Source organism: Pelmatolapia mariae, linkage group LG3_W (assembly GCF_036321145.2).
Source record: "Pelmatolapia mariae isolate MD_Pm_ZW linkage group LG3_W, Pm_UMD_F_2, whole genome shotgun sequence".
Taxonomy (NCBI): Eukaryota; Metazoa; Chordata; class Actinopteri; order Cichliformes; family Cichlidae; genus Pelmatolapia; species Pelmatolapia mariae.
This window is the reverse complement of record NC_086229.1, coordinates 54117912-54190000: the sequence shown is the minus strand read 5'-3', so window position 1 is coordinate 54190000 and position 72089 is coordinate 54117912. Positions and strand designations below refer to the sequence as shown.

The following is a 72089-nucleotide window of genomic DNA, read 5'->3' as shown; positions in this document are numbered from 1 at the left end:
TTTTACTGCGAGAAGATAGGAGATGATTGGATTGAAATTGAACCCTGAACTCGTGATAGTTTAGGGATGTCCACCACATCACAACAAAGAGGTAAACAATACAAAAGGTAAAGATAACCAAAATAACTGACAATTATATTAATGAATAGAAAACACACATATACAAATTGTTACATGTGAGATTATTTTCGAAACGATTCAGAAGTGAGATAGTTTGAATGTAGAGCTCAGTGAAAAGATGCATTAATTAAATATGAATACATGAAAATGCAATGAAGAAGCAGCTTACACTCATGCAATGAAGAAACTGCTTACACTTAATTAAGATGATCACCTGGCATGCAATGAAGAAAACAGCTTACACTGCATTTACATGACCACATAACGCAAGGAAGAACACGCTTACATACATGACATAATTGGTATTTTTGACTAGAAAAAGAGAAATGGGTCGTTTAGGCACCCGTGATAATAATGAAAATGTTTTAGTTTGTTATTTTCAGGAGTAAAGCAGACCCGGACCAATTCTCCAGATGCAGGAGTCTGAAGAAAGTACAGGTTAACATGAATGGATATGTTAAGGCAAGTTTCTGGTTGAATTGTTTACAGTGTCCAGGAACCTGACAGCAAGCCCTAACTGGTGGCGGAAGATCAGGAGGGCTGTGATTTAAGGTGGGGAAGTAAAATTTGGGTTAGTGATTGGGGGACGGAGAAAACTGACTCTTTAACTGGAGAATGGGAAAGTGTCTGTGAGACTGTGAAGCCATATATGCAAAATAGCACACACAAACATACGCAATGAAGATCGGCTTGCTACTTGTATGGGTGATAGAATGGTGTGAATGTTTAATAAAGTGGTTGAAGTAGTTTAAAAGGGTGACTTAGGAGTGCTCTTGCACTGATTGATCAAAACAAGGGATTAATATAGGAAGAAATTGACAATAATTAAATAATGTGATGAAGTGTAATCATGTATTTCGTTTGCCAAGTTAAGTTGTTGAGATGTGACTCAGTATGAAAATTAGTTAGGGAGCTTATGTGACTGATGACAGAGGAGGTTGCTGTGTGTGTGCTTGAGGCCTTAGAGGAGAAGTAGACTGTTACGAGCTGAAAATTTGATTAAGAGGTTTATAAATTAGTGTTGACATATTGTGAGAACGTGCTTATATGTTAGGTTGAATGTGGGTTTGGTAAAGTGCTTAAAGGGGGATGTTGTGTACAAAACGGTGAAGCTTTTTACGTTTTGGGTGTGTTGTATGGGTGAAATTTAAGATTGTTGAAGATTTTTGAGGTTGTTGTTTTATTTTTAAAGAGGGAGTTTTAATAAACATGGACATGTTTAAGGGGTTTTGTAACAGTGCACTTATAAAGAAAAAACCTGTCAGGTGATTTTGTTTTGTACTTTGATGAGCTAATACTCAGCTCTCTTTTTTCTCATTTTTGTTCTAAGCAGGCCTGCAAAAGAAAACAATGAATAACGGCGCCGACCATAGTCTTAGGAGAACAAAAAGTAAGGTGACCTTTTCCGAATTACAATGGGTCAGATTGTGGGTCCCTGTCTAAAAGGATTGCAGCGAGCCAATCCAGTCCAAAAGTATAAAGAACTATTTTACTAGAGACAACTAAAAAGAAAATAAATGAGTATATAAATTAACTGAGTTTACTGAAAGTGGAAAATGTGATTATTTGTGCGGACGTCTACCACTACCAGATGTTAATGCGTGTGAGTGAATGTGTGGGAATGGACAGGTGAATGGACGGACCAGGCAGACCATAGGTTGGACCGACTGGACACTGACAAAAGACTGGACTAAGGTTGGACACATGACTGATAATTGTTATGTTTTAAGTTTTGTTTTATAACACAGGTTGGATCATAAGTGGAGAAAGTGAGTATAAAAGGTGATGTTCTGGTTAACACACAGGCTTTTGTTTCTAGGACGTTTCAAGGATGCAGGCTGTGGATGGAGCCAAGAAGGGATTTTGACATGATGATTAATTTGATTTCATTCCTTAAACACAGGTTTGAAGGCCCGGAGCATCTATACCTAATATGATATGATTAACTTTTCTTTTAATTCCCTAACCTGAGTGAAGGATTTTGAGTTTGTAACACATGAGATGTGTCACAAAAAGGGGGGTGTTAATATATGCGATTAGCTACATGAAATGTGCTCTTTTAGGGTTACTAAGCAGATGTTAGGTGATCTTTACCTAACAACCTTTGTGATGATAAACTTGTTTACCGACTTGCTCTTTTGTAGAACATACAGACTTAGAAAAGGGGAACTTCAGCTCTGAGTTTTGAGAATAACTCTGTTAAGTTGACAGGAAACACGTTGGAACAGCCATATAGGGCAAATGTATTAGAGCTTGTAATTAAATGTGGGACTTGAAAAGAGGAAGCAAATTTGGTACAGGACGTACTTGAGATGATCAGATGAGAGAAGGAGAAGGTCAGGAATAGTTTAAAGTAAGATTGAGAAATTAAATGGGGTAAAAGGGGGTGTAGCTTCAGGGCAGTTCACAGCCCGGCGTAAATGCAAGGTGCTGTCACACAGCTTAAGTTATTTGGTTGATTTATTTTATGACAAAATAATAAGGAAATATTAAAAATATACAACACGTTGAGGAGATCTCTTTTGTTATATTTTAGTGTTTAACATGAAAGATGCCTCTCTGGAGCTTCTCTCCTGATGCTACCCCACCAAAAGACGCTTATCCATAGAGACTATGTCAGCTCCCAAACAGACAACAACAAACCAAGACTAGCAATAAACAATCTAAACATAAATAATAACAAATAAAGAACAATACAGAATCCAGATCTGAACCGAAGAACAAAATAGTGAAATGTGGATTATTAAATATTAAGTATCTCTCTTAAAAGGTCTCTGTTAGCTGACGCCAAGCGGTCGCAGCAGATGGCTGCCCGTACCTGAGCATGGTTCTGCTGGAGGTTTCTTCCTGTTAAAAGGGAGTTTTTCCTTCACACTGTTCCCAAAGTGCTTGCTCAATAGGGGGCCACAAGATTGTTGGGTTTTTCTCTGTATCTAGGAAGCGCCTTGAGGCAATTGTTGTTGTGATTTGGCGCTATATTTTTAATATGAATCTGCTCATTATCTTGTTTTATGTACTTTAATAATGAAGGCTGGCTTGTAGAGCAAGGCCACTTTTTACTGACAAACAAGTGCTCAGCCAGACTGAAAAACAGGAAGTTTTAGTGCACAAGGCATATTAATAAATATAGACACAAAAAGAGGAACTCCCCAGATAAACAACGTTCAAAACTGTGTGAAGTATAAAATACCGAAAGAACACCATATAAGTCGCAGCTGATGATTCTAATGTTAGAGAGCTCTTGCAACTGGCGTCTGAGCTGTGCAGAGGTCTCTCACCCCCGGAAGATGATTAAAAAAAAAAAAAAAAAAAGTTCCAAATCTGACATTTACACATGAAGGAATCAACATGGCAGATTTAATGGGATTAGGAGGACCTAATTATTGTACTAAGAAAGCAGAACTTGAAGGGAAAGTCAGGGAAGATTTAAAAGCAGGACCTGTTGGGATTTGGGATTTAGAGATTTTTTATTGCCATGATATAATGTGCCTTATGATGACTGCATTAATAACAGGTTGTACAGTATTATTTTAATAGTATTGAATATGTTTGTCATAACAGTGATGTCTCTATTTACAGGTTGAGTTCATTTTATACACAATGAATAACTGTGCTTGTTTAGAGTTGATGTTCCGTCCAAAAGGGTTTTAAGCTTCACTGGTGAGAGTGTCCAGGTGATACATGTTGAGGGAAGATGAGAACATAGCAGGTTAATTGCATGCACGCTTACAAACACACATGATTTAAATATAGGCCAGGCCGAAGGCCTGGACTTTATGTAGCTTTTAACTTTACAGCTCCTAACTTCCAGGAATGGCGTGGAGTGTAATGAATGAATGCAAAACATGCTTACAGACACAAACATGACATAGATTTATTTTGTAGGGTAAAGGTGGAACACATGGTGCTTTGTTTCTGCTTAGAAACTACTGAGTGGGGTGAAACAAAATGTTGTAGATAATAGAAACTTGTCTAACTGGTATTAACAGTAACTTTTGCATGTTATGTATATGCTTGAAGCAAAAAGAGGCGTAAATGATGATAGAAAATTTTGAAGTGTGTTTTCTAGCGGACATTTAGGCTGACATAGGGATGGTGTATATTTTACCCGGGGTGTTTTTAATAGAACTAAAAGCGTTGCTCACACACATAAAGAGTATTGAGATTAAGTAAAGTTAATATAATGGATAGAGCCCAGAACATGATGTTGTCAACCAACTTTGAATAATTAAAGGAACATTAGATGAACAAAGTAGGTTAGTGAGGTGTAGCAGAGAAAGGCTGTTTGTTTTCTATCCCTTACAGGAGAAGATTTCCACTAGAGAGGGACCCAGAAAAGGAGCAGAGACCACTTAAGCATGAAGTGTTTTCAAGTGGGAGCTGGTGTTTTATTACTGGACCACCTAGAGGACATGAGGTGATTGTCTGATTTGCTGAGTCAGAGGACGGCTAGAGAGGGTCAGAGCGAAGGCAGTGGACCTGGGAATGGTGGTTTCGGGGCCCATGATGCCATTAATGGATCTAGAGGTGATAGAGTGGGTTGAGGAGTGACACAAGGAAATGGTGTGGTGACGTCTCTGGGAGAGACATCAAGAGAGGGAATTGTAGATTTAAAGAAATTAGTTTACTGCTGAACTGTATATAACCAGCATCCTTATCATTACATTAATTATCATTTCATCAAAGCATTTATTGAAGCTGTCGGCATTATGTTATAATTTGTATCACAGGGGTTATCATAATCAAATATTAACATGTTTATTACAGGTGCAGTTATAACCACTTTAAATCGTTGAGTTAAATCTATCATCTTAAAAGCTTATATGCTGAGCATATTGTTATAGTAAAATAGTCTGAGCCAAGGCCTGAATGTATTCAGCTTCTTGTTGCATTTGAGTTTGCCTAGTTACAGGTGACACAAGGAGGACAAGTCCATGGGGACCTCAAAGGCCTGAGATCATCACCATATTTGGATGGATGCCAGAAAGGGGAACTTCTGTGTCTGCAGTTATCTCTTAAAATTGATCAGTGTCTGTAAAAGAGGCAAATAATGTTCTGTACATGCAAATTATGTGACTGTAAACGCAAGAAGGGGCGTTACAATACCCTGATGTTATAAAAGCAATCTAGAGTGTATTTTGGGTAGAGATGTACAACTGTTTTGCAGTTTGCACCTCTCCACGCTGCGTGCATTAAAATCAATTGTTTGAACGACCTCTTCTGGACTATCATTGTTTTACTCTCATCCTCAATTTCGAACCCGTAACACCATCTATCCCTCCGAATATCACCAGGCCAAATCTGTAAAAAGAACAACAAAAAACAACAACTAGGGCATTAACAGGTATAAAACATAATTCAGTATTTAGCAGTATTGTCAGACTTCATCCTACCTTATTAGTTTATGGTTTGTGTCTATATGCATCAAGTAAAGAGGACCTTGCACTGAATATGTCCTTCGGACCACAAATCCCAGCCTTGTCATTCTTGAGAAAATACGAGCAGAGTCCACACGGTGCATCGACAAGTACACTCTCTTCCACTGTACATGGTGGCCCATGGCTTGAAGCATCCCTTTCATCATCCTGTATCCAACATGAGGTGTTCTTGTCTTTATAGATCTTACTAAATTGTCCAGCTCTTCATCACTTGTTGTACTGTAGCACTGCTTTATGGAAATGCCATATTCATGCAAACGACGTTTCAGTGTCCTCACAGATATTCCAAGAAGTTTTGCAATTTGGGTGATTGATAAGAACATTTCTGTCAGTATCTGGAGCTGTACAGGCGATACATTGTAATTTGGACGTCCCAGCTTTCCTTCTGACACTGACATCTGAGAGGGGGTTTGTTCATTGACGTCCTCCATACTGAGCACAGTTGACAGCTCTATCAGAGCATTTATAATACTTTGAGGGATCTCAACCTGATCGGACAAAGATCTTAAAAGGACCATCTCATGGTCGATAACAAACTGCAAATAGTCCACATCGAGGGGTTGTCTGTGCATGACCTGGGAAACTTTATGCAGTAGTCGTTGAAGCATCTCTCTTTTTAGCTGCTCCTAAATTAAATACAAAGAATTTTACGTTACTTCACTAACTTTGTTGTTCTCCAAGCTTACAGATCAACTAGGACTTAAGTTTCAGCCGAAAATGATAGCGAGGCGTTTCTGTTGAGCTAGCATTTCAGCAAAAAACGTTATAAAATAAAAAAAACAGAATAGCCGAATTCGTAGTATTCACAGACTGCAGTGTAATTGTTCCAAACTTAAACACTCACCTGATTGTTCGCGCCAGCAGTGTTGTTGGAAGACGACGCCATCGTTCACTGAGGGACAAGTTAACAGCAGCCCCCACCCGATACAATGCGCGCTACTTTGAGAGCATGGGAAATGACCACTTCTCACGTAGTGGCTGGGAAAACGTCTCATAATTGATCAGTTACGGCGTAATTTGTACACATTACTGCTTGAAAGAGCTTTAGTAACTGAGTTTTAGCAGTTATGCATGACATGTTTTCTAAACATTATCAAATAATACAGTGCAGGAGGTGTTTGATAAATTATGTTCATTCCCAGGTTTCCTGAAGGCAACATGAAAAATGGACCATCTTGAGCCTGCAGCGGTCTGCTGTCACTCATGATTCCCCGCCCCTCTGTGTGTAGCCACGCCCACCAGGTCAAAACAGGGCCAAAAGTCTGTAACTGAAAAATAGAGATCTGAAAGTGAAAAAAAAAACTGAAGCTGAGAGAAAAATCCGAACCTGAAGAATTTTTTTTTGTACATTAATTTAAAAGATCTGAATCTGAAAATTTTAAATCCAACTCTTTCTTTTTCAAAGTTCACTCTAAAAATGTGACTTTTGCTTTCAGTTTACATATTTTCGATTTCAAATTTTTCTTTTAACTAACAAACATTATGGCCCTGATTTAACTCCATAGGTCTTTGAAGTGAACGATGCGAGCCGGCTCCTTATCGTGAGCCGTGGGTTTTTTTTCTTTTCTTTCTCTCACCCTCTCTCTCGCACTTTTTTTTCCGCTTCACTCCGCACGCGAGCCTTGTGCTTTGGACTGGGCAGAGGGGGGAGGGGCGGTAGTTACAGTCGCAGTAGCAGAGGAACAGAGCGGGAGGGAGAGAGAGAGAAAGAGAGCCAGGGACAACAACGTGACATTAGAAAGGTATAGTAATCATCCACAACTATTTTCAGTTGCACATGATAAAGGATTCAGAAAGTTTATTCATGCAGGCCCATATGACAGAGAATATGCATCTTCTTTTTCATATCTTAATTTATATTTAATTGTGCTGTGGTTTGCAGTGTTTTGTGTTGTTTCATTTTAAATTTGTTTAAAAGGAAAAGCTGAAAATTTAAATAGTTAAAAGTTGAACAGTGACTAGTTGGTTTTTGTATTATATGATTTATTTATTACATTTCATAAGATAAGATAAGATAACCTTTATTAGTCCCACACGTGGGAAATTTGTTTTGTCACAGCAGGAAGTGGACAGTGCAAAAGTTATGAAGCAAAAATTAGAATAAAATAAAATAAGAATAAATACAGTACACAACTGTACAGAATAGAATAAAATAAAATACTATATACAGTAGAATAAAATAGAATAAAATATGCAATAAGAAAAAAGTAGAAAAGTGACTAAATAAAAGTATATTTACGGTGGCCCCTAGAGACACGTACAAACCCTGAAGCACGTACATACTCCAAAACACGTAAAAACTCAGAAGCACGTAAAAACTCCAAAACACATAAAAACTCAGGCTATGTCCACATGTACCCGGGTATTTTTGAAAACGGAGATTTCTAAAAAATGCCTTTCAGGGTGGATATTTTCGAAAACTCCGTTTATGCATTTACGCGTGGATGAGGAAAACGGAGAAAACGCAGCGTCAAAGATGTGCGCCTTTTTTGACGTCACACTGTGCGCCACGTTTTGTTTCGGTGAAATGAATTTCTACAATACTGTTACTGTTAATTGTACTCTCTGCAGTGTTTAAATGCTTACATATACACACACAGTTACTGTCCCTCCACACATACGACTCGGTTCTGCTTCTATGCCCCATCTTTGTTTACTATTTCCCACCAGGCTTCTAGACTTCTGATTGGCCAACATTTCTACACGGTTAGGAATATATCGGCACCTGTTGCTTTGGCATGCTCCTAGCAGCGTTTTCCTTCATTTCTGCATTTACATGTGGACGGGATTATTTTTTAAAACGAAAACGGAAAATCTCTGTTTTCAAAAATACCCGTGTACGTAGCCTCAGAAGCACGTAAAAACTCCAAAACATGTACAAAAGACAACAGAAGTGCTCCAGGATGCTAGGCGCAGTGTTGAGCTTTTGTTACCTAGAGGCTACACAAGCCAGCAAATACCAACGACCGGTGTGTGGTAGTAAGAAGTAAATGAACTTTTTTTTTTTTAATTATTTGAATATATATGAGTGCTTGTGTACAAATACACAAACAATATACATATACTTTCAATTGTGTAATTTAAGTGATGTAGGTAGCTCTGTTTTGGAAGTTCAGTTAATGCTAGAAATGTGTTTTAGAGTTTGTACGTGCTTTTTGGAGTTTGTATGTGTCTCTAGGGGCCACTGTATATATTTATATATAAACATATATAAATAAAACCCCTTTTTTCACATTAGTAATTCCTTTTGTGCATAAGTTTATATTATTGTAATAATAAATTAATTAAACCAACAAAACAACCTGAAGAGCCGGTTTGGAGCCGAAAGAGCCAGAAATCCCATCACTACTGCACCACGTTTGAATTCGTTTCATGCACAATACATTTGTACCTTTCAATAGTGTCTGTCTGTGCGTCATGCAAATAAACCTTTGAAATGAATGAAATTATGTCATGTATCTATTTTTGGCCTACATTTGTAAAAAACATTCCAAATTATATACACAAAGTCATAGGAATCACCACCCCTGTTCATCATGATTTTAATATTTTTGCCCATAAGAAAAATGTCTTGAACAAATATGACACATAAATATTTCATTAGTGCTGCCACACCACATCCTGTAAGCGTAGTCTGTCTGTGTCTTTTCTCTGCCAACAAACATTTTAGAGTTGGTTGTTATATACAGTCTGTATAAGTGTGGTTAATCCAATAAACATTTGTAAGAAGATGGCATAAATAAAGAACACAATACAAAACACATGAAAACTAAGAATACTAGGCCAAAATGGCCCAGGACCATGACAGGTAATCATAAAAAAGACAACATTTAACAATTCACTTTAACAGTTGTTTAGTTGTTTGTTTAATGGAAATAGTTGATGTGATTCATTGCATGTGTTGCAGTAGTTGCAAAATCTACAATGAAGGTGCTGCAGCTCCTGAAGTGGTTTATTGCAGGCAGTTAAGCTTTAGGAGTTCCTGTCTTATGTTTTAAGTGTTGTATTTCAAGTGTTTAGTTAAGATGCAAACATTGTGATCTGCAGTTGTAGGTATTGCTATGGTTTAAGGTTTATTTAACTGCAGGTGTTAGTTTAAGTGCAGATGTTACTGTTTGTTTGCATGGTTTCTTTAGCTGGGTTTATCAATGTTAGAAAAGAGCAAATGCATCGCAGTAAATTTAGATACATGATTTTCTCTTATCTTCTTATATAACCAAAGTTCAGTCTTCTACAATTTAAATGAGGGTGACACATCTTGGTAAAGTTCAGAGTGATACATTTATAAATGTAGGGTCATAAATGCTGCCAAGGTTCAAACTTTTTTCTGGAGAAAAACATCATGGAATCCACAGCTGCCCTCAGTGCAGGAAGACTTTCACACCGAGGCCTGTCCTGGAGAAAAACATCGTGTTAGCAGCTTTAGTGGAGCAGCTGAAGAAGACTGGACTCCAAGCTGCTCCAGCTGATCACTGCTATGCTGGACCTGAAGATGTGGCCTGTGATGTCTGCACTGGGAGGAAGCTGAAAGCCATCAAGTCCTGTTTAGTCTGTCCGGCCTCTTACTGTGAGAAACACCTCCAACCTCACTATGATGCAGCTCCATTAAAGAAACACAAGCTGGTGGCCCCCTCCAAGAAGCTCCAGGAGAACATCTGCTCTCGTCATGATGAGGTGATGAAGATTTTCTGTCGTACTGATCAGCAGAGTATCTGTTATCTCTGCTTAATGGATGAACATAAAGGCCATGAAACAGTCCCAGCTGCAGCAGAAAGGACTGAGAAGCAGAAGGAGCTCGAGGTGAGACGACTAAACATCCAGCAGAGAATCCAGGAGCGAGAGAAAGATGTGAAGCTGCTTCAACAGGAGGTGGAGGCCATCAATGGCTCTGCTGATAAAGCAGTGGAGGACAGTGAGAAGATGTTCACTGAGCTGATCCGTCTCATCCAGAAAAGAAGCTCTGATGTGAAGCAGCAGGTCAGATCCCAGCAGGAAACTGAAGTGAGTCGAGTCAAAGAGCTTCAGGAGAAGCTGGAGCAGGAGATCGCTGAGCTGAAGAGGAAAGACGGCGAGCTGGAGCAGCTCTCACACACAGAGGATCACAACCAGTTTCTACACAACTACCCCTCACTGTCAGCACTCAGTGAGTCTACACACTCATCCAGCATCAATATTCGTCCTCTGAGGTACTTTGAGGATGTGACAGCAGCTGTGTCAGAGACCAGAGATAAACTACAGGACATTCTGAGAGAGGAATGGACAAACATCTCACTGACAGTCACTGAAGTGGATGTTTTACTGTCACTACCAGAGCCAAAGACCAGAGCTGGATTCTTAAAATATTCACGTGAAATCACACTGGATCCAAATACAGCACACACACACATCTCATTATCTAAGAGAAGCAGAAAAGCAACAGTAATGAAAAAAAGAACAGTCCTATTCTGATCATCCAGACAGATTCACTAATTGGTATCAGGTCCTGAGTAGAGAGAGTCTGACAGGACGTTGTTACTGGGAGGTGGTGTGGAGAGGGGGAGACATTGACGTAGCAGTCACATATAAAAATATAAACAGAGCAGGGAACTCATTTGGATACAACGATAAATCTTGGGCATTACGTTGCAACACAGAGAGTTATACATTTTTCTATAACAAAGTCCAAACAGACGTCTCAGGTCCTCGGTCCTCCAGAGTAGGAGTGTACCTGGATCACAGAGCAGGTATTCTGTCTTTCTACAGCGTCTCTGAAACCATGACTCTCCTCCACAGAGTCCAGACCACATTCACTCAGCCGCTCTATGCTGGACTTCTGCTGTTTGATTCTGGAATCTCTGCAGAGTTCATTAAACTGAAATAGAAAAAACTAATTGAGGGACAGTTGGTAAACCTGCGTGTCTTAGTTTCCAGTTTCTTTGGTCTCATCATTGTTGCTGAGAGCTCACTGTTGTGCTGTGTATTCTCATCTGTCAGTCACAATCTATGGGCGCTACTTTGACATCTTATCTGTATTGGTCGTGCTCCTTTCTTTCTTTTTTTTTCTAGCCATTGAGGCTCTGACTGCACATGAGAAAAATTATTTGGCTACAGATAAGTTTTTACTAGGGCTGTCAACATTAACGCATTAACGCGTCATCACGATTAACATGATTAAATTTTTTTTTAACACAATTAACCCATCTGGAGCACAGAATCGACAAACTTTCGACAAACTGCCCGAAAAGCGTTAACAGTGACATTTCAGGGATTTTGAGTCTTTTTGCACTTCAAATGTGTTTGGTGTGTTAAAAATTTTAATCGTATTAATCGTGATGACGGATTAGTCTGCAATAACACATTAATGCGGACAGCCCTAGTTTTTTCACATGAAAATGTAAACTTACCTGTGATCAGAATTTAATATGTTTTAGACTTTATTCATTTCAAGTTTGAATAAACTGAAGCTTTACATCATGATTAAAACTGCTGATTTTCTAATTTATGCCTAAATGTATAATTACTCTAGTGCATTTTATTACTAAAATAGGTGTAGGGCTGTTAAGATTGTGAACCTACTCTTAGCCAGCCTCTACATCAGCATTTTTTACATGTAAAAGCAGTTCAATAAACACACTGTCTGGGATTTTTATTTTGAAAAATGATGCTTATTTCAATTTTATGAAAGTTTTTACTTCATCAAATGTTGTAAAAGTTTATAAAATACAAATGACAAATTTTAAAAATATGTAATTATTGTAGAAAATAAAACTGCATTACTTGCATGACGCGGGCTTACACTTTGGGAATCACTGATGTAGAGTTAAGGTTAAATTAGCCACGACTGCAAAAATTGCAACCACATGTTTACGCTGCTGTTAACCTGTGTGGTCACTAGATGGTGATGTTTGATTGTATTTGTCCATGTAAATGCTGCAATATCGCTTGCTGAACTCACTCATCATCATTGTGGATTTAATTTCTTATGTTATTACAATATTAAATTTAAATATCCATGGTTTTGAACTTTTATTTTATTACTGAGTCATGGTTAAAAGATGTGATATTTTGACCACCCACTGGTTCCAGTTAAATAACTCTATTTATTCAGAATTTAGTTATGGTTTTCCTCCACTAAATTATCACAAACAATTCAAATATCCAGATTACTAATGCTTGTTTATTTTAGTCAACATCATAAATATTAAATTGGCACAGTTTTGAAATTAAAACTACAGTACGGTATTGATGGTCAAGTTTGCTTATATAATGAGAAATATTTTTACTTTGGAGTGGGTGTAAAGCTTATTCGGTTGCAGTTTTTTAGCGCTGTTAACTTTAAGTGAATGGAATACTGGTACACTTGGTCCATGTGTTGGCTATGTTGCTGATCGTGAGCAAGTCAGAACATGCTGCAGAAGCCGCAAAGAGCAACCACTAAAACAAACAGTAGTGTCCGCAGCTCAGACACGACACATTTCACTGCATGTTGCACTCTGTATGATTGTGTATGTGACCAATAAAGCTTGTTTCTTCTACTTTCTTTCTTCTAGTGATGGGATGTTTGGCTCTTTTCAGAGAGCTGGCTCTTTTGACTCCAAAATGGCTCATATTTTAGCTTTACTTGGCAAATATAAAATGTAAATGCGTTGTGTGTTGCATGTAGTGCTTTTATGAAAAGCCTTATAATTGCCTAATTTTGTGTGTTTGTTCTGTTACAAAAGTAGAAATTCTTACTTTTGTTTAATATATACTTTTATAATTTAAGACAAAAACAAAACACTGCAAAAAAATCCACAGAAGAGAAATAGAACCAAACTCAGCCAAACAGTATGTCCTCAGTGCAGGTTGACATTCAGAAAAATCAAATGCCTGAGCTTGGATGGGCCGATGAGGTTTCTCCTCCTCGTTAGCTTCTACTCCTATAAACTGCAGTTAGATGCTGCTTCATTTATGGGTGTCAGTCTTATTTACAGTCAGGTCCATAAATATTGGGACATCAACACAATTCTAACATTTTTGGCTCTATACACCACCACAATGGATTGCAAATGAAACAAACAAGACATGCTTTAACTGCAGACTGTCAGCTTTTGAGGATATTTACATCCAAATCAGGTGAACCTTGTAGGAATTACAACAGTTTGCAAATGTGCCTCCCACTTCTTAAGGGACCAAAAGTAATGATTAACAGTATTTTGTCTCTATCTGCCATTCTGCAATTCATCTCATGTAAACAATAACGTGGCGCACAGCGTGAAGTGAAAAAAGGCACATACCTTTGACGTTGCGTGAAGAACTCAGTATTCTTCGTCCACACATAAACGCAAAAGAGTTTTTAAAAAAATCTCAGTTTTCGCTGATTCGAAACGCCGTTTACGTGTGGACGAAACAGCTGCGTTTTCAAAAATACCCGTGTAGATGTGGACGTAGCGTAAAAGAGTTAGTAGTTTATTTTATTAGTACCTGTAATTTATTGCAAATTACTTGAATTTGCTTAAATGTTTGAGGTGTGAAATAAACCGCAATGGAGCAAAATACGGGTGTGTGTGGTTGGAGGATGTGTTCGTGCCTGTGTGTGTGTGTGCGCACGTGCCGGGGGGAGGATATTTTTCTTGTTAAACAACTGGGAAGTGACATTTTCTCTTGTGTGCTATACTGCAGCCTGACTGCGCCTTATCTTAGCTGTTAACCTGACAGTGTCAACTGTGGATGGTTAATAAATTCCATGTGAACATTAAAAATTAATATTGGAAAAATATCTCTCAGCATTACTTACCAGTTAAATACAAAATGAAGTCAAAGTACAGTCTGATAGAAACAGCTTCATTTACCTTTAATGAAACTGAAGCAGAGGATGAAAATCCAAAGAGAAACAGAGTGAAACCCCTCCATGGACGGTCAGTGTCACGGAGGGAAGGTGATTCTTTGGTTGCACAGATGTTATTAAAAGAGAGAGACCCTCCTAAAAACGGATAGAGCAGTGGGGGCAGCCAAGGGAAAGCACACGAATAAAAACTGTAAGGATAAAATATAATTTATTACATTTAAACAGTTAAAAATATATAATAGATTAAAACAGCCCTGGCCAGGGGACAACAATAAAAAAATCAATAAAGAACACAACGTTAAAAGTCCAGTGGCATGCGCCACGGTATAAAAGTCACTAATTAAAAATCCACTGAAGCGATACAGAGGGAAACCCGGCGGCGTCTTCGCCTTTCTCTCCGCGTTCTGAGCCCCGGTGCACTAAGGAAAGAAAGGCAGCACAGTCACTATTCTTTTAGGGAGTTGCTATTCAGTAGAGAGGATAAGTCAAAAGACTTACCCCGGGTGGGCAGAGCTCTTAACTCTGCCCGCCGCTTCTTTGTAACCGCCTATCGGCACCGGCCCGCCTCGCCGCCTCTAGTTCCCGCAGACGCGTAATCTGGCCTCCTGTTGCTGCACCAGTCGGACACCTCGCTCCGCGTCCTTGCTTATTGGCGCTGTATCCTCCTGGCTCGCTTCACGCCAAGCTCTCCCAGCCTCTCCACGGGCTTGCAGGCGCCGCCGCCTGACACTATTCACTGCGCCATCTCTGCCGCTCTGTCTCTGCCTCACTCCTGTCAGTAGTCTGTAGGCCCTCTTATTCACCTCTGTGCCCTTCCAGGTGTATCGGATTTGTGATTGGAAGTGGGCGGAGTCTCTCCAGGGGAAGTTAATATGTTAAATAAAACATGCAACATAAATAAAACACTCCACAGAAATATAACCAAAACATGCAATACAGAAAATATAAATAAAGACACTCCACACTGAAACACAGTAAAAATACAAAAAATAACTTCCAAATAGAGTCAGTCCTTCCCTGGATGACATCAGCAGCAACCAGCTTTGACAGGGATGTATTCAGGCACTCTGGTACTCTAAAGAAGAAAGAAATAATAAAAACACGCCACGCAACTGTCCAACCACACAGCCACAGTTCACAGGTATAAATGTGGATCTGTGTCAGTCTGCAGACGTAAAGCAGGAGACAAACAGGAGAGGACTGTGTGCTGCAGAAGGTGGAAAACAGTTAATAACTCTGTTAAATCTCAACACTCAGACATTAGACTCATATTTTTAGATCAGACCGAACTTTTAGTTCCGTTTTACTTTATAAGTATTAACAAATAAACCTCGATAAAGCCAATAATTGTTGACAAAGAACAGTCGCTCCTGGTGAGTGCAAAACTTTTCTGAGAAACAGTACGTTTAAGTTTTTCAGTGTCAAAGTCACTGACAGCTTTGATCATCTACACCATGAAGGTATCTCAACATAAGCCTGTTTACCTTGAAGCGTCCAGACCATGAAAACCAGTCCAAACTGTGACTGGAAACCACGACGGCTTAGTCCCCGCACCCACATGTATAGTACCGCCACCTCGATGTAACCTAAATGCTGGTCTAAATGTCAAAATGTTTTTTTTAGCTCCCCTTCTTTAGTCCCACCCCTTTGTCGAGATCTTGAACCGATTGGCTAAAAAAAAAGAATTTTTCCTATTGGCCAAAAACTGAGCGCTTGGAGCTCAATGGTTGGGGGAGGGGGGGGGGGGGGGGGGGGTACAACGAGGGGGCGGTACTATTCGCGCCTTCAACGTCATGGACTCGCATACTTGAAAAAAAAAACACAAAAAACGAAGAAACGGATTTTCCATTCAGTGCTGAAGACTCAAACATGTTAACAGGAACAGACTGCAGCACACTGCATTGTGCTATAAACAGTGTTGGGTAGTAACGGAATACATGTACCGCCGTTACGTATTTAAAATACAAAATATGAGTAACTGTATTCCGTTACAGTTACCGTTTAAAAAGGTGGTATTCAGAATACAGTTACTTTGGTGAAATAAATGGATTACACGGCGGTCAGGATTGTTTGGGTTTGTTTGACAGCTGTTCTGTTGTTCCAAGCGGCAGCGTTACGGTTGCCATGGTTACAGGGTGACGCTCTCTCTCTGCGTGTTTCCTGGGTGAGAGAGCGCCTTTTTGTTGTTGTTGTGCTAAGCTAATAGACAGAATGCTTCAGGCATGGCCCTAAAGAATGTAGCCTGATGGGCAGTGTAGTCCGTGCTGCAGGGAGAATGGACTGCCATACCCGTTATGTGTCTGTGAGCGAGGGAGGGAGAGAAAGGAAAAGTCCGAGCTGTCACGGAGCAAAAACGGGAGCTGGAAGCATGTAAATATAATAATAACCACAGCAGCCAAGAAGAGTGCCTGACGAGCCCAGTTGTAAGTAAGCTATTAAGACTCGACTGTACACTGTGTTTGTGTTTTCCTCCGGAAAAAATAAGTTCTGTTGGAGCAGCCTTTCAACGCCTCTCTCTGTCTCTCGCAAGCAAAGTTGACCCAGACAACAAAGTAAAGCTAGTTTTCAGCTACGAGCCCGACACGAACCCGACGTATTAGCCAGAGGTCCCTTTATTACGTTTCGGAGCCGCGGACCTTCAGTAACAGTAATAAATCACAGCAATAGTACATTCACGTAGTTGTAAACAGCATGATAATATATTAAGTAATCCAAAGTATTCAGAATACGTTACTCTCATTGAGTAACGTAACGGAATACGTTACAGAATACATTTTGGGGCATGTATTCAGTATTCTGTAGTGGAATACATTTTAAAAGTAACCTTCCCAAGACTGTATATAAAACCTTTGGTCTGCCTGTCAGAACTCACAGGTTTTCAGCCAACAGGCCCTTAGACAGGCAGCCAAAATCATTAACGACCCCTCTCACATTCTTCACCCCGCATTTCAACGGCTCCCCTCTGGGCGACGCCTCCGCTGCATTTCCTGCAGGGAGGAGAGCCACCTTTGTCCCCAAAGACACTCTGCTTTTTAACTCCACCCATAAACATAAACTACACTCTTTTTATACTGCCGACACTTTATTCACTTTTAATCACTTACAGTTATTTATTTACCTTTCAGTCACTTTAATTTTTAAAACTGTGTAATTTTATAACTATATACTGTAAATTCGGTGTATTTATTATTTCACTCCTATTGCCTGTTCTTATTGTCATTATCTTCAACGTTATGCTGCTCGGTTGTTTGTTAATTGCCCCTCGGGGATAAATAAAGTCTTCTGATTCTGATGTGTCTGCAGCAAAGCAGCAGGAAAGATTCAGTGCTGTTTAAAATGTTGTAATGATGGATTCACTGGTTAACAGACGCCAGTGGAACTGAATCAGACCCTAAAATATGAATCAAAGATATTTAACCAGTCACCTGCTCTACCTCCCAGCATAAAGGCTTGTACATTTCAGTACAGTCTTCAGACAACAATGGAAGCTCTGATGACTAAAATGATTTGGTAGCACTGTACTCCTTAGTATGCCATTATTAAATGCAGGTATTTGTATGCACCATGTACATCTATAACGCTTTTTAGTCATAGTCATAATAATATATCTGTATTTATAAAAGACACACTAAAGAGGAGTAATGTTACATAAATGATGAAATAACACATTTTAAAACCTTATTTATGTTTAATAGTGTGGCATTAATAAAAAGTGCACCTTTATTTTTAAGATATCAAAAAGAAAATCAGGACTCGTACCTTTGAGTTTCTGTGCCATTAATTAAATGGATGAATTCCCAATGACAACATCAATTTGCTCAACAGAAGCTCAAATAATACAAACATCCTGTTTCTGCTGCTGTTTACATTTTGCACTTCAGCATTTGGTTTCACTTCATAATGTGCCAAAATTAGGCTGGTTTGCATCTCAAATAAGGGCATGTGCACTGACTCTCCTCAGTTCAGTAGCTTTTTCTAAAAGTAACATAAAACCAAGAGAGGTGATTTAAAGAGGAAGCAGTAAACGTTGCTCTGGTTTGACAAAAGTCTTATAACTTCATCCCTCTTTAATCACATCTGCAAATCTGAGCTCAGAGACAAAGGGAACTGTTCATTTACTGAGATCAGCAGCAGACTGTCCGAGGCTGAGAAATAGTGAATATGTTAAAAATAATAACTGGGCTCTGTAGAGCATCTGCAGCATCTTAGACCACAGGTTCTATCTTGTGAACGATGCAGAGAATGATGGTCAGGTTAGGGTTGAGTTTTTACACAGGAGTGTGTCTGCTCCCCTCGATCAGCTGTAAAGCCAACAAAGAGACTTCAGAGATGCCTTCATAGCTGCAGGATGTTGCAGACAGCAGCTCCAGTGAAGTAGAAAGAAGCAGGACAGCTCACCTTTGTAGGGAATACTGAAGTCAGCAATCAGGCAAGTGATTAATTCAGTATGAATATGTCTAGATTTTATTTTATTTTTTATCTCCTGAGTCTCCTGATTTTATTAAACACTGAACCAATGTACTATCACATGACATCACGTCCTGTTTTACATGAAAACATAACAGCTTTATGATAATTTAAATATATTTGATCAAACATGAAAATGGGAAAAACATTCTGTGGTAATTTATTCTATGACCATGTAAAACCATTACAGCCGTTAAACTCTGTCCTCACTGCTGTATCATAACAAACCCTTATAACTATCATCCATAATAATCAGTATTAATTAAGCATTAACAGTTAGAACACAAAACAAAAATGGCTGCTCAGGTGGATCACATGAGCTCTGCTTTGATTTCTATCTTACTGCAAACCAAAGTGTTTCTAACCACAAGTCAGATTTTATATTCATGCAGCACTTTAATCTGAACACTTTAGGCACTTTAGTTTCCTCACATCCAATTTAGAATAACCGATGAACATAATGAGGAAGTCTTCAAAGAGGAATCTGGAGAACACACAAACTCCACACAGAAAGAGTCCAGCTGAGATTTTAACCAGCAACCTTTTTGTGCTGTGAGGCAACAAGCTAACCACTAAATCAACATATGGACCATCATGGTGACGGTTTTCTGATTTTCTTCCCTGTCTCTTCCCGTGAGATCTTCCCTCTAATGGTGGTCAAGTGTTTCAGAGTGCAACAGGAAAATACCTCAGTATGCAGTGGTACAAGCCAGTTAAAGAGACCAAATTGTCTTACATATAAATGCTAATAAGGTACTCTTTTATTAGGCCCCAAACTCTGACCCTTTGTGGTCAGAGTTTGGGGCCTAAAGTTTAGGTTCAGAAAGCTGAACACGAGAGACAGTCCGACAGTCCGACAGTGTAAGAGACCATTGTCTATCCCACCTGTTAGACAATTGGCTTGATTCTTGGAACCATTCTAGTGTGCTTCATCTTTTGTTTTGTCATCAAGCAGCAGGCAGTACATTGATATTTACTGTAAAATAACAGCATCTATGTCCACCGTGAACTTCACAGACATACAGGCAGCATGCCCTTGTTTTGTATGTGTGGTGGGTGAGTAACAAATTGGCCGATGTAATTCTGAGAAGATAATGCATTTATTAATAGAAGAACAATACAATGTCTTACTAAGAACAAGAGCTTTTTTACTTCTCAGAACACAGTAATAAAAACACATTCTGAGAAACAGCAGTGCCCCAAAAATTTGAAAAAAAAAAATAATAATAATCATGAAAACTATTTGCATGGGGTTTTTTTTGTGACTTTCAGTGTGTTTCATCTTTGTCATCAAACTGCAGGCAGCCTGTCCAGTATATAGACATTTATTGTAAAATAACAGCATATTAAATGATACTGTTCTCACTTTTTAGTGTGGCTTCTGTTTCTGAACATGCAGAGCTTCTCCGTATCAGAGCTGTAAGAAGTCACTTTAATATTCATGCAGGACTGCAGATCAGTCAGGAAACAATGCTGTTTGGACTTCATGCAGTTCGTGTCTGAGAAAACAGCTCACATAGGTATTTGTATCCGAGGATGGACTGGACTCTGAAATTTGGGACTTTCAAAAACCTTTCTGTGCACACAAATGTCTTCAACTACATGTAACTTCTCTCTCGCTCACTCACAACACGCTGATAGCTTTGCACAGATGCTCAAATACTCAGTGTGAAACAAATATGTACAAATCATTTGATGAATTAATCACAATTGTGGATCATATCGTACGCATTTGCAACCCGTTGAGACATATTTCTCTTCATATTAAATCCGGGAACAGAGAAATGACCAAGACATCATCAGATCTGCCTGAAAATAAAATAATGTTTAGGATCACATGATGCCTGTTAACCTGTCAAGAGAGGTACGTGCAGACTTTAGAGCTGTGAAGCAAGAGTCTGAAACAGTTGAGAAAAAAATGGCTGATGAGTATAGTGGTAGGTAAGAAAAGAGAAGTGAATGTGCGTATAGTTTTGCATTATCAGTTCTCACATGAGCTGTGGGTGTGACAAAGACATAAAAAAGGTAGATGTGACCACAAACCTAGACATGGTGCCAGCAATCTGATAGATATTAACCCTTTAAGACCTACCATAGAACCAAGTCCGCCAGAGCTTATATTATATTTTTACATGCTGTAGTGCCATTTTAGGGAGCATTTCAAGTTGCTATACATCAATACAACCATTATAGCCCAAATTTGAATAATATGTATGGATTAAGTGCATAGTATTTACATAAATTGCAAAAAAGTGCAATAAACTACATAAAAATTGAAAATCGTTTTTGTTTTTTTAGAATATATTTCTAGTTAGAGAAATTTAAGAGGTTTATCCCTCAAAACTGTAAATACAGAAAAGTTGCACAAAATAGTTTCCCACCACAGGAAATTTATTTTGAGTGTCTTCATAGTTTTATTTTTGAGATACACCAATTTTTATATACTGCAGAAAAACGAAAATAAAAATTATAGTGCAAATTTGCAAAAAAGCAGCATATGCATCAAAATAAATTATTTCCAACAGTGCAATATAAGTCCAAAGCATCCCAGAAACGACACAGAAAGTCATAAAGTCAAAGATAACTTTTAAAAACACCAGTACAGGCTCATGAGGCCCTGATGGTTAAAAAAACTACATTTCCGCGAAAATGACGTCACTTCCGGTTTCGGGCAGGTCATGGCGGTCATGTGAAAGTTCGCGCTGACATCTATTCCAACCTAGAATAATTTAGTTTTGTATATTTTGCTTCAAGTGACAAGACTCTACATGTTACTTATTTTGTTCTTTTTATTATCCCTTTCACATTGGTTCAGTTTGATCTCCTGCAACAGACAAAACACAGTAAGAGCTGGACAACTTTTTGTAAATGTTATATCTTTGTTGTCTTTAGAAGTTCTGTTGGCACATACCTGTGAGAATACTTCATAGTAACTGTGAGGAAAAATCCATGAAATCTGAGAAGTCCCCGTGCTAATAAAGAAGAAGGAGCAAGGTGATGAGTTTTGGGTGAGGGACCAGACAAAGAGTGATTCAGAAGACCCTTATGAAGAGAACATCGAGGGAACAGTTTAACCTGCCCGGGGTTGGGTTACCGGGGCCCCGCCCTGGAGCCAGGCCCGGGGAGGGTGCCCGAGGGCGAGCGTCTGGTGGCCGGGCCTTAGTCCATGGGGCCCGGCCGGGCACAGCCCGAAGAGGAGACATGGGCCCATCCTCCCGCAGGCCCACCACCTGCAGGAGGCGCCATAGGGGTCGGGTGCATTGTGTGCCGGGCGGCGGCCAGGAGCGGAGGCCCTGGCGGACTGATCCCCGGCTGCCAAGACTGGCAATAGGGACATGGAATGTCACCTCTCTGGTGGGGAAGGAGCCTGAGTTAGTGCGTGAGGTTGAGAGGTACCGGCTAGATATAGTCGGGCTCACCTCTACGCATGGCTTGGGCTCTAGTTTTCCTCATGAGGATGTTGATTCAAGATTCAACAAGTTTATTGTCATATACACCACAAAACACAAGTGGTTACACACAGCAATGAAATTCTTACTTTACGAGTTCCCTTCATACAGCTGAATAACAGCTAACTAAAATAAAGAGTAAACTTAACACTGAGCACAGAAAATAATAAATCAAGTAAAAAAGTTCCTTATGTATGTAGCTTCTGTGTGGGTGTAGTCAGAGTTTAAAGTGCAAGTAGTTGCAACACTGTGACAGTGATAATATAATATAATATAATATAATATAATATAATATAATATAATATAATAGTTTATGTTGTATTATGCTGTATATAAATACACAAAATTGCAGATTTACGGCTTAAAGATAATCACAGTTTGACAATAAGTCAGTGATTCAGTAGTCTGATGGTCTGTGAATAGAAGTTTTTTTTTTTAGTGTGGTTGACATTGCTTTCACACTCCTGTGAGTGTGTCCAGGACCCAGCGACAGAGGGAGGTGTCAGTCTAAGTGTAGAGAGCTTTCCCACCAGTCTGTTTGGGATGACGGTGTTGAATGCTGAACTGTAGTCTATATACAGCATTTGAAAATAGGTGTCCTTATTTTCAAAGTGTTAGAGGATGGTAAGAAAACTATTGTTATATTTTGTGGATGAAAAAAAGAGACTTAAACCCAGAGACACCCGAGGGATAAACTACACTTTAATTTTGCATGAAAGTTGTGGAGAGATTTCTTCTCTACCAGGTGAATCCACTCCTGGGACAGTCTGCACAAAGTCACACACATTGAAGGAAGTTTCAGTTTCATCTGAATCAAACACCCTCTCCTCCATTTCATCCTGGTTTGTAATATAGCCCAGTGTTGTACTTAAAGGGGTTTTTCCATTTCAGTGTAGCTCATGAAGAAGTACTTATAATTAAGAAAAAACAAAACACATACATTTTTGGTTTTTTGATTTTGTATTTATTACACAAATGTCAGACTGAACTTCTGTTCAAAGTTTTTAAAACTGCATAACAGGAAACAATATTTAAATGAAAGTGTTGACATATGAGCAAAATTCTAAAATTTTAAAATGATTTTCTTAGAAATGTAAATGTCACAGATACATTTAGACACAAATATTATTATCCAAGTTAAAGCTGCAGATGTCTTTATTTTTGATTAAATTCTGGATATATTTCTGTTAACTGATCAGGACACGAGGACTCAATGAGTCGACCCAGGGTTTCCCAACCAGCTAGTAGCACATTCATGTGAAAGCGACTGAGCTGGCAGCATCTGACCAATCATAAACACGAGCATGTCTACTGACAGCAGTCACATTGTGTTTCTTTTATGCTGAGCAGCAGAACAGATTGATATGTAGCTCCCTGTAGTGATAAGCTCTAGTTTGTCAGGCTGAATAAACACCTGCAGTGAAGACTTTGAGTGATTATCAAGCGTAAACTATGTGATAAACTGTTACTGTTAGCTTGGAAATGTATTCTTATGGGTTCAGGATAAACCTCCCACTGTTACTTTGTGTTACAGGGATTAGTTAACGTTATTCCTCATTAAAGAGTTGCTGCTGTCTTCAGACAAAATGACGATTTGTTCCTCAAGGTCGCCGGTTTGATCCCCTGCTCTGTCTGTCCTGGTCGTTGTGTCCTTGGACAAGTCACTTTACCCTCCCGCCTACTGGTGTTGGCCAGAGGGGCCGATGGCGCGATATGGCAGCCTCGCTTCTGTCAGTCTGCCCCAGGGCAGCTGTGGCTGCAACTGTAGCTTGCCTCCACCAGTGTGTGAATGTGAGTGTGAATGAATAATGTCATTGTAAAGCGCTTTGAGGGTCTCGAAAAGCGCTATATAAATGCAATCCATTGTTATTTTTATTATTATTATTATTATCTCCTTTGCTTATTTATATGCTAAATGATCTGTCCCAACTGTTAAGAGAGGCTGGTTGCTTTTAAGGTGCCTCCAGGTAATTAGGAAGTGAGCACAAAGGGTGAGAGGTCACTCTTAGTTTCTTTTTATAAATCTGTGGGCAAATAGATGGTACATTTTTTTTCCTTGTTGGGTTTTTATTTCTCTCTTTTCCCCATATGTGTAATTGTAAAAGTATGTAATGACTTTAAATATATGTGATTCCCGTTGTTTGTTTGTTTTGTTATATGTTCATGTTTGTGCTGATAATGAATAAAAACTGTTGAATCAAGAAAAATAAACACTCCTCTGCCACTTCACTGACCACATCAATATCCCTGACATGATGCTACACTCTGATTAAAAAAGTACTCTTTAATAATTTTTAACAGTGCATGACAACAACCGTACCTGAATCAAAACATTTGAAAATCCTTTTATTGCAGGTACACAACATTTAGTCTTTACAGAAACAAGAGTAAATAATTTAAAAATCATACTTGAAAATTAACATACTGCAAAATTAACATATACAAAATAGACACAAGTACCTTCAGTGCTTCACTGGTTTCCTGGTGGATGTTAACAGCTCCATCACATACAAACTTCTACATTTCTGAAGTGTGTGACACATTTGTAGTTCATATTTATCTTTGTTCCACAGACTGAAACACACCGTGTTCACTTCAGGTCCTTCCATTTGCTCTGGCTCTTTGCTGCACAGTAAAAACTAGAGCTGAAAGGAGTTTGTCTGCGACATGGTAACATTTTCATCTGTGGCTCCCTCTAGTGGTAAAAGCCATTCTGAACATTCTGAGCCTGCAGGTTATTTCTTTACTAACGGTTTAATATTTAGACGGAGGTTTTTGTTCCATCAGTCTTGAATAGAAAACTTTAAACGAGTCATCGTCACCATAATCACAAAACTTCTCTTTTCTGATCCCAGGGAGTCCAAAAATGTTTCATCATCTGTCTCTCATGACAACAACATTTTTATGAGGTCCATGTGTTGATGAACTGAACACAACAATATTGTTCACTGCACAGTTTTAGAAACATTTACAGTCTGCGCTGAGGTAGAAAACTCTAGGGTGTGTCAGCCAGTCGACAGGTAACCTGGTCTGTAAACTGTTTGTACTTTTGTGTTTTCATCTGTTTGCTTCTTGTTTCACAGGTTCAGGCACCAGACAGAAAAGGTCAGTTTGGGTATTTTATCATTCAGAGAAATAACAGAAAAAAGTGCTGCAGGGCCTCTATCTGAAGAAATACCTCAAATCCATTTGTCTTTCCGCTTCCTACTTCTTCTTGTTCTGTTTGATTGACTCACTTTCATCAGTAACAGATGCAGGGCCATGCAGAGACGTTTAAAGGGGCGGGTGTTCAAAGTTTAAAAGGGGCACATTGAACCAGGTTGAATAACAACAACGCACATTCATTCGTCCCGTTGTTCCAGGTGGCAGCGTTACAGTTGCCATGGTTACAGGGTGACGCTCTCTCTCTCTCTGCCACTGATAGATGAGTCCCTTTGTATAGTGTGCCTAACATGTTGCATAATTTTGCTGAGAGATCTTTTACTTTGTGGTAGTTTTATGGACAAAAACCACCAGGTCATTCAGTGTTTCCTTAGTGCTAATGTATCAGAGATGTTGGCGTAATATAACTGAAGTAATGTTGTTAAGTTCTTAAAGTCATATTCTTTTATTGTCATGACTGTATTTGAAGCTATTTTTATTTTACTATAATACCTGATTTAAATGTAATATGGCTGAAGTAAACTAAAGTCTAAAATACATTTATTTAATAGTAATTTAACATGATATAATTTACAACTGTGAATTGTAATTTTAAATGCTTTAAAAGCATGTAGAATAGCATATGTAGGCAAGTATATGTCTCCTTTTTTTTAATCAAGAAGCAACGACAAAAAGGAAAAAAAAAGAAACAAGTTTCCATTCAGGTAACTGAGTTTACCCAAACTGTACCCACAGAGTAATCACAACTGTAAAATGAGGATGGCATCAGCAGTTCATGTGACAACATATAAGAAAAATAACTGCAGAGACTGAAAAGAATGAATTTCTGACTCACCACTTTGCTTTTGATTTAGTTTCCGATGAAGAAACACGACTATAATACAAACCAAGAAAGCTGCTGCGACAGTGATACAGATAATCAAAGTGGGAGCTCCAAATGCTGAACCTTTAAGAACAAAACAAACCAAACACATACTGGATAAGTGGAAGATCAGTGTGTTAATTTGCCAGTAGAGGGGAAAATGAAAGTGAAAAACACTACCCCCTGTTTTTTTAATTACTGCTTTTTTGGTGCTGAAAACACTCTTCTGTAACGTAAACTGAACACAGGGTGACTTTGATAAATCACATCGCAAATGATGAAAACCTTTTTGGTCTTTAATGGTTTGTCTCTGGGTGAATGTCTTAATATAAAACATTTAGATCTTAAACTATGATTTTATTTGTTGATAATGTTTTTATTGTGTCTGAAAACCTGAACATATTTGATTCTCAGCACTTTAAAGAAAACATTAGTGTTGGATTAATCTGGTCAGAGTTCTGCATGTATGATGTTTTTTTTTTTTTTTTTTTTTTTTTGCCGAACATCAGCATCACTGTGTTTTAGATTTTTGAAGGACATAAATGTTTAATCCTCAAAACATTTGATCCTAAATGAAACAAACTGCAATTAAATTACTTTAATGGCACCAATAATCTCCTCCTGTTCACAGATGTGAGGCTGTCATTGGGCGAGAGGCCAGTTCATTATTTGACTTTGGGTTTTATCCTCACTTCCAATTTTCTGCTTCCTGTTTTTCTGTAAGAAGATCAGTCACATGATAAATGGAAGTTGCTGCTAACATAAATTATTTAGATCAGGATCACAGCCATTAAATAAATTCACTGTCAGCACTTTGAAGCTGTGACAGAATCAGAGTTTAAGGTGTCAGATATGATTTTATAATCAAAGTCAAATCATATATGAGGATATGATCATCGTGTTTGTGAGCAGAGATTTAACAAAGTTATTGTTGAACACAACTGTTTAAACTGCAGCTGCTTTATTACAGAAAGACTCACTGTCCAGCAAATGATACTATTAATGATATTATTCACATATTTTATGTTCATTGCAACAGATTAAAGGTTAAAATTAAAGAGTAGATACTTTGGTTCATTTATGAATGATAACAGAACCACAAAACAATAAAGCAAAATAACAAAAAGGTCATGTTGAAGGAGAGATTGAAAGATTCATAAATTTTTACTGCCTGAAAACATAAAATGTAACATTTGTTCATTTCTTTCTTTAAAGAAAATTATGATGTTTGATAATTAGTGAAAATAAAATAATATCATCCAGGATGAAGCTGCAGATCTCTTTATGATTAACCTGAGCTCTATAATATGAAGCAAGTGCACTTAACCTGACATCAGTCACAATTATTAAAGTTGACATGAAGCTGGTTACTGATGTAAATGTAGCTGCAACACTGTGATAAACTATGAAATGATAAAAACATGAAGAGGTTACAAACACAACTGGAAGAGTTCCCAGAGCTCTGTCAGCCACACATGAGAGGATCTGATTTATTCTGTTTCATTAAATGAATGATGCTGTTTCAGTATAAACTGATCAAACATACATGTTTAATCTGGTTGTGTTCCATGTGGATGTGATTTACATGCTTATGTAAATGCCTCTTTTAGGCAGCTTAGAACACGTGTTAGTGTTAGTTTTATGAGTAATTTTTTTTAACTTTAAGAAGAAGAATTCTGGGATATGTTGGGTCACGAAGGATAAACCGACCCATCCTTAAAATTCAGGGAAATGAAGGACACATTTGAGGCTGCATTTGGAGCAGCCATCAAATTGGAACAGCTTTGTCGCATCGCTGTGACGTAATTGGGCCTTAAAATGTGGCCTTCAAGGCTGCAGACCCTGATTATGGATACAACCGTATTTAAAGTCAGAGAAAGGTGAGCTATAGGGCCAGAGAGCCATGTTGGTGGTAGCAGCTAGTGAGCTGCGTGTGTTCTGATCCTACTCTGCAGAGAGGAGTGTTTAGTGACTAATCCTTCTTTACTTACTTTTCAGTTTACTGACCAACACTGGAGTTTTGTTTTGTTTCTATAAATGGTGACAGCGGCTTGTCCATCTCTTTTAGTTCAATTATTAATAGAAGCACAATGTTCATTCACTCATGAGCTGCTGTAACATGAATCAAATGGTTGTTTATTCTATAGAGTCTAGTTAATGACCAACTAATTGTATTCAGGTGTGTTGCAGCAGAGACACATGGAAACGTTTCAGGACAGCGTCTCTCAAGGACTGGAGTTTGAGACCCCTGATGTAAAAACTTCTTGACACAGAATTCGATTGAATTCAATTTTAATTCTTTTTTTTATTAATGTGGTTTACATATTAAAATATATTATATACAGTTTGGTATTAACAAATATATTTCCATGTCCATCACTTAACCCAGATCTTTCATACCGAGTTGTTGTCACAGCTGTGTGCAGTGCAGAGATACACAAGAGGCAGAGCTGACCAAACTCAGGCAACAGAGCAGAAGTAAACATTTTAAAAACAGAACAAAGCAAACTTATATACAGCAAGAACAGGAGTATTTCTACACTGGACACTGATCGAGGGTTAGAAACAAGAAATAAATGAGAGCAGCTCTATCCTGGGAAAAACTTTGGATTGGGAACATAAACCTGACCAAGATCTTGGAGTCTTTATGAAAGGAACAGTTCACTGATGGATGGACACTGAAATATCCAAGAACGCAAAATCCAGTTTCTCTCATAAAACACATTAATAACACAGAATCTGCAGCTGTGGTGATTATCTGTATTGTGAATGTCACAAACTGATGACTCTTTATGTGAGTCAGAGTTCTTCTCACTGAGGTTTCTGCTGTTTTGATGTTGCATTAAAAAGAGACAAGAGTGTAAATATCAGTCCAACTACTTTTCTTACTTTGCTTTTTTAGCACATGAACAAATAAATGTACAGAAACCATTTTACTGTCAACAAAAGTGACAAGAGTAAAAAAACGTAAAACCAAAACATGAAGCTCAATCTTGTTAATGATGTTTGTGTTTTTCCCATTACATTTATCCTGTTTTATTTGTCTTGTGATATTTATAGTTCAAATTAGATGAAGAATATCAATATTGGACAGAAGCACTGAATTCAAATCTTTTCTCTCTTGTTTATGTTGTTTTTTCCCCTCCGTTAGTTCTTGGCACCAACTTACTGAACAGCATCAAACTCAAATCTTTATTATTTTTATCTTTGTCATGAATTTTAATGAGAAGGTCCACCTGCTGAGAGCTTCTTCATTCTTTCTAGTTCTGCATGATTCTCCCTCTGTTTAAAATTTAATGAAAGATTCACTGAATTATACTGAATATGACAAGTTTAAGAAACTCTTAAACTTTTTAAACTGCGGCAGAGCAAATGATATTCTGTCACAAACCATAAAAATTTATTTTGATATTTTTATATTTACAACACTTAAAAGAAAATCCTGTTTTTCTGACAGACTTACAGGTTCTTTACAATTCTGGTAAAACATAAATCCCCATGAGATCAGAGAGATACAGATGTATACAGCCATGACGATTGCTAGCCGGCCTGAAAAAGAAATTCCTGAGGTACAAAAAACAGTAAAAACACAATTCAGTGTTAATGATGTAAACGAGCACATTTTAAAGACAGGAAGTGGAATTGGGTAATAATGAGTTTTATTCTGAGAGGTGAACACCAGACTTTATTTACATGTTTCTGATGCACAGAGAATTTATCTCCACTTACAGTCTGGTGACCTCCAGGTTACATCGGGCCTTTTGCCTAATGACAGCCAGGAAAGACTCGAGCCCCCGAAACCCAGAACTGATAAAACTGATATTTGACATTTTGAATCAGAACTTCAGTGTGTGAACCTGAAAGAGCTGCAGGTTTATGCGAGGATTTTACTTTGTTGTTTTCCAGATTTTAAAGATGATCTAAGACTGTTTGTATTGTTAGCCTGATGTTTCATTACCTACCAACCATTACCTTTCAAAACAAAACACTGCACAGACTCAGTTTCACTTCTATAGAACCAGCCTAGTGTTGGACTCCTTTTACTTTGAGACAGAACTAAATCCATTTCTAGAAAACTGGATGGGAGTGTTTTCTGTTCTGGTAAATTAACACAGTTCTCAGATTTCGCCCATATCTCCTGACTGTACTGTAGCATTATAATGAACAAATGCCTTTAGTGTTTTTGTAACCTGTGAAGTTGTTTTGTTTTTTATATAAATGTATTTTTACCTGCTTCTTTGGTCTCATCATTCAGATCCGGCAACTGGAAATTTCCAGGTTGCTGAGTTGTTTCTGTATTCCCAGGCCTTGATTCTGAAACAAAATAAAATTTAAAAAATTATAAAATTAAATTAAATTAAATGAAATATTTTTCTAAATTTCAGCTCCGGTGGTGGAGAAGGTTGTCTACTGATCGAAGGTCGGTGGTTCGATCCCAGTCTGCATGCCAAATATGGCAAGGTACTCTCCTATACTAACCCTATGTTGCTCTCCGATGGATCCTTCGGAGTATAAATGTGTAAGATGTTAAAGATTGTGAAAATGTGAAACAGTATAGACAAAAAGGGCTTGTGTGAATGGGTCAGTGTATGAGTTGTGTAAAGCACTTTGAGTGATCAGATAGAGGAGAAAAGCGCTAAGAACCAGTCCATTTACCAGAAATATTTTGTATTAACTTGAAAATTTATATAATATTATAGCAATGAACTAAGCTGCCCTCAGCTCTGTACACAGTTTTGTTTTTACCAGATGGAAACTTACAAAACTGAAACATGAAACCAACAATGAAGAACCCAAAAACAAAAACAATGTTGTGATGACAGAAACAGTTTGTAGCTCTTCAGTGCTGGCTTCATCACGTGTCCTGATGAAGCTGCTCAGTAACAGTGTCACTGCGGTTGGACACTGTGGATTTGTGTGGTGTGGTCGACTCAGACTCTGAGGCCTCCTTCAGGGATGTTACCTGGACCAGCAGCTCCATGAAGAATCAGCCTCACGTGTGTGTAAGCCACAAAGACTCTTGTGTTTAAAAGTCCAAATTAAAGCAGAAATGAACATGTTTACAGTCTTCTACATGAACCAGTGTTGGTCTGCATGGATACTTTTACCTTCATATCATCTCTGTGGTTTGTTTCTTACACGTCTGTTACTGCACTCAGCACTGATTAGCAGGTGTGTAGCAGGTAATTTTCTAATTACACTGTTTTTCTGGTGACTTTTCTTTTCCTGGTATCAGAAAATCCATCAAACTATCTTAAGAGAGCATTGGGTTGTTTTTTTTTTTGCTTTTCTTTATTACACATCTGTATAATAAAGAAGTTCTCTTACCAGAGACTCTGCAGCTGTTGTAGCCGCGGCCATAACCTGTGTCCACCTCACACAGGTACAAACCCGAGTCCTCAGTCCTGAGTCTGGACAGCTGGAGTCTGATTCGTCCTTCTCTGAGGGCGTCTTTGTCACTCTGGACTCGTCCTGAAAACTCTTCATCCTGATCCTCTGAGAACTCGACACCATCATGAAGATAATACAGAGTTATGTTTTTATGGCCATTATTCATGTAACAGAGGATCTTCAGTGATGAGATGGATCTGTCAGGTTTGGTGGTGAACGTCCACTCCAGTGTGATGTTGTGGTTCTCCTCTGCCTGATAGGAGCTCTGTGTCACATCCACTACAAATGATCCTGTTGAGGAGACAGAGAGGAGCAGACACACTCACAACTTTATACAACATCAGAACTCCTTTCATAGTGAGTCAGAGACAACACTGTCAACAATCACCATGCACATGAAAAATGAGGAAACTCAAACTACTGTTTATGGTTCATGGATTTTCACTTCTGCTGTTATGTGGATGCTGAGGGAGTTCACAGTGTCCTCTTACATGCATGATATAGTTAAAGGAAGTTAAAGTGTCTCTACTCGTCATCACGGGAAACTTGCTATAAGTTTTTTTAAACTAAAGAAATAAATGGTTTATAAATTACATGTGAGCATTAAAAAAGTCACACTGGAAATATTTCAACACATAAAACTGAATCAGTGTTTTAAACCTACTCATCAGTTAATTACCTTTAACAAAATCCAAGCTGAGAATAAAAATCCACAGAGAAACAGAGTGAAACCAGTCCATGAAGACTGCTCAGATGATGGACGAGAAAGAGCCCACAGTCTGAAGACTGAAGTCAGTATACGTCTCCTCTTCACAATCAGCCTGCAGACATTTAATCACTCCATGAAATCTCAACAGACAGATGCAAAACTCATATTTCTAGAAATATTTTTGAAAATAAAATTCAATGTCAGTGTTAAACAGAATCAAGTTGTTCCTTAAAGTGCAGAACTTTCCTGAGAAACATCAGGCAACAGTTTTCAGCTCCTTTTAGCTCCGTTTAAGTGATTCGCTGACAGCTGTCAACACTGACACATCAAACAGCAAAGAAGAAATGTTCACAGTGAATTTAATTAATTTACCAACATGTGAATCAAATCTAGTTGATCAGCTGTGATAGTCTATAATCTACACAGCTGCTAATGTGACTGAGAGTGATAATAAATAAAAGCTCTTTACCTTGAAAGCAGAAGAGCGAGTTTAAAGACACGACACAGATCAGTACAAGAACATAATGACTGTAGGACGGAGCTTTGACTCTGGTACCAACCTGCAGTTTGTTGTTGAGCTGCTCCACCCACATGACTGCAACTGGGATTTTAGTGGTTTGAATATGTGACAGTGCAAAGTCTGGGTATTTCCTCGTTCTTGAGCTACTTGATGGTTTAACTTCGGTTTGTTAGTATGTTTATGTTGATTAAAACACTGTGAGTAGCTCGAACTGAAAGCACAGTGAGTATAATGGATCATGTTTAAAAAATGGATAACTGTTTGGTCATTAATGATTTGTTGTTGCGTGAACATCTGGATGTAAAACAAATTGATCTTAGACTTTGAATCCATTATGATTCATTTGTTGATCATATTGATTATTAATTTCTCTGAAAATGTGAACATGTTTGATTCAATTTAAAAAACGTGTCAGTCTGCTGAGTCAGTGAAGCTTTATCCTCAGAATGTTCTATTCACATGGATGTGCAGCAGAGCGCTGCTATTGGTTACTGAGTAAATGTGTGACTAAGCTTCCAGTAAAATTAGCTTTGAGAGCCAAAGTTGAGGACATTACCAGCTCATCCATTTTATCTAAAAACATTTGTTTCCCCTTCATCAAATTAAAGGAAGGGTTTAAAAATCCTAAATGAAATAAACTGAACAAACTGTAGTTTACTTAGTTTAATGGCACCAATAATCTCCTCCTGCATGCAGTGATGGTGAATGTTAGGCTGTCATCATGTCTGAATTTTTGGAAAATTCATTTATTTGAACCATACAAGCAAAAACCCAGAGACTCAAGTCAGAGTTACACTTCCTCAGTCACCTTGATACAGCAAATATGATGGCATTGGACATACGCTGTGTTAGAAGTGAAACATTCAGGGGAGAATAAGGCTGCTAAAAGCTTTGGTGGAGGGAATTTCCCAAAGGTGTTTTAATGCTGGTGAAAAATGCTGGACTGGACTATGTCCTGTTCTTTGGAAGAATCACAAAGAAACTTCCAACATGAAACGGAAACATTTCACTGAAGATCCTGAACGTGTTGGAGGAAGACAACAGCAGATACAGATGTTTCATCTCAAAGCTGCGGAGCAGAGCAAACTCAATGATTGCAGAGTGTTTATGAATGCAAACTCAAATTTTTGTGAAAATAAAATCTCTGTCATCAAGTTTAGGTTAAACGTCGATGACAGAGACATCACCTCATCCAAGAACTCTACAAACTTTAGATTCTGAGGACTCGACGCCAAGAAAGAGAGAACAGTCCTTTTCTCTGTATTTTTTTTATTTTTGGTTTAGTTTCTGTATGATAATTTATTTTCCACATGAGTAACAGAGACAAGTCAGTTTGTAACTATAGTCCCATTAGAGTAAAGAGCATGAGGACACGCCTGCTTTAGGGCTTAACTAGTGATTGACAGGCAGCTACTATATCTGTTGATGGTGATGGCCAAACACTCAGCTGAAAGTTTGAAAACAGTTTAAAAGCCTGTTTGTCGCCTCCTACAGGCCTGCAGGAAAAAAAGAGCTCCCACTGACTGCAGCAATCACAGAGGCTGCAGAGACGTGTTTGTAGGAAGCAGAGACTCATAATCATGTGTGGGACAAGTCAGTGACAACAATGTTTACTGGTTTAAAACAAAAATCCGATAGTGGCCTCTAGTGTCCAGCTCTGGTCTGAAATGATGAGTCAAATTAAAGTGAAACTTAAAATTCCATCTCTAATAAAACAAGTAAAACTTTAATCATCTCTCATTTCATTTTATAATTTCTGTAATCTTACATTTGGTAATGAAAGACGCATCTATACTTAATTAGAGTGACCCATGTTGAACATGGAGCATTAAGGTTCCTCTGTATGTGTAAATGTGAGACTTCAAGACTTAAAAATGAACCAAATATTTAATAAAAATGAACAAATAAAACAGTCGGAACAGTTAAGTTTTACACTCCTAATTCTCAGCACTCTTAAATTGAGGACACATCACAAACCAGACTAAAATTTATTGACTAATCATCGAGTCCTGATCAGAAGGATGTTTAACATTGAACTTAGTAAATTAGTTGTGATTTTAAAAATCCCCAAATCTAAAGTATAAATCATCACCTTTTGGAGATAACGTGCAGCAGATTATTAATCAATTAAAGGAGGACTCTGACGTGTTTAAAGTAATCAGCTTATTGCTCAGCTGGGAAACATGGAACGATCCATGTCAATCCAACATGGCGATGATCAGGGAGGATTTTAATGCTTTAAATTGTCCATCAGACACGCTTTGAGGTCTCACTGAAAGATTCAGTTCTCTTCTCAGTTCAATGTTCAATTATTTTGTTCACTTTTAAAATTCTGAATAATTTAGCGCCCAGCTATCTTTCTGAACTACTCCACTTATACAATCCTAACAGAGCACTTAGATCGTCCAATCACAGGCTAGCACAACCTAGGTCTCGAATGAAGTCGAGAGGTGACCGGGCCTTTGCAACCGTGGCACCTAGAATCTGGAATAACCTCCCTCTTCATATTCGTACTGCTGAGTCTATCCAGTCTTTTAATTCACGTCTTAAAACTTATCTTTTTACTTTGGCTTTTGATTCTAACTAGTTGGCTGGTCTAGCTTGTTGTGTTGTTACCTATTGTTTGTTGTCCTGTTTTATTGTTTGTTTTAATTGTCTCATGCTTTTACTGACTGTGAAGCACTATGGTCAACACTGTTGTTTTAATATGTGCTATATAAATAAATTTTGATTTGATTTGAATGTGATTATTAATGAAAGTTCCACACTGAGAGTAGATTTATAGCTGGTTTATATGTGAGCCATAAAAACAGTCATGTTAGAAAATTTTCAACATGCAAAAATGAATAACTTCAATTTTATTTTCTCTGACAAAAACTATTTTTCTCACATAAACACTGAAAATGATTTTGTCCATTTTCTTGTTTTGAGCTTTAAACTTTGATTTGCTGCTGCAGAGTCAGAACATTTAACAAAACTTATCCTTTATCAAAAATTTAAAGAAATACCCTTATATGTGCCTCTCATTTTTCTTAGGAAAACAAATAAGGTAAAAAAAAAAACATCTGGTAATTCTTTGTTTTTAGATTCACCAATATGTCCAAAGATCAAAGAGAAATTAAAAATGCATGCAAAAGAGTATTTGGGTGATAGGAGGTTGATGCAGTATAAGGATAGTATTCTGGAGAATGAGACGACTAATATTTAAGTTGCATTGGAAAGGATGAAAGAGGTTTTTTATGTGTTGCTCGGGTTAAAATAAAAGTAAAACACATTTATTTAGATGTAACTGAAGCAGAGCAGAGAATGAAAACAGTGTGAAAGTGAGAAATGATTCCATTAAACCCAGGATGTGAAATGAAAAATAGATGAGAATAAGTCTGCAGTCTGTTGCCTAATGAAACAAGTCTCCCTGCTGTTCCCGTTTAACTGTAGCTTATCGGAATCAAAGATTCAGGAAGTGCAACCTGCTATAACCTGCTGCTGTGTGTTGTGGTTGGTACACGAAAATATTTCAGAAAAACGGATGTGCTGAAAAACAACACGTTTCACAGACAGCAGGAGGAAATAATGAGTTGTGTTAAAATGTTTTATTTAGATTTAATTTACACATACTAAGCATTTAGTTATCTTTTAACCACAAAATGAACTCAAAGGAGAGTGTGATAGTAACAGATTTGTTTACTGTTAATGAAACTGAAGCAGAGGATGAAAATCCAGAGTGAAATCCCTCCATGCAGGAACAGAAACAACCAGCTTTGACCAGGAGACATTCAGATTAAATCACTTTGGTACTCTAATTAAAAAAACAAGAAAAACACCTAAAGTACATTCACACATTATTAAAGGGCAAATACTTGCACTTTACCTCTTCGAAGCCAAACCTAAGCAGGAGATAAACTGGAGAATATTTAGAGATACATAAGTGAAAAAAGTGTTTTACTTCTTTATGTATCACTGTAAATAAAAGTCAGTAAAGACATTAAACAGAACTTGGCTGATAACATAACATTTAAAGTGTCTTTCAGCCTCAGCTGCCATCACATCTAACAGCAAACATCAAAGAACAACTGAAAAGAAAGAATTCAGTTTATTTCCCCAAATTAAATAAAAGTGAATTCACAGCCTATGATAGAAGTCCACACCCCTGATGTTGTTAGCTGGTTTGTGATGTGGAAATTAAACTTGTTTAAGTTGAAGACAACGAGGAAAGACGAACACAAAGTAAAAGCCCAAAAATGCTAAATCAAGAAAAGCTCCTTTTTCAGTTGGTCAAGAGAACAAATGGTCCTGGCTGAATAAGGACAAGATTTCAAGCTGAAGTTTTCAGCGCTCGTCTGTATTCAAGTCTGTGGAGCACAGCCTCGATTGCACCTCAGCCAATCACAACACATTCCTTAGTGCTAGAGACAGGAAGCGAAGTATGTGCGTATGTATCCGACTGCTGAATCCAAATGTACGTACACAAACCACTGCAAAAACAATAACTTGCTGGCATCAAGCACCACAGCGCCACAGATGGCAGTATTGTGAAGGAAACACACCTAACAAGCCAAGCTTGAACGATAGAACAGCCACCGGCTACAGTCTGTTACACTGCGCCACAGCGGATTGGACAAACGCCTCACATGATCCGTATGTTTTGAGATGTCAGACTGCAGACCCGCAGGTTTTTAATCTGTAAGTATTTAAGATGAAATTTGTTTTTAATGAGCCTCCACACTGATCTGTTGTCAGTTGTATGAAAAATCACAGAGGAGCTGTTACGTGTAGTTTTGAACAGTCAGTGAACTTGACTGTTTGCTTTCCTGTTACAGGTTCTGGAGGTGAAGTGAACCATGACTTAATTACTAAATTAGAGTAGTCGGGCTGTCAGCAATTTGGAGTAATACGGTGACTCCGTCTGCTCCAGATTTAAGGTTTTATCTAATTTGTATGTCTGGCTTTCTTTTGTTTTGAGTTTTAATTTGGTTTTTGTTAAACATGGTCCAAAACCATTCCAGTAAAACCACAACAAGCACCAACAACACTGAGATGGTCATCATCACCAGTCTGCTTAACACAGGAAGCAGCAGCTTTTATAACATCGGACAGAACCAGGACCAGGATCCAGGCTCAGTTAGTGGGAACCAGGATACGACCTGAAAGAAGAAGAGACGAGGACACAGTCACCAACACACTCTGAAAACAAATCATGGAGACTGTTTTTTTTACAGATCAATGGCAATGATTCAGTAAAGTTTCAGGTTTCAGGGCCTGAACCAGGTCTGAGAGTCCTCAAAAAAAAAAACCCAAACCTGTGTTTGAAACATTAATGTAACTAACATTTGTCTGAAAATAAACAGCAATGCTCTAAACCTGCCTGAAACATCTATATATAAAAAAATGCTGATGTAAACCAGTTTTACACTCATGTAATGTGGTTTGAGATTAAGACTGGTCTAAACTGGTTTCATTCTGGCCTGAACTGGTTTCAGGTATGAACTGGTCTGTGATTGAGAGTCGTGCTCTGACCTCGGGCCTTCCTCCTGTAGTAGATGAAACCAGCCAGAGATAAGATCAGACCCAGGATCAGTCCTGAGGCTCCGATGGCGAGCTTGCTCCTCTCTGACTTGGGCATGGACGAGTCTGAGGAGGGATCTGAGTCACACAGGTGAGAGTCACACAGGTAGGTATGTACAGGTGTGTACAAGTGTGTAGATACAAACAGGTATTTACCCCAGTCAGTGATCAGAGGTTTCTCCAGGCTGGCGTGCTCCACCTTACAGGAGATCTTCTCTCCAGACCTTCAACACAAACATCAGTGACTCTCAGATCTGGAGTTTAAATGTTCAAACTTTAGTGCAGACCTCATATTAACATTTGTTCTGGTTTCATTATTAGAAATGACGCTCCTGCACCTGATGTGGACTCACCTGGGTGTGTACTCCAGGTGTGAGTGGGTCTGGTAGTACCAATCACCATCTGCCATCTCCTCAGTGGAAGTGACATCAGAGGTGACTTCCTGTCCATCTCTCAGCCAGCTCACTTTGATGTATTTCGGGTAGAAGTCATAGACGCTGCAGACCAACATGGCAGGATGCTGACTGGAGGGGGGCGTTGTGGAGTGAAGTCTGACATACGGCTTAGCTAGAGGATATTATGAGTTTCTGTTATTGTTAACGTCATATCATCAGGGATCATTGTATTCATGAGTATTAATAAAGTTAATGTCAACAGTAGAGTCACATATAACCAGTCTGACATCAGATCATGTAACTCTAGTCAGGCTGTACCATCCAGAGCCAGCAGTGGGCGCTCTGTCGGTCTATTTGATCGTATTGATCAACCAGTCACACACAGATGGGTCACAAGACAGCTGCTGGCTGATGGAGGAGAATGCTCTGCTCTCCTTCTCACTGCACAGAGAGGAAGTCACTCATGTAAACAGCCTGCTCATCTAACACATGGGTCAACACTCATGGTGCATTTATGCGCACTCATAGGTCTAGACATCTATAATCCAAAAGCAGAAGATTCAGAATCAGTTTCCACTATCAGACAGCTTCCCCTCCACAGGAGGTCTGAGTGCTTTTCACAGACAAACAGTCACAAACTGCTGTACACAGAAGGCTAAAATAAATACCAACATTAAGTGCCAAAATATCCAATGAAATATTTAATAAGACAAAATATCTGTGTGTGTTCCCTCTGGGTTGTAATGGGAACTTTATAATTGTTTCAGTATATTTAATAAGTCCACTGTTACACTGACTCATAGATCTGAGCTGTAAATGTGTGCAGGTGTGAAGCTGCTACACAAGCTCTGAAAATCAGAATCAATAAATAAACTGCAGACGGCCTTTAAACAATCATCAGTGTTTCTCAATTTTGTCTGAATTAAAATAAATGAATTAAAGAGAAAATTGTTTTATTAACCTGTCGAGCTGCTTCATGCTGTTAGAAATATTTATATGGAAATATTTAAAAATAAATATGAGCAATATTTCAGCTTAAAGAGGTTTAATGAATCATTAGTGTGTTATAATGAACAGCTGCAGTTTGCCTGTTTCACCAGCAGGAAGCGCCACAGACTAAGGTTAGCTCTGTGACGTTACAGTCAGAGCTGTGATCAGTGATTTATTACAGTTATTGATCATCAGAGTCTGACCTGCAGCTGTGAGTCCATCATAAATGATTCAGAGTGAGGTCAACATGAACACCTGATGATGTCACACAGACCAGCACACTCACCTGATTTAGACAGTATGTTGTTGTACCAGAAACGAACGTTTTGTAGGCAGTACGTCTCCTTCTGAGCTTTTATTTGAGTCAGGTATGCACCACTGTTCCAATACTCTGCGTTCTTCACTCCGTACTCAGTGTATCCAACAAACTTCCCCACATCACTGTCAAACGTGGAGAACTTGATCTTGTTGTAATAGTAAGAGAGGACGTACTTGATGTCTTTCAGCTCAGTGGAGTTAAAGTCACAGTGAGTCAGCTTATACATTTTGAATCCATCTGAGAACAAACAGAACATCAGACTGTGAGCTGATCACACCTGCTGTGTACAGATGTACAAGTAACTTGATCAGGGATGCATTTATTGATCTCTATACTGTTAAGTGATCAGTGTATGAGTGTATTGATGGTACCTGCTGTGCTGAGGCTGATGAAGAGGAGGGTGAGGCAGAGGAAGGATGAAACCATGTTCCTGAGTTCTCCTGACAAACTGACTCAGTCTGACTGAGAGTTGCTCTAAAAACAGAGGACAGGTCACATGACCACAGCATCATCTGTTACCAGGAAGAACTCTGGGAAACCAACTCACACTCTTCATCATCCTGTGTGAAGAGTGTGCTGCTTTAAAGCTTTAAAAGCAGAGAGCAGCACTCTGTGATGTCATCAGCACATTTCCTCTTTAGTCAAAATCTCCTGTTTACATTTACATTTACATTTGTATTCCACTGTCAGAGCCGGGCTCATGGAGGAATCTAATTATCTGCCAACACATTAAATCAACCACTAATGTCACTAATGTCAGCACTGCTGTAATAATAATGAAAACCTCTCATATTAACAGGGATCATGTTTACACACCTGTCCTCTTCTTCTTCATTGATAATAAGTAATCCACTCTTTCTCAGTACTTTTGATCAATTGATTTTACTGCATCACACTGTTTATACTCACACTTCCTGTCTCTTTCAACTTAAAAGGACAGAAACACTCTTATTGTGAAACATTTCTGTGGAGCTCTGATGTTCCTCTGTGTGGACGGCACATATCTCATGGATATTGGACTGAAAGTACATCTCAAACATGAAATCTGTTTTTTAATTAATGTGACGTGTGATGTCATCACAGAGATTTATTTTTCAGTTTCAGGCTCCAGAGCAGCTGAACAACATTTCACTGAGCTACATTCAGAGTAAAGGTTCAAATGAACTTTAAATGTTTGTAATTCACATTTTCTGTTTAGCTTTTCATGCAGACTAATTCACATTCAATGGAAACATTCAGTCAGAGTCTAACAGCACGTTTCAGCTCATAGACGTGTCAGTGATCAGATTGTTGACGAGTTCATCTCAACAACAGTTTCAGAGTCAATGTAAATACTGCTTCAGTCATTGAAATGTCAGATATTAAAACATGTTTCAGCAGCGTTATAAACATGTTAGATTCATTTCTATAAACACTCACTGATTTTTATTTAAACTGCTGTTATCAGCAGACTCACACACACAGACTCTTTTATTAGAGTTAAAGGGCCTGCGTGTTCAATCTAAAATTGTTTTCAAAAACTGGAATTCAGTAACGTCATCTGTGACCAATGAAATCACATGATTATACACAGGAAACAGACCCTAAAAGATGAACCTGCTCATACACCCCTGACTCAGCTCTCAGAAACAAACCACAAAGAGTAAAATGGATCCATGAATATTTGTAAAGAAACAGGAAAAACACTGAAAAGGTTTCCAAGTGGAATCTGCTGGATGAATGGTGGAGATACTCACTGTGATGAGGGAGTTTTAGTTATCTTTGAATCCCAGAGTTAAACCTTATTGACACAGATGATGACAGACAGGACGGCTCATACAGGTCATTAACTTATAGCAGTTGAGACAGGTAGACAGGAATCCGATGTTCATTACAGGTGAACTCTGCACACACAACAATAACACAAACTCATTATGAGCTCATTGTAGAACTATGATGACATCATCACTGTGAGCCAATCAGCTGCACTCGTTTCCTTTGACCAGGAAAAAGGTTCCAACAGCCACACCGAGCAGACCGAGAGTCAGACCCACTCCACAGAACACAGAGGGTCCAACACCTGGATCAGAGGGAGCAGATGAATCCACTTCTGGAGACACAAACACAGAGAAACATGAACCTTCACATCTGGAGGCAAAGAGGAAAAACAAACATCTGTCTCAAACTGTCAGCTCGATCAGATCCAGCTGTTCTGATGAACACTGAGCTCAGTCTTCACAGCTGGAGACAGACACCTCTGTATTTTTGTCAGTGTTCTGTGTTTAAATAAAGTTTTCTCACCATAGTACTTGGTCAGTGGTTTTGTCAGGCTCAGATGTTGCACTGCACAGCTGTACACATCTCCCAGCCATGGGGTGAACTGAAGTCTGGATGTCTGTTTGAAGGAACCATCTTTGTTGGGATAGGGAACATTGATGGTGGATCTTTCAATGACCTTCTGTCCGTTCTTGGTCCAGGAGATGTTGACAGGAGCAGGATAGAAACCAGTCACATGACAGATCAGAGTGTTCTGGACTCCAAACTCCACGTCATCTCTGGTGTAGATCATCACAGCTGAAGGAACATCTGTGCACAAACACATCAGGCAGAGGACGATCAGAGCTCAGCGGGTTTTCATCAGCAGATGATTTTATTTATTAATAAACATCAATAAAAAGTTCAGGTGTTCAGCCAGATGATGTCATCACTGTCTGTGTGAGAGAAACTAGTGTGAGGTCAGAATCATGAAGTTAAACTAGAAACAGACGAGTACAGACAGACTCAGTTCAGCTTTAGAGGAACTAAAAGCAGGAAAAATAATATAAAATGGGATCTTTAATATAAACACAAATATAATCATGTCAGCATTATGTTTCTGTACACATGATCAGTCTGAATGTGTTTAAGGTGGAATGATTTCATATATTTAATCAGTTTGAAGCTGCGTGTGTTTGATTGGACTGATTACTTCAGCACTGATGATGTCATCAGTGTGTTACTCTACAGAGCGTGCAGGTAAACACAGGTGAGGTGAGACAGATGTTACATGTTTGTATTTACCCTGTTCTGGAGGATAGTCCTTCATGAATTTACCAACTTTCTGTATGCTCTCTCTGCAGCTCTGTTGAACAGTCACAGCTTGTTCATAAACTCCATCCTGGTAAGTGAAAGGCTCAACAAAAGGAGGCAGAGAGTAGATTTCCTCCTGTTTGTTGAAGTCTGTGTAGGCAATCTCTTCACCATCCAGTCCATACATGTCCTCTCCATCAGAGTCTGAACAGCCAGTGATATGAACGTCACTGCGCAGAGCTGAATCACATCAAACACTGATTAGTGACCTGATCAATAACCTGATCAATAACCTGCTGTTTACAGAGAGAAACTCACGGTCAGCAGAGACACAGATGACACAGGAGAGGAAGAGGAGCAGCTCCTTCATCTTCATCAGCAGCTCTCTGACAGTCAAACTGTATGAGTGTGTGTGTGAACCTCACAGTGAGTGAAGTCTCTGAAAGTGCAGCTGAGCTCTAACACAGAGCAGCCAATCACAGAGCTCACAGCTCCTGATGACATCAGTGTCCAGGCAGACAGCAGCCGAAGGTGAACATGATCTAACACAGACAGCACCGATCAATAATCAATATTTATAGACTCTTCAAAATAAAGTTCAGCCTGATCAGTTTCCACTCTGAGGATTTTCAAAATAAAACCAACTTTATTTTAATAAAATTCTTGAGTTTGTTTAAAAACACTGTGAAATAAGACTTTATTTCTTATTTAAATAGTTTCCAGTTTAAAACACACCTGAGTTCATGTGTGTTACTGTGGAGCTGAGAGTCACAGCTGTGTTTGTCGGAAACTTTTACAAACACAAAAACTTTACGCCTCCATCATATGTGGTAGATCCATCCAGCAGGCCCGATCAGAGTCTTTACTGGGCCTATTCTGGCCCCGGGCCTTATGTTTGACACCTCTACAATAACGTGATCAGCTTTCAGAGAATGATTATTGATCAGAAGTTCAGGATCAATAGTTAATGTCTCAGAGGAGCAGCTGAGTTAGAGCTGAGGAGGAGTTTAAAGTGTTTCCTGTTTCCTCTGCTGTTTATCAGCCAATCAGCTCTTAGCTATTACACAGCTCACCTTTGCAGGTGTGGCAGGTGAGTCATTCCGTCTGAAAGCATTGTGGGCCTTCTATATATTAATCTCTGATTCATAAAAATGTGATGGTCATGTAAGATATGTTTAAAGATAACATACTTATTTAAACATATACGATATATATATATATATATATATGTTCAAAAAGTCAGTCAACCTGCACACACTGATGTTTAAACATGAAAAACTCTGAGACTGTTAAAGTTAAAAAGCCTGAAACTTTCCTTCATCATTCTTAACATCTGAATGAACCAGGATCTGTAACATCAAACAATCTGTATGGGTTAGATAAAATAAAAGAATCAAGTATCTGTAAAGTCTCAGGTTTGAAGACTTAAAGGAAGAAAATCTAATTTTAATTAAACATTCATGCTGAACAAATATCACAACTTGTAAATCATCAGCAGATGATCCACAGAGAACAAAGTTCTACTGCTCAGATTGATTGTTTATCTCCAAAAAGTTGAATCTGTTCATCTGGACGTAGTGTTTTGTGGGAGAAACGTTTCGTCACTCATCCAAGTGACTTCTTCAGTCTCAGCTGACTGCAGGTTTCCCCAATCTTATAAACAGTACATTTGCATAATGACTGAAACCAGCAACAACCACTGATCAAAACCACTGGTTAATGGCCATGAGTACCATTCACAGAGAGTTGGGGAATGGCTGCAATCACAGCGTTGTAAGATGGCGAAGTTCTTTTTGGAGATTTACACAAAAGTGTCTTTTTCTTTCTGTGATTTGAGATCATAACCAAAGTTTCACATTCATTTCCAGCTGAACATTGTGCTGAACTAAAAGCAAAACTAAAGCCCTGTACACAAACACATCATATACAAACAAACAAACAAACAAAAGATCAAAGCAACAAAAAAGGACAAAATAAAACAACTGAATTTAAAAAGTGCTCTTTTGTGCTTATAACATATAAAAATAATAAAATAAAAAATGTGATGATCTCAAATCACAGAAAGAAAAAGACACAAAGTGTGATTTATTTATTTATACAGAAGAACGGGTTAACAAGCTTAAAGGTTTATGAGAGCAGTAAATAAAAGGGTTAAACACATAGTTTTACTCTCAAACTGCTCCTCTTGCTGGAGTGAAGCACAGCCTGATAACCCTCCCTCTTCTTCCTGCTCCTAAACACAACACCTCCTCTGTCCAAGTGTTTCCTCGTTCCCTCCCCTTCAGATCTGCAGTTTGGTGATGGGTAACCTACATGTGGTGACGTGTAAGAGCTGACAGGCTCCATTCACTGCAGAAATATGTTGTTGAGATCAGAGCTCAGACCAGTTTCCGTTATAAGGAAGAGAAACTCACACAGTCACTGACACTGAGAGGAGAAATGGCACAGAAAGGAGTTCAGCTGAACCGAGAAACTTTCTCTTGTTCCATCTGTTTGGATCTACTGAAGGATCCGGTGACTACAACCTGTGGACACAGCTACTGCATGAACTGTATTAAATGTTTCTGGGATGAAGAGGACAGGAAGGGAATCCACAGCTGTCCTCAGTGCAGGAAGACTTTCACACCGAGGCCTGTCCTGGAGAAAAACACCATGTTAGCAGCTTTAGTGGAGCAGCTGAAGAAGACTGGACTCCAAGCTGCTCCAGCTGATCACTGCTATGCTGGACCTGAAGATGTGGCCTGTGATGTCTGCACTGGGAGGAAGCGGAAAGCCATCAAGTCCTGTTTAGTCTGTCTGGCCTCTTACTGTGAGAAACACCTCCAACCTCACTATGATGCAGCTCCATTAAAGAAACACAAGCTGGTGGCCCCCTCCAAGAAGCTCCAGGAGAACATCTGCTCTCGTCATGATGAGGTGATGAAGACTTTCTGTCATACTGATCAGCAGAGTATCTGTTATCTCTGCACGATGGATGAACATAAAGGCCATGAAACAGTCCCAGCTGCAGCAGAAAGGACTGAGAAGCAGAAGGAGCTCGAGGTGAGACGACTAAACATCCAGCAGAGAATCCAGGAGCGAGAGAAAGATGTGAAGCTGCTTCAACAGGAGGTGGAGGCCATCAATGGCTCTGCTGATAAAGCAGTGGAGGACAGTGAGAAGATGTTCACTGAGCTGATCCGTCTCATCCAGAAAAGAAGCTCTGATGTGAAGCAGCAGGTCAGATCCCAGCAGGAAACTGAAGTGAGTCGAGTCAAAGAGCTTCAGGGGAAGCTGGAGCAGGAGATCGCTGAGCTGAAGAGGAAAGACGGCGAGCTGGAGCAGTTCTCACACACAGAGGATCACAACCAGTTTCTACACAACTACCCCTCACTGTCAGCACTCAGTGAGTCTACACACTCATCCAGCATCAATATTCGTCCTCTGAGGTACTTTGAGGACGTGACAGCAGCTGTGTCAGAGACCAGAGATAAACTACAGGACATTCTGAGAGAGGAGTGGACAAACATCTCACTGACAGTCACTGAAGTGGATGTTTTACTGTCACCAACAGAGCCAAAGACCAGAGCTGGATTCTTAAAATATTCATGTGAAATCACACTGGATCCAAACACAGCACACACACATCTGTTATTATCTGAGGGGAACAGAAAAGCAACATTTATGAAACAACAACAGTCTTATTCTGATCATCCAGACAGATTCACTGGATGGTATCAGGTCCTGAGTAGAGAGAGTCTGACTGGACGTTGTTACTGGGAGGTGGAGTGGAGAGGGGGAGAAGTTTGTCGCAGTGGCAAACAAGAATATCAGCAGAGCAGGGAGCTCAGAGGAATGTGGATTTGGGTGGAATGACAAATCTTGGCTCTTAACTTGCAACACAGAAATTTTTCAGTTTTGGCACAACAGCCCGCCGCCTGGTGCTTCACCTCGGCGGGGTCACGTCGCGTCACTGCTGCGGTGATTTCTCCCCTCAGCTGTGCGCATTTAGGAGTTTTTTCGTGGGTGTTTCTCATCAAGTTAACGGTGGAGGCTGGAAATGGAAACTGCTAACAGGCGTCTGCTGCTAGGTAGCCTGAGAGTAGTGGAGGGGAGCGGCTAAAAACAGCCTTTTTTTTTCTTTCTTGTGAAAAAAGGGGAGTATAAGCGAGTTAAACACGCTCCTGGTGGTTTTGCCTTTTAGCATGGTGGAGTAGGAGGCTCCAGCGTTGAAGCTACCGGGCTCAACCGACCTACCGACTCACAGCTCGCTCTCACCCCGGGGAGGCTCGTGATGGCCCCGGGCTCGCTGGTGGCGGCCTGCCGCAGCCTGGCCCTCTCTACGTGGCTGCTCTCCTTCTGCTTCGTCCACCTGCTGTGCCTGGACTTCACCGTGGCCGAGCGGGAGGAGTGGTACACCGCCTTCGTCAACATCACCTACGTGGACCCGGCCACCTCGGAGCTGCGCACCGAGAAGACGGAGTGCGGGCGATATGGCGAGCACTCTCCGAAGCGGGACGCCAAGGGGGTTTTGGTCCTACCCGCAGCACCGCTCGACCGCCAGGCCTGCGACCCCAACACCCGCTTTGCGGTGCCCGCTCAGGCCGGGGCCTGGGTGGCGCTGATAGCCCGGGGCAACTGCACCTACAAGGACAAGATCCGCCACGCTGCAGCCCACAACGCCTCTGCGGTGGTCATCTTTAATGTGGGCTCCACCAACACTAACGACACCATCACCATGCTAGGTAGGATGATGTTCTGCTTTATTCACCCCAATAAATGTGCATTTAACTCTATTTCCTCCCTCTGTGAAGTGGCTTTGTTTAGCTTTTTTGAGTTGGGTAGTTTGCTGCTGGGGTGAACTATGGGGATTAAAGGTGACGTCTACAATGTTTATCTTAATTTCTTAATACAAACATGGAAAAAGTCAAACTCACGAGGTATTTCTGTTATACGGGATGTGTTGGATCTTTCAGAGTAATTTAGTTTTATGTCAGTCCAAGGAGGTTTGGCACGGTCTTATATGCAAACTGTCCCCAGATTCTCCTTATTTGGAAACGGTGTAGTTTAGACTAGAGGAACCGCTGCCAAGCAGTGTGTTTTTATATAATTTTAATGTTGTGTTTCCCCACTTTCACAATTCTCCCATCTGTGGAGGCACTGTCTTGCTGCCACCCTCACTGGGCAGGGTGAAGCACTCACACTGGGGACTGCTTTACTGTGGACACTGAGAAATAGTTGAGTGGAAAATGTAGATGTGTGTACAGGTTAAGTTGGTGTCGGGTATAAATTAAATGTAGAACATAGACACACTGACACCGGACATTGGTTAGAGTCATTTTTAAATGTTGTGGTTGGTGTTTTGGTCTCACCTGTTGGTGTGTTGGGCCAAGAAATCGCCTTGTTTAGACTTAACAAGTCAACACTCTCTTCTTCATCACCTCATCTTCCTCTTCTGACTGCTGCTGAGCTCCAACTATTTTTACCTCCTGGAGATGATTCATATTCACTGAAATTTCACTCATGACTCAGAAACTGTTCAGCTTTTCCCCATTTATTAGTCTATTTATTAAGAACCTCTGTTGATTTTATATGCAAAGGATTTTTCTTCTATCATTGAACCTTTTAAGGTTTTTCTCAAAGTAGTTTTGGGGAAATTTTAATTAGATTTACAGCTTCAGAATAACTTTGTGATGTCAGATTAGAAAGTCTGTGTCCAACCCTGGTGTTTGATCAGATGTTTGATCCCTGCAGGGTTGGATTTTTTATATGAATGTTGAATTTGTTGTTTTGGAATTGAGTTCGATTTTTACTGATGGATGATTTGTTGTAAAAAGTGGATCTACCAGCAGTTTATTTCTTTGTTATTATGATTCAATGTTATGATTAAGTATATTGTCCACTTTTTGTGTGCCAGAGGCGGGGATTTCTCTGTCCTGGATGTAAATTTGCCTGGTAAATTGTTGAAACTGTCAAATAAACCCTGTTTGTGTTTTGTGATATTAAACACACACAGTGTTCCCAGGTAAGGTAGAGAGGTCTGTGTTCACAACGCTCATGTGTGGAAATGTATCAATAGTGTGTGTTGGGAGCTGATAACAAGCTGAGACAGCCAGGAAATGTGTTTCCTTGATAATTGTTCTTTTATCAAAGCTGGTTAATTCTGCCTCTGGTGTCTCTGGGGGAGTGCAGTTTGTGGCTCGGCTGCAGGTGGAGCAGTGTGTTCAAGGGAGGCTGGTTGTCAGCCAGCAAGCATCATCTAAGCATACCTTCACTATTTTAGTAGCTGCTGGGGCCAGAGGAGGAGAGAAGTGAGCTGAGGGTGAAGCAGCTGGACAAGCAGCACAAGAGTGAGCATCGTGGGAATTGTAGAAACACTTGGTACATGGTACGATCCAGAGGATTTCTGAAACGGGTTCCCAGCCTTACGTTTCCAGTTTGAATTAACAACACATTCTCTGAATTCCCTTCATCAGCTTCCAACTAAAGCAGAATAAAGTGTAACACAACTGATGATGTGATGCACAATTTCCTAGATCACAGTGAGTCTGTTGCACATGGTTGGAAACTATTAATGTGGGAAGCATCAAATTTAACAGGCGTGCACCGCTTAGTGTTTTTCTGTGATGGGAATGAAATAAAAAGATGTGTTAACACTTACAGTCTGTGTCTCATAGTAAGTGTGGAAAAAACATGACATAAATGAAATCATGACCCTGCTCACTCGGTGGGTTTGGGCAGTGTGAATAAGCTTCACATTGCTGCAGGGGAATCAGCAGGTGTAACGCCGCCAAACCAGAGGTGAAACATTGTTTAAAGGGGGAGGATACTTAGACTCTTCATAACCAGCAAGAAGACATTTTCCCAGAAATGTTTGACGCTGATTTGGGTGATATGGGTGAATATTGTGCAGATGATGATAATGTGAGACACTACTGACATGTACAGATGGATTTTCTAAGTATGCATGCAGGTGCCTTCAAACCAAGGCAGGAGCATCTGTTGCATCTACTTTTGAGGATGTTCTGAGAGACGTGTACCTGTTAACAGTGTTGGGAAGGTTACTTTTAAAATGTATTCCACTACAGATTACAGAATACATGCCCCAAAATGTATTTTGTATCGTATTCCATTACGTTACTCAGAGTAACGTATTGTGAATACAGTATGTTGGATTACTTAATATCATGGCTTTTACAACTACATGAATGTACTATTGCTGTGGTTTATTACTTTTACTTAAGGTTATTCGGCTTAGCAATACCAACTAGATTTTTAAATCTTAATATAAAATGAGTAACAGTAGGGTGGACATTAGGTAAGGCTGCACTTTTTGCAGCGATCTCATATAGAAAACTATTTCGCGCGTATGTAAAACAGGTCCGCGGCTCTGAACCGTAGTAAAGGGACCTCTGGCTAATACGTCGGGTTCATGTTGGGCTCGTAGCTGAGAACTAGCTTTACTATCTGGAAGCAGAATATGAGTGACTATAAACAGGTAAAGAGAGAAGGGCCTGAATTTTTTCTCTCTCTGTGTCAGTGAGCTTACAGTGTGTTTATGATTTCAATTTAGGCAGTACTTGTTTTTTTATAGTAACAGCAAAGATCATTATTTTTGTCAGAGTATTTTAAATTGTTGTAAAAAGAATTTTTATTTTGTTTTCTTTAAATAAAAGTTCCTGAAAATGTCATAAGGCCTGGATGGAGTGATCACAATGAAACTGTACCTTGATACAGCCAAGAAATTTAAATGCAATTTTAATTGTGTCTTTATTAAAGATTATATAAAGATGGACATGAAAAGTTATTTGGTGAAGAATGCAAAATGCATGCGTGTGTGTGTGTGTGTGTGTGTGTGTGTACACACACACACACACACACACACACACACACACACACACACACACACACACACACACACACACACATACCACACACACACACATACCACACACACACACAATATATATATATATTTTGTGTGTGTGTGTGTGTGTATGTATGTATATGTATGTATGTATGTATGTATGTGTGTATATATATATATATATATATATATATATATAATTAAAAAAAATATATAATTAAATAAGACTTCTTAACAAGAAAGTAGTAATTTTTTGACCTTTTATTTGCATCCACTGGATTGGAGTGCTGACTGAAGGTCTGTGATGCTTCTTTATCAATTTATTTCCATTTGTTAAACGATGCTGTCAGTGGCCGTCATCCACACAGTGCCTCTCTGACAGAAACCGTCGTGTGGATCAGGGATTCCCAGCCCCGCTGCATCCACGGTGAATATTCTAATGGTCATCAAAACCGTGTCTTTATTGATTATATATACTGACCGGCGTTAAAGTTTCATTGCAAGTTCATCGACCTAAGGAGTAAAATTTAAATACTCCAATTGTTTATATTTGTCAGTGACTTAAAGCTTCTCACCTGTCCTCATCTTCAGGTGCAAGCGAGGTCGTCGCCATCATGATCCCGGAGCCAAAAGGCCGCGAGATCGTATCGCTGTTGGAACGAAATGTGACGGTCACCATGACGATCACCATCGGGACGAGGAACCTGCAGAAGTACGTGAGCAGGACGTCGGTGGTGTTCGTATCGATCTCCTTCATCGTGGTGATGATCATCTCCCTCGCCTGGCTCGTCTTCTGCTGCATCAAGAGGTTCAGATACGCCAACGCGTGAGACCGGAACCAGGTGCGAACACGGGTCTGCGTCTCCTGCTGTTCTGCTTAGTTTATGAAGACAATGAAGATGATGATAATGTGAGACACTTACTGACATGTACAGATGGATTTTCTAAGTATGCATGGGTCAGGTGTCTTCAAACCAAGGAAGGAGCATCTGTCGCATCTGCTTTTCTCTTCTGAGTGAGGGCCGTGTACCTGTTAAACTTCAAACAGATGAAGGCGAGGAGTTTAATAATAAACATTTCCATCAGGTGATGGTCCGGTTTAATATCACAATTTTATGGATTTAAAAGAATTGTAAGTGAATAAAAAAGATGTAAGTGTGAAAACTTGTTTGTAAAACAGTTTTATTCTATATTTACATTTTCATTTCATCTTTTTTCAGTATCAATTTTTTTCACTTTCAATACAAACCTGCTTATAAAAGTCACATTATTACAATAATATGTCATTAAAATCTGTATATTGATTTAATTTTGCTGTCAGACAGTTTAGTGAGTAGTAGCAAGGGTTGTGTGTGTTTATTGTTTGTTACTGCCTGGAGTAATCAAAGTACAGTTTGACTTTTCGTGCTGTAGCCTACAAAGAGCACCATGTTGGGGTGTCACCTCTGAATGAGCTGGTGTGGAGTTAGTCTCAGGTTTTGTGCTGGACTATATGCACCTTGTGTGTCTGGGGGTAACGCGCAACCTTATTAATCTTTGGGTAAAAGGACCCTGAACATGCAGACAGTCTATGCAAATAACTGTGATTTCAGCATTCATGCTTTCTTTCAGGCAATGTTTACAAGGAAACCAAGGTCTCTCCTTGTAATTAGCACGTGGAAAGCAACTGAATTAAGACAATGTTTGTTTTTACACAGGTCCTGTTGTTTTACTTAGTAATGTACCAAGCCAAATGTATAGACACTTTATACTTGTATCTATATCTAAGTCTTGATTTGTGTAATGTAGAGGGAAATTCTTATTGTGACAAACATTTTACAGGATTGCCAAGTTGTCAAAGCACCGTGTCAGGTCTTTGAAAACTGTAATTCAGCTTCCCGCTGGACTCAACGTGCCTTGGAACTTACTTTGTTTCAATTCTGTCTAAACACACACATACTACTTGACTTCTTTTTGCTTTCCCCCAGCATGCTATGATTTGCAGTTGTTGATTTTCTGGATGGTGGAGGTGGATCCAAAATTATTTGCAATTGGTTTACAGGACTGGTGGAAGACTCTTGTTTCTGGCCATCAGGGAGAGTCAGTATCTAAGGCTGTGAAGGATGGAGCTGCTCTAGATACTGCACAACCACAACTACAGAAAATTACATTTCACTTGTGGCCTTATGGATATTTTAGGATTGTCTCTTAAGAAAATGATCAAGGTGTCAAAATAAATCTATACTGTGGTTGTTAGGGTGATTCTGATAAAAGTTGTCATTGTTGTGCTTTAATTTGTGGACCTTGTTTTAAACTGAATGATCAAAGACATTCTTTTGCCTGTTGAGTGGTGGGGAGGCTATAGTGTTTACCTGCAGGCATGTAAGGTTCTGGTATCCTTATAGTAAGGAATGTTTACCTAACTTACTTACTCGCACATGCATATATACACACACAAACAGTGCTTTTAACATTTTGAACACATGTCATGTGTTCAGGGCAGCACTATAGTTTCTAAGGCTGAGCTGCAGATGAACCTGTAACTTATTTCCTGATCGACAGTTTCAGATTTGATCTGAAGTCGTTCTTAATGGACTGTTTTTGTTTTTAAATGCAGAGAAATTAGTGACGACCACAGCAATGTGATCATGATCATGACCTACACTGTCTCATTCTGGGAGAGTCAATATTTTATCTTCTGAGTCTCATCATCATCTTTGTGTTTCAAACTTCATCTGTTTGCTTTTTACTTTCACTTAATCCTTGATTTCAGGCACTTAATGAAAACAGGCTGGCAAAGCATATGTGCTCAAAATAAATAATTATGAAAGCGTCATGAGTGCTTATCTGAAGCAACATTTGGTTTCCATTTGTCGTTCTGCTTCCTTGTTCTTCTCATTCTTGTCTCACTTGGATCAATAAGAATTGAGAGATTTTCCAGCTCATCTGATGTTGAAGTTTTTTCAATTTCTCATTCTTGCACTTCCGCAGTAATCAGGTCACAGCTCTCTACTTTCATTTTGGTCTTATTGTTTCTGCCGTCTGCACAAAGAAATGACAGAAAAATGTGTTACTGCACACAAAGTCATGTAAACAGTTTTAAAAAACATTACACAGTTGTGAGACTGTGAGTATTACCCTCTTTGCTGCTCCGTCTGACAGCGAGGACATTAACAACAAAAAATAAATTGACCGCTTCCTTGTGTGAAGGAAAGCAAATGTAATCTTCAGCACACAGATCCTGGTTTGCAGCCAGTAACACACTGATTTAATGGAGACAGACAGAACATCAACCGAATATCCCCAAAAAAGGAAAAAAAAACCACATTACATAAAAGATATAAATTCATTTGAATGTCATTGAGTAAAATTAGTATTTGATCCTCTAAAACTCTGCCAATGAATATCAGGGATACGACTGTAGACCTGCACAAGGATGGACTGAGCTACAAGACCATCAGCAGGAAGCTTGGGGAGAACAGAAAGCAGTTGTTAGTGGGATTATTTGGGAATGGAAGAAATATAAAATAACCTTCAGTCACCTTTGGTCTGTAGCTCCGTGCAAGATCTTACCTCATGGAGTGAAGATGACCATGAGAAAGATGGTAGATCAGCCCAAAAATAGCTGTGAGGACCTTGTTAATAATCTGTGCGACCACAGTCACCAAGAACAGCATTTTAACACAGTAAACTGAAATGGACTCAAATCTTGCCATGTCCCCCTGCTCAACAAGGCACGTCTTAAGTTTGCTAGTAAACATCAGTGAGTCAGAGTGGCCAAGGAGAAGCCAAAAGATTTATGAATTTAAAGTTTCTGCAAAGACAAGTGGTGCAAAATGTGTTAGTCAACAGGCACGTGTAGAGGGGAAAGCAGATGGGGTTTGAACACCTGACACTTCAAACACCTCTGCACGGCCCTAATCTAAGCTTTAGATTCTGCTTTATTATAATACATAAAATAAAAGTCTTACCACTCTGGGTTTGCTTCAACTTCCACAGAAAAACCACAACAAGAAACACCACGCAAGGAAAAAAAACATGGTAAAGACAATGAATCCAGATTCCCTGATGACATAACCTTCAAGAAGAAAGCAAAAATATTTTAAAACCTAAAACAGAAGTGATAAAATAATGAAATAGTTTCTGAATGTGAGTCATTATTACCTGGAACATGTATGTGTGTCTCTCTGCTCTGGTTGGTGTTCCTCTGTTGGACTCTGCAGGTGATGTTGTTGCTGTGTCTCTTCTCCACAGTCACTCTGCTGCTGACAGTATAGAGGTCATCAGGACCATGTGTGACACCAGTCAAACATTTAGATACACCGAAGCAAGAAGATCCAAAGTATGGAATATTGTACATTTAGAAATGTGCAGTAAACATATTTGTATTGGAGGTAAACATTTGTGTCTTTTCAGTTGGTAGAATCAGTTTTTAAAAAAAACAAAGGTGTCAGTGGAGTTACTTTACTCACTTCAAAACATTACTCTGCCAGTGTCAACTTTCATGAACTTTATTAAAATATCAGGACAATAAATGACTTTATTATGTCCGTTTACTACAAAGAAATCCACTTACCTACAATAATATGAACATTTGACCTTTGACCCAGCTGCGGTTCGAGACATCTGCACTTTCCTTCATCAGACAGCTGTACTTTATAGAGAGAGTCAGTGAGACGTCTCCATGCTTCAGTTTATCAAAGGACAGTGAGGTTCCTCCAACGTACAACGGCTTTGTCAACTCCACATTTTCTTTATTTTTCTCCCACACGTAGATAAATCCTGGTGTCAGGTCAGCTCTCCGCCACTCCAGCTGCAGCTGTGACACATCCACTGGAAGGCCATGTCAGATATGCTAATAAGCACAGTGAGTCAGAGCCAACGCTGTCAACAATCACTAGTTTGTTGGTTGATTTGTTCAAAAGGATCAACAACACATCTACAAACTACAAAATCAACAACAGCAATAATCTGATGAAGTTCTGCTGTGACAAACATGGAAACAATGATTTTTCCTCAGCATGAAGGAAATAATGAAACCATCAGAGAGCTGTGCTGCAGGACGCCTTTATTAAGGCCGTGACATTAATAGAGTTCATTATTAGTTACTTATTAAAACAAGATCAACTAAATAAAACAATTATTGTGTTTCATTGTTCTGGGATCAGTTTCTGATTTTTAACTGACGAGTTACTTAAACTTGAATAAATCCACTTTGTTTCCACAGTCAGTGAAATGAAGGTGATCTCAGTACTGACCAAGATAACTGTGATGATGATTTTGTTTCCATGACTTTCATCATGAATCTGTTGATCAGACTTATTCAGTATCTCTGCAGTCAGCACAGTTAAGCAGCCACAGTTTGACCATCCACCAAAATCTAAAGTCAATTTAAACAGCTGTTGGGAAATCAGTTTTACACCCGGTTCTTTTTTATTCCTCGGGCCTCCAGAGATGGCACCGGACCCAGTAGTCATTTTTACAAAAATCTTTATTCATCTTTATTTAAGCATGCACTTCTAGAAGGGAAGACGAGGCCGGTGTCCCTCTGCAACAATCTTCACCCCTTTGTTAGTCACAGCCAGCTTTATAGAAGCAGCCCTATCATAAAACCCCCATAGTGTGGTCCAAACTCTGCCTCTGTGTGTATGCACGAGCACGTGAGTGCCTGTGTGTGTGCGTACCTGTGTGTATGCGTGAGTGCTCGTGAGTGAGTGTGCATGTAGGTGTAACAGTTTAAGCACTGTGTGTGTGTGTGTGTCTCTTCCTAGGGGTCATAAAAGCCCATCTCCCTTCCAGACCACAGTTATCAAATTACAAACTTTGAGACCCCCACACAGGTATCCTCTGGGGAATTTCCACTCAGCATTAACTCCTTTCTGTCTTAGTTTCACAGTTCAAACTGGGGGAGGGTCTCCTAAGCTCTACTCCTAAGTTCATGACACAATCAGGCCTTTATTACATCCAGGGCAATGTCAGTGTCTCTACAATTATTCTACATTATATCTAACACATTTCTAAAGTCTAAAATAAGCTGAACATTTCTACACAGCTCACAGAAAACGTGATTCACTGAGAAGTTTTGAAATCATGAAGAAGAAACTGGATGGTTGTAATTTACATGTGAGCTCTGAAAACATGTCACATTAGAAGGATTTCAGCCTGTAAACATCCACTCCCACTGAAATCTGCTGCATGATAAATGAACACTGATGACATTTTATTTGTGTCCCTCCTGCAGCTGGAGCTTAACATCAACTAATAACACAGATGTTACTTTAAACATTTATCAGCTCAGTTTGGAAACATAGAGACTCTGAAACTGTTTCAGGATTGTCCTGCTGGAGAAACAAAGCAAAACTCTTCACTGTGAACATGAAAAATGATGAAACACAAACTACTGTTTATGGTTTGATCAGGATTTTCACTTCTGCTTATTTGCACAGATAGAGTTTCCTCTTACATGCATGATTGCTGAGGTCTTTAGTTAAAGGAAGTGAAAGCGTCTCTACTCGTCGTCACAGGAAACTTGCTATGCTTTTTTAAACTAAAGAAATAAATGATTTATAAATTACATGTGAGCATTGAAAAGTCACACTGGAAACATTCAACACATGAAACTGAATCAATACTTAAAACCTACTCATTAGTTAATCACAGTTATTTAAAATGAACTCAAAGTAGAGTCTGTTAAAAACATACTTATTTACCTTTAGCAAAATCCAAGCTGAGAATAAAAATCCACAGAGAAACAGAGTGAAACCAGTCCATGAAGACTGCTCAGATGATGGATGAGAACGAGCCCACAGTCTGAAGACTGAAGTGAGCCCAGAGAAGCAGCAGCGGCCTCGCTATCAAGTTATCAGCTGCTCGCTCGGCCCCGACGTCCTGCAATGCATCATGCAATTAGCATTTATAGCAAAAATGAAATAAAGGATGTAAGGCTAAGATCGTAACAAATCAAAGTTACATACTGAACAAACAGCGTCGCCAAATTTGCAAACACACTTGTTTACCACCAAGTAAAATAATAAACCTATGGCACAAAATAAAAATATGTCAGCAGTCGATGGAAGGCTTCAGGGAAATAATCTGCAGGTGATCTTTACAAAACACGAGTGGCACCAATCAACAAAAGTGTAGCCAATTCAGGCTGAGGCAGCAGCTACATGTAGGCAAGTCCTACCTGTGACAGCTGGGACGTCAGGTGATCGAAGAGCTGGATGTGTACAGCAACAGGTGAGCAAGTCAGGGATGCTCAGATATCTAATGTGATTGGCCACTAACTGTGGCTAATAATGCAATATGGAATTACAGTACTCATTCTGCTACATGAATATAAAATAAGACTGTAACAGAAGTAATGCTAATATCTCAACAAGTCAGAGTTACACTCTGATCAAACTGTGATGCCCAAGTCTAGAAAAAAGCAGCAAATAGGTTTCTGCAGCTCCACCTGTAAACAAACCGAATACAGATCCATCCTGTATTATCCTGAAGCTGTGGAGCCGAGTGAATTCTGCATCGTTAAGATTTGTTTTCATGTTTATGAATGCAAACGCAAATTCAAGACTGTCAAAATTAAACCTCTGTCACTGAGTTTATATCAAACCACAACGACAGAGACATCATTTCATCCAAGAACTCTAAAAAAGAGAGAACAGTCATTTTCTCTGTATTTTTTTCTTTTTGAATTAGTTTCTGTCTGGTAATTTATTTTCCTCATGAGCAACAGATAAAAGGAGCATTTGATACAACATGACCTTCAGTTTGTAACGATAGTCCCAGTAGAGTGAAAGAGCATGAGGACACGCCTGCTTTACGGTAGGCTTAACTTGTGATTGACAGGGAAATGTCATGTCTGTTGATGGTGATGGACAAAACACTCATTCAAAACACTTTAAAAGGAAGTTGATCGCTGTAGCTCAGGGGTCTCGAACTCCAGGCCTCGAGGGTCGGTGACCTGTGATGTAGCTACTTTTAGAGTCTGTTTGTCGCCCCCTACAGGCCTGCAGGACATTAACAATAACTCCCACTGACTGCAGCAATCACAGAGGCTGCAGAGACGTGTTTGTACGTAGGAAGCAGAGACTCACACTCATGTGTGGAACAAATCAGTGACAACGTTTACTGGTTTAAAACAGAAATCAGACGGTGGCCTCTAGTGTCCAGCTCTGGTATTGCACTGAAAAGATGAGTCAAAATTAAGGTGAACATCAAAATTTTATCTCCAGTAAAACAAGTGAAGCTTTTATCATCTCTCATTTCATTTTATAATTTCTTACATCTTCTATCTTACATTCGGTAGTAAAAGACACATCTCTACTTAATTACAGAGACACATAATGAATAAGGATCATTAAAGTTCCTGTTTGTCTGTTCAGCAACGCAGTGAAGACACAGTAAATGTAAAACTTCAAGACTTAAAAAATGAGCCAAAGATTTAATAAAAATTAACAAATAAAACCGTTGGAACACTTTTACACCTGTAACTCTCAGCACTAAACTGAAAACACGATCACAAATCAGACTGAACATCGAGTCCTGACCAGCAGGAAGTTTAACATTAAACTTAATGAATTATTTGTAGCTTTAAAAATCCAGAGATGTAAAATGTAAATCACCTTGTTTTGGATGTTTATAAAGTGCAGCAGATGATTAACGAAGGGTGTTTAAAGTAATCAGCTTATAGCTCAGGTTCTCTGAGACAGTAAAGATGATAGAAAGAAAACAAAAACAATTAGAGCTCATCAGCTGTGGTAACAAAGTCTGAATTCATACAGTGAGGTCAGTAAAACAAGGGAGAGCTCCATAAATCCTGTTTCTGTTACTTTAAAACTTGTTGGTGCTTTTCCAGTCTCCTGTGTCACCAACACAATTTTCAGGCCACTCCTCCCATCTTTCCACATGAACTGTGTTGGAAATATCTACTTTCATCTGTAATGAATGCAGATGGAATGGAGAAGACTCCTTGTTTGGGAATGATCTATGTCAGTCCAGCACAGTGATGATCAGGGAGGATTTTAATCCTTTAAGTTGTCCATCAGAGACACTTTAGGTCTCACTGAAAGATTTAAGTTCACCTTAAACAAACAAACAAACAAACAACCAGTACGTAAATTCATTAAACACACTGACAGTGAGGCAGAGGAGTGTTTCTTCTCCAGGCTGAACTTCACCGTTTTGTATTGAAGGAGGAAATCCATCAGTTTCACTGCTTGATGTTTCCAAGCAGAACCTCCAGAGTCTGACAGCAGCCACTCTGACTGAAGACTTCTGTAAGAAATATTTCCTGTTTACATCCTCTGATCTTCCACTCTGGGTTTTCTTTTATGACACTTTCTTTGTGTGAAAATGAGCTCGATAAATTAACAGGACTAGGCTCGAGTCTTCAGCTGGGGTCAAAGTTCAAAGAAGTGACCTTATGATGATCTCAACCACAGGGGCCGAGTGGCTCCCTGTGGTTGATGGTTTGAATCCAACATAAATGTGAAGATCCAGGAAAAATAAATCTCTCTCAGCTACATTAAGACCAACACTCCTTTAGCAAAGCAGCTAGACTTTTAGTGGTTGTTTTTGTGTCTCATCATCATCTGGATGCTTCTGCTGAAAGAAGGAGAATAATGAGTCAGTCTGATGGCAAAAAGCAGCAACAACATGTTTGTGTTTGTTTGTTTGTTTCTTACTTTAAGTTTCTGAAAAATGTGGTGAAAGAAGTATGCAGCAAAACCAGCAAGAGCCCCAACTGATAATAAGCTGATGACAACGATCACCACAGGGACCCTGGATCGACCTGCTGATGATGAATAAAGAAATAAACATAGTCACCACAAATGGACCAAAAAACACTCAAACAGGAATGATGCAGGGAAATGTTGGAGCATTTTCTCGCCGTTTGTTGTAGTCTTTTTCTGAGGAGCTGGATTTTGCAGTGATGTCTCTGTTGTTGAGGTTTTAGCAAAATCTGTATCTGGAAAACAAAACAAAACAAAAAAACCACAAATAAAAATCTTTGAAATTGGCCGTTTTTTTTTTGTTTTTTTTTTAATTATACTCACATTTTAATAATGTCTCAGATCAGCTCACAGTGATCACATGTGTATAAATGAATTGTCTTACCAGAGACGGTGACTCTGCAGCTGTTGTAGCCGCGGCCATAACCTGTGTCCACCTCACACAGGTACAGACCCGAGTCCTCAGTCCTGAGTCTGGACAGCTGGAGTCTGATTCGTCCTTCTCTGAGGGCGTCTTTGTCACTCTGGACTCGTCCTGAAAACTTCTCATCCTGAACATCAGAACAGTGAAGCACAACAAACAGTTTTTCTGACAGCCTCCCACACGATAGTTTTTCATGTTCTTCCACCACAGTATAATTCCACATTTTACTCTCTTTTTGAGGGCTGATTATTTGAGACCTTGTATGTGATTAGAAGGATTTTCAATTCAAGTCTGGATTTAAAACAGGAGCCAATGAAGACAAATCAGTGTGGGAGAAATATGGTCTCACTTTCTAGTCCTTGTTTTTCAGATGGTACAGCATGGTGGATCAAAATGTGATGTTACTTTTCTTTGTTCTAAATTCATCAGTTCAACAAGATCTCCATGAATACAGCTAAACTCCATGACAGAGCCTCCACCCTCCTACAGATGGCTGCAGATACTCACTACTCTGTACTGAGCTCCTCAAACACACTGATGATTTGAACCAAAGCTGAGACCATTTCTGTTGAACTGGCCAGATGAATCTGTCAGATCCTGTGCCAGGCCTTTGTTTGGTTTTGATTTTTCCCATTTTTAAAGGACGTGACTTTCAGATACTGTTCATCTGCTGTAAATAGTTTAAGCACACACTGGATGCCATGCTAAGATAGCCCCAGTTTTCAGCTGATAGCTATTTGGGAATGATCTTGTTTGTGCAAAAACATTTTTATGTCTGTCAACATGTTTGAGCTTTGCCATTTTTTATAGGCTCAACCAAAGAAATGAGAACAAACGATTTGTTTTGTTAGGCAGCTTGTTACAAAGTGCAGAAAGAAACATTTTGAAATCGGTTCTTTGGTAAGTTGTCTGCTTTGTGCTAACACCGCACAGATTTAACCTTTAAGTTCGGTGACTAACTCAGCTTCAAGCTGGTCCAGTTAATCTGTGAGCACGACAAACATTGTCATATTAAGGCTTTTCAACATTCACATCAAACATTCACTCCCACTGAGGTTTGATAAATGTGAAAAAAAAATATTGAAGACTGTCATTAAGATGTCATTTTACCTCTTGAGATAAAAACATGATAAAACATGTATTCAGTAATTCAATATTTCACAACTAAACTTGCATGTTAAGCAGAGAGAAATGTGAAACTGTCTTTGTTTACTGACTTCTGCTTCTTCTTAAACTGCAGCGTTTTAACGTGATCGTCTTGGCAAACCTGCTGTAATTGGACACCTCCATTTCTAAATCATAAATAAATATATTTAACATGCAAAGAATGGATCAACACCTGCAGGTGATTTTAAATATATAGTTGGCTAAAATGGTCTAAAAATAGAGTCTGTAATGGAAACACATTATTTACCTTTAACTAAACACAGGTAGATGATCAGAGTCCACAGTGAGGCCACGAGGAAAGGCATGAAATCCACACTGACATCTTATTCACAGTCTGTGGGGATCCAGAGCTTCTTCCTCATCACACACAGAGACTGAACACACAATGAATTCTGTTAAATCTCAACACAGACGTGCTGCTCACGTCTTCAGAAGACATTAAACTCTGTTTATATAATGATATTTGACCTTTATTAAAAATAAAACTACAGGCATTAAACGTCACAGGAGAAATGCTGCTCATGGTGAGTGCAAACTTTTTACAGTCATTTCCCCCATAACCCTGTGACAGGACAGTTATTTAAAGACAGCTGGGTATTAATGGAAATCTTCTGTGGAAATGAGAGAACCAACAGAGAACCTTTCAAATCAAAGCTTTTACCTTCAGCTTTTTTTTAATAAATACAAACACACACACACACACACACACACATATATGTATATGTATATATATGTATGTATATAGTAGTATACATAGTATACTAGTAGAATTTTTATTTCACACAAAAACAAATATCCGCACTAACAGTAAATACTTTTTTATTGCTTTATTACCAAATTCTGCCAAGGCCAAATATTCAGAATATATATCAGTCCATCGCTACATGAACAAAGAATGACTGCAAGTGTAATAGAACCAAGAGAGACATCTCTTGGTTCTATTACATATTATATATATATATATATATATATATATATATATATATATATATATATATATATATACACACACACACACACACACACAAGAACAACAACAACACAGAGAAGAAGAAGAGGGGGTAGTTTTACTACGCATCATAAAAACTCAATCATTCATCTTCCAACTGTATCTTTCTGTTCTGGCTTTAGAATCATTGGTTGTTTACTGATCCGTACTTACTGTTGTGATACTGGGGAGAAAAGGGTAAGGTTTGATAGACTAAACCATTACACACAAAACTTCAAAAATCTAAAGTGTGTGTGAGGCTGCTAGCTGTGTCGTTCAGCAATAAACGATGCTTCATATCACAGTGTTTATGATGATAAAACATGTTCTCTCATTAGTAGATGTCTGCGCTGTCACTTGTCATGACAATGTCCTGAGCCAGGGTTCCTCTTCAATTACTCAAAATCTTTAAAGTTTAATATTTATAAAGTATTGCAAAGAATACATTTATACCATTGTATGAGCTACACTTCTTGTAAAAAAAAAAAAAAAAAAACTGATTGGAAATGCATTTGAGAAAAGCTCCTGCCATGAACTTCCTTCTGTGAGCACCCGCACACACACACACACACACACACGCACGCACACACACACAAACACACACACACACACAGAGAGAGGGGGGGGGGATCATTAATACAAAGGATTGGAGCCGGTTTTTGGATTTTCACTTCTTGTTGGCTTTAATATGAACAGTCACATAAAATTCATTCCAATTTTGTGCCTTTGCTTCAATTAGGATGTTTCTTTAAATCTACAACACCTTACTTTTCAAAATGTTTACTGACATAGTAAGGAAGTAGCTAGGGAACTCAGTAAGTATTAGCAACAGTAGCTTAAGGACACTATCTGACAACATATGTGTCACATTTTAAACAGGGTTTGAATAATCAGCGCTGACACACAGACATTTATGCGCAGGCTATAACAGACATGCTTACCGTGTGAAAGGCCCGCTGATGTCTTGGAGCAGAGAAACACGCTGTGTTGTTGCTTTTCTCTATTGTATAAGCAGCGCCCGACTGTCAGAAACGCTCTGTGCAGGTAGCAAAGTCGGCTCCAACACACATCCAGGCATCCGTGTGAAAGAAAGGTGTCGCTGCGGCTAGGCTCTCAGGATAGCCAGGCTTTTATTTATATTTGCATTCTGGTGCGTTAAAACTAGCAGCCTCTGTGTCCCGCTTGGATCCTCATTCCGAAAATTCAGATATTTAAATAACATGGTGAATTGGCTAGTGATGAGGAGCCACTTAGATCCGTAAAATGAGGTTTGATTGAATTAAACTCTTATGAACAGCTATGAATTCTACCTCTCTGCTGATGTGTTCCAACAAACGATGTTTTCTACATGGCAAAATTGTGTGCTAACTACCTCACACTGCTGTGTCTGGGGTCCGGAAAAATAAAAAGTTAAAATGATATACCTTGCGGCAGTTGCAAAGTGCTGAGGAAAATACTGTGTGTCTGATGGGGTGTTTTTATATAGGTGGACTTGGTTTCAGTTGGCCTCTGACATGCAGATATAAAGAGCAGGTTGTAAAAAAAAAGGGTGGAAACTATAGAGGTGCAGTTGGGGGGTATACCTTTCTATGTGAACATTAGTGTGTGTGTCCTTGGATGCTCTTGCTAAAGAAACAACGTGTATTCTTTTTATGACTTGTTTTGCTGACTGTTGAGGACCCACCCATAACCACTGTGTCTAATCACTGAGTCTTACTGTTGCAGTATGTTTGTGTGACTAGTAGATAGTTATAGCGGTAGTTGCATTAAAGGAACATTGACTAGTGACTAGGTGTGAATATGTGTTTTTTAGAAGTATCACAAGAAAAGTTTATTTCTAAAGGGATAAATGTGTGTCCTCAGATGCTCTAAAAAAGTGGAAACTATGGAACTACAGTTGGGATGTGTGTGCTGGGTTGCTCTTGATAAGGAAGCCTCTTTTATTGTTTTATGACTTGTTTTGCTGACTGTTGGGACCCTACCTGTAACCCCCTCTGTCTAATCATCAAGTCTTACTGTTGCAGAGTGTGGCTATTAGATAATTATAGGGGTTGATACAGTGTTATTGTGGCTAGTTAAGAATATGTGGATTTTAGAAGTATCACAAGAACAGTTTATTTCTAAAGGGATACATGTTGCTTGTGGTACTCTGTTTAAAAACTAGGGGCCTCTGTCTCTTTCAGAGCGCTAAAGAAAAGTGAAATGCTCCTAAAGCAGTTAAATCATCTATGTGTAATCATTGAGTCTTACTGTTGCAGTGTGTTTGTGACTAGTAGATAATTATAGGGCTAGTTGCATTAAAGGAACATTGAGGGGGGTTGATACAGTGCTAATGTGGCTAGGTCTGAATATGTGCTTTTTAGGAGTATCACAAGAAAAGTTTATTTCTAAAAGAATACATGTTGTTTGCGGTGCTCTGTTTAAAAACTATTAGCCTCTGTGTGTTTCAGAGCACAAAAGGAATGTGAAATTCTCCTAAACTAGTTAAATTAAATCATCTATGTGTAAATAACAGAGCGCTGAGACCTATACAATCCTTAAAAACAGTTTAATTAAAACACATAATGGTTTCATTAAATAAAACACTGTTAAACACATGTGAACTCACATGACCCCTTGAACTCACATGCACGTGCAAAGCCAGTACACGCGTACACGCACTCACATGGACGCGCAGGCTGGTGGGGAGAGGGTGATGGGTGTGGCAAAAAAAGTGCTTTTATATTACTACTACTATTTCTATACTGTCTTCTCTTCATTCCCTGTTAAATCCAGAATTGAATTCAGAGCTGCTCATAGAGGGTCATTGGATTGTTGGGGTTTATTTGTATTATCTCAGAGTCTTTACATTACAATATAAAGGGTTTTGAGGCGACTGTTAAGCTGCATTGATTCATTCACAGACACTCACAATTTTATACTGTTCTTACTGTACTGATATTCATTCAATATTCATACATCTAATTCAAACGGACACACTATAAAATGAGGAAGAAGGTACAGAGCAATGTGAAAGCTAGGCAATTATTGCCAAAAGCAAAAGAGGAAGTATACTTGTCTATTTCAGTAACAGTTCATCACCCTAACAGCAGCTCAAAGAAAAAGCTAGTCAATCGAGCCTTTAGCCATTTGTCAGCATCCTGATTTCATTCAGCACAATGAAGACCTTAGTGGGACTGTTGCTTTTGCTTCTCACTTATTCAGCCTCAGCAGGTATGTATGCTTACTACCCAACAGTTTTTACAGCTGCAACACTGAACAATATATGTTTTTTTTCTTGTGGAAACATCAAAGATTTGTATTTCCGAGGGAAAAAACTCATTAATTACACATCTTTAAAATGTGCGCAATACCCTGCAACACTTCTTGAATAGCAAGCCTTTGTTATAAATCCTTCATTCAAAGCTAAAGTAAATGTTTAAATCGATGTGGGTTTTGGATTGTGGAACAGTACCTTGATATTTCTCTCAATATTTCAGCAGCTCCATCTGCCAGGGCTCCAGCTGTCAATGCTTCAGTGCTGGATGGAAATACAAGTAAGAGCATTTTATTGAACACAATTTGTATAATTAAATTTAAAAGAATTTTTAAAAAATGAATGGAATGAATTAAAATAACATTTATCCATGTTTTACCAGTTATCTGGGTCGAAGTCACAGGGGCAGCGGTGTAAAGCAGCGGTCCCCAACCTTTTTTGTGCCACAGACCGGTTTACGCCCGACAAAATTTTCAGGGACCGGCCTTTAAGGTGTCGCGGATAAATACAACACAATAAAACTAGTACCAGTACCGAAAAAAAGAAGATTTATTCATAACACACGTGAAAAGACCCAGGAAAACAGAGTTAATGATAAAAACAATAACAAAATAACACTGAAAACCAATAAAAACCCTGAAAACCATACATTTCACACCTGAGCCTCAACTCTTGCGGCCCGGTACCAAACGACTCACGGACCGGTACCGGTCCGAGGCCCGGAGGGTGGGGACCGCTGGTGTAAAGCACTCAGCAGGGGTAGTATACAGTGTACAAAATATGTGGTATAAGCCACTGTGAGCGTGTGCTGTTGTGAACTGAAGTATTAGTATTAAATATTAAAAAATAAAATAAAAGCCATTCACTGCAGCCACAGCTATTGCTGTTTTTTTTGGTTTTTTTTACATTACAGGGCAAACAACTATAGTCTCCTAGAGTCAGCTTCAGAAAAAGACAACAGGAATCTGAGTCTGTGTCTGCAACAGAACAGAATGAAGGCTGAGATAACCTTTGGAGAAAACTAATTCCCCAATAACATCTAACCAAATCTTTATTCAGTTAGACTAAAAGTAGTTCAACAACAGATGAGAGTAAGAAAAGGATTTTAGTAGTTAAACATTTCTCACAGTGTTTCAACAGCTCAAAGAAACATGTCAAAAAGTCTAAATTTACTCTGACTGTTGTATTTTTATTTTTAAACAATAATAGAGCAGTTGTGACACCAAATTTTCCTTTTTGTGTGAGAAATATTATTTTACTTTCAGTGTGATCCCAGCTGACATTAAACAGATGTACGTGTTTAAGTTGGTGATCCAAAACTAACAGGAGGTTTAAGTTGGGATACCACATTATACTGAATATAGTCCTACTTTATATACATTTTTCTTTTAATATATTTAAATATTTAGGCAACATAAAAAAAAGCAATTGCAAAGTTTATTTATTCAAATAATTACTAAGGAAAATATACATGGCATAAACTGAACATATTCCAGTAAAGTAAATATTTAAACAGAAACCAGAATATTTGGTTTTATTTGATCCGATTCCATGAAGTATAATATTTGACATTGTACTTTTGCTACAAAATTACATAGAAAATTTATACGTAATCAGATTAATTGCATTTAAGTAAAACGTTTGTTTCTCCAGCCACTTCTTGCATATATTTTTCAGGTTCTCAAGCTAAAGCACTCATTAACCTTTCCACCATCGCCATCAATGTGTTTGCTGTCGTTGTGGTTGTGATACTCTTCTATGTAATTGCCTGGGGATGTGGTAAGTTTATTTTTGCATTAGGGAGATTTTTTGTTGCTGTTGTGTGCTAAATGTGTGCATGTTAACTACTTTGTTATAAGTAGAATTAAACAAGCGAAAAAGAAAAAAAAACAAGAACATGTAAAAGAATTACAGGATTATATGCCATGATATCAAATACACAAAATAATACATATTCATATTCTACCAACATCACTAATATGAAAAAATACATCAAAACAAAATCACTAAGTTATTTTGTGATTATTATAAAGTAACTTATAAAAAGTATTCAAATGTGCTAACCTGCAACACAATGAATGTGTTTAAAATGTGTACAAACTAAAATGTAACGTCTTCCTTGTTGTTGTAAGGTAATATTGAGCTTTTGGCTAAAGGTGATATTTTTAGCCTTTATGATTAATTTCTCGTGTTTAATCGTGCCATAAATGATGATGTTAAAGTTTTCTGTTCATTCAAATAACAAACTACTGTCCTCTACTGTTCTGAGAGAGTTACCTATAAACTGTCCATGCATGACTTTTGACACACTGTGTGTGTGTGTGTGCGTGTGTGTGTGTGTGTGTATGTGTGTGTAGGTGCAACGAACAGCGAAATCTTGGCATGTGTTTGTCAACTTGCTATATGCTGTTTTCTATGATGTCAGCTGCTTCAAATTACTGAATAAAAGGGTTTGGTCTTTGCTCTTTTGGGTATTAAATATTTTTTATTCATCCTGTGTTTTAAATATATACTATCTTTTAGCACACTTGTTATAGCTGTCTTTCTTATATCTCTTTTGACACAAATGTGTATGCTTGCATGTTGTAGTCAACCGATTTTCTTTTTATGTTTAAAAAAATGTTCTGTTTAAAGAAATTCATGAAATTGAGTGGTATCTATAACCTGCTTTTCTACAACTAATGAGCACTGTGGTGCAAACTCTGTCACTTCTGCTTGCATGACCTGTTTCATCAAATAGAACAAATCAGCTGTTCCTAACATTACATATTGTCAAGAAGACTGAGATCCCTCGGCTCAGACAAAAGCTTGTATGTGTGTATTAGGATTTAGCCTAAAGCAGGCACAGATATGCACTCGAGTGATGAGAGGTGATAAGCTGTCAAAAGATCCCCACCTGGGGGTGAGATAAATCAGGCAGCGCGGGAGGACACTGGACAGACCTAAATGTATAGTGATGGTGTGTTGGGAATACTTAGTAGAGGCATCTTCAACTCTCACCTACGGCAGAGCTTTGACAGGAGTCTGTACGAGGCGGGGGACATTAAGACTGAATGGACCAGTTCAGTTCAGTTCAGTTCATTTTTATTTCAAACATGTGCCTTCACAATCATTACAAAATATAATTTCATTATTTGTTTGTTCAGCACCTCCATCACTGAAGCTGCATTGAGCTGTGGCTGTAAGATGGTTGGGTTCCTTTTGTGGTGGTAACAGCCAGTGTTGGTCAAGTTACTTGAAAAAGGTAATCAGTAACTAATTACTGATTACTTCCCCAAAAAAGTAATCCCGTTACTTTACTGATTACTTATTTTCAAAAGTAATTAATTACTTAGTTACTTAGTTACTTTTTAAAAACACGACAACCTGAATAGGTGATAAAGCAATAGACCTTTCAGCCCAATTCTACTTTTTCTGCATAATCCATCATACAAAATGTAATCAAATGGAAAAGTCTCTTTTTAAAACTTGTTTTATTAGTTTTAATCTTTTAACTTTATCCATCAAGCAAAAAATTTAATTATATGTAACATTCTCTGACTGGAAGAAATTTGTTTAACATTTAAACCTATTTTCTGCACATTCCAGCACATAAAATAAAATATATTTTTTTTGTGTTTACACTCAGTCTTTCAAATAAATGCAAGTAAAACACAGCAGAAAATAAATAAAATCAAAGACTAGAGGTCCTGTTGTTCTATTTTCACCTGTAAAGCAGGAGTGGGGTAGGCGGAGGTTTACCCTGGTGCAGGTGTGCCGCGGCGGTCAGTGGAAGTATCCGCGAGTTTCTCTGTGAATTTCCCATTACGTGGTAGCGCACTCGGTGCTTGTTTGGAAGTTTAGGGTTTTTTTTTCACTGTTAAAAGAAGTTTTCTTCCCACGCACAACGGACACTAATGTTTTTGTCACTTTTTATGGAATCAAACTTAAAGTAAGGTCAGTACTTCCACGCTTTAAACGCTGCATGCTCATACTCTCTCCCGCACTCGATATGTTATCCATTGTTGATCCGCACACAGCTGTTGTCACGAACGTCGCACTCGCTTACGTCACTGTCATGAGACATTCTCGCAAAAAAATCACGGTTTTAGTAACACAGTAACGCAGCGTTCCTACGGTTAAGTAACGGTAATCTAATTACCGTTTTTGCAATAGTAATCCCTTACTTTACTCGTTACTTGAAAAAAGTGATCGGATTACAGTAACGCGTTACTGCCCATCTCTGGTTATCTTCAAACTGCAGATCTAAAGGGGAGGGAACAAGGAAATAGATTTACAGTGTTTCAGGAAGAAGAGGGAGGAGTTATCAGGCTTTGACGCAGTCCAGGAAGTGGAGCAGTCGGTGGTGTTTTGGGGGAATGTTTTCTTACTCTGTTCAAAACTCAGGTCCTGCCTCTAGGTGAAGTTCTGGGTCTACATCTGCATCTCTCGACATGCGGCTCATTGTCACTGGGTGGGTGCTATGTCACTGATGTTGAACTTTATTTTGTTCATACGGTTAATTATTAGAGTTGCCAACCGTCGCCTAAAAAACAGAATCGTCTGGTATTCAGAGAAAATATTACGCGTTTCGTACTGAGGTGAAAAGGAACAGTTTGTCCCGGACTTCAGCTACAATGAAAAAGACACAAAGCTGGAGCTGCACAGCTGCCTCTTCTTCTCTCATTCTCTCCCGTTTCTACTTCAATCACGAAACTGATCAATGATCAGCTGATCGGCTTTTCTCTCTTGTTTATTTATCACCCACTTTGCGCCAGAAAGAGGAAACCAGCGGATGTTGTGCTAAACAACAGCAGCATGTTTAAGCTTGATCAGCTGTTGTTAGAATTTATTTAATATTAATTCTAGTATCAGCTGATGTTTGCTGGAGCCACAGCTGTAAAGCTGCTGGTCATGATATCAGTTTGGTTATCTGGTGAGAGGGAAACATGAAGATGAAACCAGGAGATGTCCTTACTGAATCATCAGAGCTGAACAGGTGATGTAGAAACAGGTTTACCTTTTAGGTGACATGAATGAGTTGAAGGGAAGTTATGAACTGTTTCTGAGAGACAAATAACTCCAGCATCCTTTCCTACGTAGCTGACAGCTGGCAACTGTGCAGGGGCGGGTCTAGCAAAGTTTTGCCAGGGGGCCAGGTAGGGCATTAACAGGGAAAGGGGGGGACAAGGAAATACTTTTCTTTATTATTCTCATTTAAAATGTCTCGCTTTTAAAAAAATAATTATCTGAGTCTTACAACAAACAATTGATAGATTGATACATATATACCATCAGAACAGTGTACATCACTGTCACAACAGTGTTTGTTTTCTTTTTTTTTTTCTTTTTTTAAACCTGTCCCGTTTGGCTCTTTTGCCATCAGAATTATTGTCTAAAGGCGAAGAAAGATGCCCAATGGATTTACTTTACCAAATGGACCATCCCAGCCTTGCCGTAATGGTCCATTTGATTCAC

The 72089-nt window shown here is 38.9% G+C and overlaps 4 protein-coding genes and 1 pseudogene across 5 annotated transcripts; 3 read left to right on the top strand and 2 right to left on the bottom strand.

The window, feature by feature from the left end:
- The first annotated feature begins 9860 nt into the window (after window positions 1-9860).
- On the top strand, window positions 9861-11418 carry LOC134623761 (tripartite motif-containing protein 16-like; annotated as a pseudogene).
- Window positions 11419-35751: 24333 nt separating this feature from the next.
- LOC134624668 (H-2 class II histocompatibility antigen, E-S beta chain-like) lies at window positions 35752-42049 on the bottom strand. 2 transcript variants are annotated; one of them, XM_063469694.1, is made up of 7 exons: window positions 41927-42049; window positions 40562-40664; window positions 40158-40427; window positions 38840-39053; window positions 38643-38710; window positions 38439-38564; window positions 35752-38065 (listed from the first exon to the last, which is right to left on the bottom strand). In XM_063469694.1, exons 2-7 carry the CDS (start codon window positions 40614-40616, stop codon window positions 38040-38042), a joined length of 759 nt encoding a protein of 252 aa, XP_063325764.1. In that variant the 5' UTR covers window positions 40617-40664; window positions 41927-42049; the 3' UTR covers window positions 35752-38039. The 2 variants fall into 2 exon arrangements, with proteins under 2 accessions (XP_063325764.1, XP_063325765.1); XM_063469695.1 differs by having other exon boundaries at window positions 35753-38065; window positions 38439-38552; window positions 41927-42047.
- Window positions 42050-42147: 98 nt separating this feature from the next.
- On the bottom strand, window positions 42148-43768 carry LOC134624669 (HLA class II histocompatibility antigen, DR alpha chain-like). Its single transcript, XM_063469696.1, has 4 exons — window positions 43557-43768; window positions 43230-43478; window positions 42471-42755; window positions 42148-42279 (listed from the first exon to the last, which is right to left on the bottom strand). The coding sequence occupies exons 1-4, from the start codon at window positions 43612-43614 to the stop codon at window positions 42149-42151; spliced, it is 723 nt and encodes a 240-aa protein (XP_063325766.1). The 5' UTR covers window positions 43615-43768; the 3' UTR covers window position 42148.
- A 1554-nt stretch (window positions 43769-45322) lies between these two features.
- On the top strand, window positions 45323-47097 carry LOC134623760 (tripartite motif-containing protein 16-like). The gene has a single exon (XM_065470322.1). The coding sequence runs from the start codon at window positions 45678-45680 to the stop codon at window positions 47091-47093; it is 1416 nt and encodes a 471-aa protein (XP_065326394.1). The 5' UTR covers window positions 45323-45677; the 3' UTR covers window positions 47094-47097.
- Window positions 47098-47500: 403 nt separating this feature from the next.
- Window positions 47501-53893, top strand: LOC134624662 (RING finger protein 150-like). The gene is made up of 2 exons (XM_063469686.2): window positions 47501-47962; window positions 51676-53893. Exons 1-2 carry the CDS (start codon window positions 47512-47514, stop codon window positions 51912-51914), a joined length of 690 nt encoding a protein of 229 aa, XP_063325756.1. The 5' UTR covers window positions 47501-47511; the 3' UTR covers window positions 51915-53893.
- Window positions 53894-72089: the final 18196 nt, after the last annotated feature.

What these genes read in the sequence shown, in the direction of transcription:
- LOC134624668 (XM_063469694.1), bottom strand. Translation starts at nt 40,616, where the DNA reads ATGGTTTCATCCTTCCTCTGCCTCACCCTCCTCTTCATCAGCCTCAGC. An exon ending in CACCTGGAGTACACACCCAG is followed by an intron (nt 38,711 to 38,839) that starts GTGAGTCCACAT and finishes TTTGTGTTGAAG; the next exon opens with GTCTGGAGAGAAGATCTCCT. An exon ending in ACCTCTGATCACTGACTGGG is followed by an intron (nt 38,565 to 38,642) that starts GTAAATACCTGT and finishes TGTGTGACTCAG; the next exon opens with ATCCCTCCTCAGACTCGTCC.
- LOC134624669 (XM_063469696.1), bottom strand. Translation starts at nt 43,614, where the DNA reads ATGAAGATGAAGGAGCTGCTCCTCTTCCTCTCCTGTGTCATCTGTGTC. An exon ending in CATCTGTGTCTCTGCTGACC is followed by an intron (nt 43,479 to 43,556) that starts GTGAGTTTCTCT and finishes GATGTGATTCAG; the next exon opens with CTCTGCGCAGTGACGTTCAT. An exon ending in ACCACTGACCAAGTACTATG is followed by an intron (nt 42,280 to 42,470) that starts GTGAGAAAACTT and finishes TTGTGTCTCCAG; the next exon opens with AAGTGGATTCATCTGCTCCC.
- LOC134623760 (XM_065470322.1), top strand. Translation starts at nt 45,678, where the DNA reads ATGGCACAGAAAGGAGTTCAGCTGAACCGAGAAACTTTCTCTTGTTCC.
- LOC134624662 (XM_063469686.2), top strand. Translation starts at nt 47,512, where the DNA reads ATGGCCCCGGGCTCGCTGGTGGCGGCCTGCCGCAGCCTGGCCCTCTCT. An exon ending in CGACACCATCACCATGCTAG is followed by an intron (nt 47,963 to 51,675) that starts GTAGGATGATGT and finishes CCTCATCTTCAG; the next exon opens with GTGCAAGCGAGGTCGTCGCC.